Here is a 71,246-nt window from a genome sequence, read left to right as displayed (position 1 = left end):
TTGTCACGGGCGATTACCAGGGGGTTTCTACTCATTATTTTAGAGGTATGTTGAAATTTTCCATGTTCTATACTCAACCCATTGTCATTGGTTTGGGTTTGAGGGGGGATTGTTGGGTTTCAAACCCTATTCTGGTTAAGGTGTCTACCCATGGGAAACTACCCTATTGGTTAGCTGATGCATACCGCCCATTTAGAGGGAGTTTGACATTGTAAATGGGTGGCTAAAATATCCATGCAATTCATATATGTATCATGTATAAGCTTTTTTTCAATTATCAATCAAAACATTAGGGTGTGTTATTCTTGGCTGAATCTCTGCTCTCTCTCTCTCTCTCTCTCTCTCTCTCTCTCTCTCTCTCTGTTGTTCTTATTCTGCATGCCATCTCTTGCCATGGCTCCTCCAAGGTACCACCCTCCTTAGCCATCAAAGCCTAACAATTAGTGGCACTCTTCAAAGTCTATATGGCTAGAGAAATTTCCTTTGTAAGAGATTTCACAATGGACGACATTGCCTTTGCATTACCCAATCAACACATGATTTTTGATACCTGTCATCTTGAATATCATTTGTAGGATGAAGCTTTGAGCCATTGACTATATCCCATGAGTCTTTTCGCATAAACCAAAGTCGCATAATTAAGTTCCAATGGGCGTAGTTATCGCCGTTCAATTTGTCGCTAGCACTGGAGCAACGGGGCCCATGTTGAAGTTGCAAGATGTGGAAATGGTAGCTTTATTCCTTCTTGCACTCCCAAAGAAAAAAATGGCCACAAAATCCAAGCCATTCCAAAAAACTTTTGTGGCTCTTGCAAGCTGCCTTCCCAAAGTCGATCAGTAATTTGTTGCCCTCGCAAACCAATAACACACCTCCCAAAGTTGATCAAGAAAAAAAAGGTCCCTTGGTGCCCTTGTCTAAACTTCACCCCCAAAGCAAGTCAACAACGTGCCTTTGTAGGTTGAAACAACAAGAGAGGGAAAAAAAAAGAGAGGATGTCGGCAATGAGAGTGAAAAGAAAGCAACCTTTTAAAACAATATTGCCTATGTAAAAGGAGGGGGGGGGGGGACTGTCAAGGGTTGAGGGAGATAGCATTCTACAATGTTGGTGGGCAGAGTGGACTAGCCATTGTAGAGGGACCCCATTGATGATTCTTGTAGAAGACGCCGTATTAAAACACTACCTGTAGCACAAGAGGTTCCAACAAGGGAGGGTGCAACGAGGATAAAAAAAAATGCCAAGACTCTGCCAATGTTTCCAAATGTAGGGAGTGCAAAGTAAGGGGGGATGAGCACCGCTGGCAAAAAGGGGGGGGGGGGGGGTGTTGTTCTTCATGGCTTCTCTCCACTTCTTCTCAATGAGCTGCCTTGTTCCACCAAGACTTTGATACCATGTCAAAGTTGATGATGCAAAAGCGTCTGGACCAAAGAGAGAATTTGTGTGTGTGTGTGTGTGTGTGTGTGTGTGAGAGAGAGAGAGAGAGAGAGAGAGAGAGTTATGAACCAACCAACCTTGGCAATGAATTACTGATCATACAATGGGGGTATTGGTTGTTTATAAACCCACCTCTGTAAATTACCCTACCTAGATTTTGACAAATAAGTTTAATAAATACCTAAATCCAAAATAAATAAGGGGATCACATTGGGCTATTCACTTGAGATGTACAAACTTTAACAATTTTCATGTCTTTTATACCCATTTGCAGATCTTTCGTGCCAGGCCACTACAATTCGACACTCCTTAAATAAGTCAGGGAGTGTGGTCCTCACTAGCCGCTTTGCACCTTGAGAATCTGTTAGAGCCAATACCTCTCGCTAGAATCATTACTCCTATTAATAGACTTTAAATATGTGTGTGTGTGTGTGTGTGTGTGTGTGTGTGTACACACACACACACAAACACTTCTTATGGGGTGAACCTTTTGTAATAAGATCTCCAAGTGTGTCATCTATGTGAACATTGAAAAGCCCAATGAGCTTGTACTCATATATGTCAAGAATGAAGTGATACTTCACATCAATCTTTTTGCCTTTGCATGAAACAATGTTTTTTTTTTTTAACTTACAAGAGTGAGTGATGTCATATTGATCATCTCAAAAAATTACAAGACTAGCCCTGCTCACAATCCGAGTTAGGGCATCCAAAGGACCAGTCTAGATACATGATAGGGTTCCAAATACAAACAAGCGACTCGGGTTATCTTTGACTTAACATAATGACATTGATGGACCAATATCATTCGTTGGGGTCCTTTCTTTTACCAATTGAGACAATCATGCTTTCTTGCACGATATTTGAGAAGTAGGCATAAGATAGACAATTCTCAAAGACCAGCAATTCCTGGCCTTCCATATATGCTTGAAGTAGCAAAATCTAATGATATGTGTGCAAATTAGTAACACTTGGCTATTCATCACCATCCCTCCAGGGATCAAGTCATTCTTGTAGAACCCAATCTGCTATGTCTTTTGTACCCATTTGTAGGTATTTCTTGCTAGCCCACACACTCCTTGAACATTTATGCAAGGTCCTCCCTAGCGACTAACACCTATCCAATCTAATCCCTCTGGCAGATATCTTCACTCATGCCGGCATGGTCCCCCAAATCACTTTTCAAAGAAAGATCTTCCTTGTCAGAGGCCATTATGTCATCCAAATGTTATTGGTTACCACCCTCCACCTTGCTTTCGGCCATTGCTTTCCCCAGAGCTTGTTAAGGTGAGAGAACCAATCTAGCCAGGACAAGAGCCAGTGGTAAATATCTTTGGTCTTAGGTGTGAAGAAATGTTTATCCTTGGGCCATCATCAGGCCTTCCACTCAACGTAGACTCGCACACCAACATACAGTAATTGCCCAGCCCATCCAAAACTTTGTTGATTAGAAGTCTTTTGGTCTCGGTTAGGAGAAATTGGGAAAATAGGAGGTCAACACCTTTCTAGCTCATGTTCATGTTGTCCCAAAGATGGCTCAGATGATTGAGCCCTTATTGTTGATCTTTCTAGCTATCTCTCTAGAAAGGGCAGGCTTCCCACCTTTGATAGCCAAGTGGACCAATGAGAGATCGAGTTACGAAAGTACCTTGTCCCCTCTCTCCATTCTCGCATCTCTGAAGCTCTACTACACTTTTGTATGATCTCGCTTGTTGTGCCTCCTAGTCTTAAGCTAGACCACGGGGGGGCGAGTAACTTATCATGTATCTCTAAATTTTTCCACTCACCCACCTTACACGTCAATAATCAAGTCCTTTTCCAGTATGTGTCCCTAATTTTGTAAGCAGGACAAATTATACAGAATCTGAGGAGATGCCCTTTTCAGAACCAAAGCAAAAGGCACTAGAAAAGAAAGAAGGAGGTTTGTCTAATCGATGCCCGGCGAACAGAGAGCATAAGATTATTATTTTTTTAATATCGAAAAAAAATGGAGTGACAGCTGGTATATGCACCCCCGTCGGAGCCGCTTGTAAGCGTAGACTGCGGGCCGCTGGCGGTTGCTAGCTCCTCTGAGCGCTTGTGAGACAGGAAAGCGCGCTGGAGCGCATGCGGTCGAAGGCAGCATTGGATGCCTGCTAGCGTTCTGAGCTTTTCAGGGTCCTCATAATGCAAGAGCACATGAAAGCACTATCGATCCAGCGGGAGCAGGAGCAGGAGCAGATGGAAGAGGAGACGACAGAGGGAGGACTCATGGAGCGAGGTATCGACAGTGAATATAGTCTCTCTCTCTCTCTCTCTCTCTCTCTCTCTCTCTCTCTCTCTCTCTCTCTCTCTCTCTCTCTCTCTCTCTCTCTCTCTCTCTCTCTCTCTCTCTCTCCCCTCGTCTCTCTCTTCCTCTGATATGTGGAGGACTCTCTCTCTCTGTCTCTCTCTGACACGACCATGAGCCGACGCTCAGGACAGGGCAAGGGGAGTTTGGACGTGAATATAGTCTCTCTCTCTCTCTCTCTCTCTCTCTCTCTCTCTCTCTCTCTCTCTCTCTCTCTCTCTCTCTCTCTCTTCCTCTGATATGTGGAGGACTCTCTCTCTCTGTCTCTCTCTGACACGACCATGAGCCGACGCTCAGGACAGGGCAAGGGGAGTCTGGACGAAGCGGATGGGGAGGAGGACGAGGACGAGGGGGAAGAGATTTGCATGTTTGCAGGTTTGCATGCCCCCAACAAGCCCACTGAGATGCTGAGATTCACTATCGCTCCTGCACAGCAGGAGTGGTTTGACTACTCACAAGACCACAGGGCAGGGCGGGGCGGGCATGAGGGGCAAGGGAAAAACAGGCAAATAGAATGGAGCGCGTGAATCAACTCCAGTTGAACGCCTGGTTTCAAGACTTAAGGTTTTCGAAGAATCTTTTCCATAATGGCTCATGCATGGTCCTATAGCAAGATTGACATGAAGAACTCGGGCCTCAGTATGTACAACAGGATTGAAAATCCCAATGCCTCCTCGCTTCATAGGTCTTGCAATAGTCTCCCACTACCACGGTGCCGTATATGGAACATTTAATTTTATGAAACATTATATTTTATGCCAAACAAAACAACATACTCCCCTTTTATGGTATTCAAAAACATTTAATCTTGCAAACAAGACTCGTCCTACTTGACTTCTCCCCCTCCAACTTGAAACGTTTGAGCACTCTAATTATGTAATTTTTTTAAAATAACTAGACAATCATCTTGATGTTTGATGTAACCATAAGCTCACTTCTTGAGCTAGCAGATTTAACTTCTTCGTTTCTTTTCTAATACATTCACGCCTTTCTTTGGTTTAAAAAATCATCTTGGTGTTGGTCTACATTCCAAGGTTATAATTTTCTCCTCGAAAGTTTTTATGTCAACTTTCTCATGCACAACTTAGCTTTATCTCAAAGTTGTTCTTCTTGGCTATAAATGAGTTGTTTATCTCAAAGTCAGGAAAGGCAAGGAAATAAACTATCAGACTATCCAAGAACACCACCTTGATGTTGCTAGCAAAAGAAAGTAAGTAGTATGGAAGCATCTTGTCTTTTATAGAGAAAGGGCTCATAGGTACAATGGCATCCTCTCTGTTCACGAAAGGGATCTAGAGTCAAGGGTGGTATTCAATCATCCCTCTGTGAGATCTCTAGGAGTAAAGATCAAGTGGGCTATCATAATATTTCCAGCATCAACATATATGGACCCCTCTTGGAAAAGGAAAGAGCAAATGCCTTATTGTATACCTGCAACCCATATGTAGCTACTTCTACCATAACAACATTATGTTGTATTTCCTCCACTAACTTCTTCATACCACCTCTTCCAAAATTCAGGTAGAGTGGCTCACCTGTTGCCTTGAGATGAATCTTATTGTCTTTCAAAAAAACCACATTTTTCCTATAAGCTTCATCAAAATCCTCACAATCTTTGCGTTCATGGTCTTTACTATCACACCACATGTAGTGGTCATCCCAATCCTTGTGTGTGGAGGTTGTTTCCTGGGCTCTGAAGTGGAACCCTTTGAGCTTACCCCTTCAAGATTACTTGCTTTTAAAGTCAAATCTAATTCTTGTATAACTTTGATCAACTCGTCAAGAACCGGCTCCTCTAATCTTTTTTTTCCCAGAGGCTGCCTTCTCCTTAATTTCTTCATTTGTTGTCTCCATATCGGCCACAATCAGATTATCCACCCTCATCTGCCACTTTACAATCATGTTGATTGCTCTAGAAACCAACTTCCAATAAGATGTTAAGCCCAATTCACATGTTGAATCGTCAAGTAGTTGCACCAAGCTCTTTTGAAGTCGTGGATCAGCATCTTGGACAATTAGCTCTACTCATTCCGGTTTGAATGACTGTTGCTCTCTTGTAGATAGCTGCTCAAATTTATTTTCAAATTCCCATAGCAGCTTTCGTGCAGATAAGTCCTTGTTTTTTGTTGGATCCACTTAATAAAACTTTGCATAGTTACCTTTGAAGGAGTACGAGCGGAAGTGCGACGTGAGAGAGAGTGCGAGAAGAAGAGCACGACGATATGGTGAACTCGCTCTACTGTAATGTGTAGAGCATAGTGAGTTCTTATTAGGTTTTTACAAAAGAATATGTGTACATACCTGGCGGCCCGCCCACTTACCTGGGCGACCACATTGGGCTTTATACCCCAACAACCTCCCACTTAAAGTCCAATGTGGTACTTTAAGTGTGAGAGAAGCTACTATACAAGCTAATATACAAGAGATGTAGAGAAGTGATGTACTACCCTACACCTAACTGCTTGCGAAAATGCGCAAAGCTCTCTGAGGGAAGTCCTTTTGTAAGTAGATCAGCAGGATTTTCTGTGGTGTGAACTTTGACAAGCTGAAGTTGCTTATCCTCGAGCATTTCCGTGATGAAATGATACTTCACATCCACATGCTTTGTCTTTGAGTGATAAACTGGATTGCGAGCCAATTGTATAGCACTTTGACTATCACAATATAACACAGGCATCTCTTCTTTGATTCCCAAATCTGTTACTAGTTGATTAAGACAAATTGATTCTTTCATGCCTCTGATACTGCAACATATTCAGCCTCTGGAGCAACACAATCTTGTAATCTAGAACGCCATGATACTGCTCCACTAGCCAATGTAAAGACATACCCTGACGTAGACCTTCGGTTGTCTAAGTCACCTTCATAATCTGAGTCTGTAAAACCCTTTACACTTAGCTCCTGACTCCCATAGCATATACACATACTCTTTGTAGCTTTCAGGTATCTCAATATTCCTTTCACTGCCTCCCAATGTTTCTTGCTTGGGCTTGACATGTATCGACTTACTACTCCCACTGCAAATGCAATGTCTGGGCGAGTCGCAATCATTGCATACATCAAACTACCCACTGCAGACGCATATGGAATCTTATCCATTTCAGCATGTTCTTCCTCAGACACGGGACAATCTTGTTCGCTAAGTTTCACATATGGTGGCAATGGAACACTCAGTGCCTTTCCCTTCTCCATATTGAAACGTTGCAAAACCTTGTCAATATACTCTGTTTGAGATAACCAAATCAACTTCTTTGATCTGTCTCTCTCAATGCGCATACCAAGTATATGACTTGCCTCACCCATGTCTTTCATGTCAAACGATTTTGCCATCTTTGACTTCAAAGCTGAAATTTCTTCCAAGTGCTTGCCAGCAATCAACATGTCATCCACATACAAAATAAGGATCAGCCAACTACCATCCTTAGCCTTCTTTGTATATAGACAGTGATCGAACTCACTATGTTTGTAGCCTTGAGAAAGCATAAACTTGTGGAATTTATGGTACCATGCCCTCGGTGATTGTTTTAAGCCATAAAGACTCTTTAACAACTGGCATACCCAATCTTCCTTGCCTTTCTCAACAAACCCTTCTAGCTGCTGCATGTAAATTTCCACATCTAAATCACCATGCAAGAACGCTGTCTTGACATCCATTTGGTGCAACACCAAATCTAATATGGCAACCAATGCAAGAAAGCATCTCAATGTAGTCATCTTGACCACCGGAGAGAAGACTTCATCAAAGTCAATGCCTTGTTCTTGCTTAAAGCCCTTGGCAACAAGCCTTGCTTTGTACTTTGGCTGACTATCATGAGCGGTGATCTTATACCTGTAAACCCATTTACAAGGTAGAGCCTTTTTGCCCTGTGGTGATTTAACTAGCTTCCATGTCTTGTTTTTATGCAGAGCTGTCATCTCTGACTGCATGGCCAATTGCCAATTCCCGGAGTCCTTCATTTGCACTGCTTCCTTGTAACATGAAGGCTCATTGCAATCGGTCAACATGACATAGTTCATAGATGGAACAAACCTATCAGGAGGTCACGTGACACGTCCAAATATATGCACAATAGGTGGCTCAGGTTCAGTCACAACCTGTGGTTCCACTCTATTCTGTCCTTGCTCCTCTTGAGCCCTGACATTTTGTCTTGCACGTGCAGGTCCATCTTCTTGGAAGACAACTCTTCTAATCTCCTGAACCCTCTCTGGTTTAGAATGATATTTGGATTCATTAAAGTGAACATCATTGCTGCGGACAACCTTTCTGGATTCGGGATCCCAAAGTCTCTACCCCATCTCACCAGAATTACCATAGCTTAGAAAGATACACTTTTTACTCTTTGGCTCAAGTTTGTTCCTAAATTCCTTTGGAACGTGAGTATATGCCTCACAGCCAAAGACTCTGAGATGCTTGTATGAGGGCATTTTGCTTGACCATACCATCTCTGGCACTGAATCCTTCTGCAAAACCTTGCTAGGAGATCTATTTACAAGATGAACAGCTGTTGATACAGCTTCAACCCAAAACCCATTTGGCAGCTGTGCATTAGACAACATACTTCTGACCTTCTCTTGTATGGTCCTATTCATCCTCTCAGCAACACCATTTTGAGGAGGATTGTAAGGAGCAGTAAGTTCACGTTTTATACCTTTTGACTCACAAAAGTCCAGAAAGGCCTTTGAAACATACTCTCCACCATTGTCAGTGCGTAAGCATTTAAGCTTCTTGCCACTCTGATTCTCCACAAGTGTCACAAACGTTTTGAAAACACTAAACACTTCATCCTTGTGCTTGAGAAAGTAAACCCATACTTTCCTCGAGTAATCATCTATAAATGTCATAAAGTAAGAAGCTCCCCCTAGAGATAGGTTAGGCATAGGTCCACACAAATCACTATGAACAAGTGCCAACTATGTATCTCTTCTACTGCTTCTATGCTTATGTGGTTGCTGTGTTTGCTTACCATACAGACAATGTTCACAGAATTCAAAATCATTAAATGAAAAGCCAAGCAAATAACCAGAACGAGACAAGATTTACATTCCCTTCTTGGACATATGTCCTAACCGGCTATGCCACAAAGAAACGTTCGGCTGCTCGGTTACATTGATTACATTTTTAGAGACATTTGATACATAAATCATGTAAACTCCTCCAGACTTTACTCCATGTGCTACTGTCATAGAACCCTTGGATATCTTCCACATGTTCTGTCCAAAAGTGGTGACGTAGCCAGCATCATCAAGTAAACCTGTGCTGATCAAGCTCTTTGTAATTGCGGGAACATGTCTCACATTCTTCGGCGTGAAAGAAGAGCCATTCTTAAACTTCAATTGAACATCTCCAACACCTAAGATCTCACATGTCTGCCCATTGCCTAGCCGAACATGATCTTTAGTGGTCACATAAGAGGTAAACCACTCCTTGTTTGAAGACACATGAAGTGATGCCCCTGAGTCTATAATCCAGTCACTGAGTGCATTTCCATTAGATGTTGTAAGAAGAGCTGAGTCCATTGTATTCTTCAAGAAGTAGATGTCTCCTGACACTAGACTGTCATCTTCTGCAACAGTGTTTGTCACATTTATTTCTTGAATCTTCACTGAGGACTTGTTCTTCTCACCATGGTCTTCAGCTTTTTCTTTGCCTTTTTCTGCTTTCCATTCTCTGCAGTCTCTTTTCATGTGACCCTTCTTGCCACAATGGTAGCATTCTATGTCACTCTTGCCTTTAGCACTGCGGGACTTGCTACGAGACTGATTCCTCTTTCCACCTTTGTACTTTTCTTTGGTCCTTCCCCTAACAACTAAGGCTGTTCCTTTGCCTTTGTCCATTGTCTTTCTATTGGTTTCTTCAGTAAGCAGACTTCCTTCTACACCTGCTATGTTCAAACCATCTGGAGGTGCAGAATTACTCAAAGCTGTGCGAAAAGTGTCCCAACTTTCCGGCAATGTGATCAACAGGAACATAGCTCTAACAGGTTCATCAAACTTGACACCTTGAGCTAACAACTGACTATAGATTGTGTTGAATTCATTCAGATGATTGGACATAGGTGTCCCTTCTTTCATCTTCAAGTCAACAAGCTTCTTAAGCCAGTATACCTGTGAAGCTGCACTCTGCTTCTCATAAAGATCACTCAGCTTTAACCATGCTTGATAAGCCGACATCTCGTCTGCTACATTGAAGTAAACGCTTTCTGCCAAAGTCAGCATAATGGTAGAAAGTGCCAATTCATCCATTTCGCTCCATTCATCTTCATCCATATCTTCTGGTTTTATCCCCTTGAGCTTTATAGGTTTTATCTGCTTCTTTTGTACCAACACGTGCCAAATCTGCTTCTTCCACAATGGGAAATTGGCTCCATCCAGCTTCTTGATATTGTAAAGAGCAGTGTCCTGTGATCCAGCCATAGCTACGCTTCACAATAGTTTACTTTCCTGGGAAAAATTCGGCAGAGTTTCCCCTGTAAACTGACCTCTGAACCAATATCAACCTGTCAAATGAACCAAGAAAGCTTCAGATTCTGCAGAAATTTTGGCAGAGTCTCCTTTGTAAAATGGCTCTGGTGTACTAAAAACAGACCAAAAAACAACTCAAAAAAAAACCATTGTCTCTCTAACATTGTACGCTGTGGGTAAACCTGCCCTGCACCTGTATTGTCTCTGACTGTCCTGTCACTGTCCTGTAAGCATAGACTGCGACAATGCCTCAACGACAGTAAAGCAAAGATGCAATCCCAACTGTCTAACTCACAGTCAATACATTCTAGCTGCCTATCTAAGGGTGCTCGAGGGATCGCTCCAAGACCTGTATCACCGAAAGGATCTCAACATTTGAGAATCCCCTAGCTCAATAAAACCTCACTCGACCCTCAACAAAGGCTACAGTAAATCTGACAGTACATAGACTTCCCACAAAGTCATACATCCACAAATTTCCCACTGTATGCTGTAACCGCTGCGGCGGTTGTTTGCTGCGTGACTCACAGCCAGCAAACCCTCAACAGACATACATCATCTCTGACAATACATCCCATGTGGAAGTACCTGCAATGTCAGGATGAAATCTGGAATATCAAGCAGCAAACACAAGCTACCTGATGAACTAGTGGATGTCGCCTACAGTCTGTGTGTAGATGCGCCCGTGTCGTATGTGACACGCCTCCAAGAACTGTGAGCCGTCCTTCGATGTGTAGACAGCCACAAATCAACACTCTGGGAGTGTCGATATCCTCAGCACCTGCAGTCGTAGGCCGAAAACCCCAAATTTGCAGAGTCGGATCTGCACCCGCCGAGACCACGTAGTCGAAAATGGCATGCGCAGACCTTTGTCAAAGCCGAACGGTGGCCGAGATGACCTCAAAATGAAATTCTGACAACACCAAGCCCTTCGAGCTCTCCCATGAGATTTGGGGCCGTGTCTTTGCCTGTCGAATTTCACTTCAATCTGAGCTAGTGACTCTAGCCTCCTGGAGTGCTGCCCCGAGCCTCGATCTGAGCTCTTATACCAGTTGAAGGAGTACGAGCGGAAGTGCGAGGCGAGAGAGTGTGCGAGAAGAAGAGCACGACGATATGGTGAACTCGCTCTAGTGTAATGTGTAGAGCATAGTGAGTTCTTATTAGGTTTTTACAAAAGAATATGTGTACATACCTGGCGGCCTGCCCACTTACCTGGGCGACCACATTGGGCTTTATACCCCAACAACCTTCTCAGAGTCTTCAAGGAAATACTCCTCCTATAATGCCTTCTTAAAATTGTGCTAGTTTACTCCTTGTGGAGTTTGTATCTCCCCAATTCGAGCCCTAAGCTCTAGCACAACAATCAAGTGGAACCCTTCAACTGCTTCATAGTCACCAGTCCCATTATCCTCCATAGATTTCTCAAAAACTTGGCAAAATTTTGAAACATCTCGACCTTCTAACCGCTGCAATTTTTCTATAACTTCCTGTCTAGCTTTCCAAATCCACTCATGAAAATTAAATTGTTGTTATGCAGTCTGCTAATGTTGCATGTAAGCAGCAAATTGCTGCATCCCCGCCTCTTTCGGTGTAGTCATCCTTCTCTTCAAGATTTTCCCACCCTAGCTCAGTTTTGCGTTGGGTTCACCAAAGATGTTGGGGATAATGAGTTTGCGAGGTGAGTCGAGTCAGCACCAGGTTGCTCGTTGTGGGAAAAATAAGAGACCAGATGCACTACACCAAACAAAACAACTGAAATAACACTTAAATTGCTTAAAATTGACACCCTGAAAGCCACAAGCTTCTAATAGTTAACCAAAGTGGGAGTTTGATTACAAAAGTTGCCGTTAACGGCACTGCTAGATCAACTCCCAACCTGGTGAGAGCTTAATCCTCCCAAACTTCGCCCAAGAGTATAATAATTCAACCCTGGTTACTCCTTAAAAGCTTAACTTCTTTAGAGTGTCTGTTATTAGAGCTTGGAAACTAGTGTGCCTCTGCCTAGGTCAAATAGAAAGAAGCAAAGACTTCCATTGCCCATTACTTGAATCACTGAGTCGACAGAGAAAGAGAAGGCTAGCTTCTTCCACCTTGCCAAGGTTGAATGAGGAAGCAAGAGAGATTGCTTCCTCCTCTTTGCTTTGCTAAGTCAAGAGGGAGAGAAAGAGCTTTCTTCCTCTCCTTCTTTGAAAGCGAGTGAGATAGAGAGCTTATGCCTTTGCTAAATCACGAGAGAGAGAGAGAGAGAGAGAGAGAGAGAGAGAGAGAGAATCTGACCCTTCCTCCTACCTTATGCCTCCCTTGAAGCTCCCATTACTACCAAGAGAGACCTTCTGAGCCAATCCAAAGAGAGAGATCTTGTGCTCCAAGCCGAGCTTTGTCAAGAGATGGAAACCAAGTCTTGCCTTGCAAATGTAGAGTGAGAGAGCAAGAGAGATTCTTCCCTCATCACTTGCTTCCCCTTCCAAGCTCCGACTCCTGAGCTTCACCCTTCAGAGCTCTATGTTCGCGAGATTTTCCCTTCCGAGCTCCGTGTTCGTTTTCCTCTCTTTCCTCCTCGTTCTCACACTTTGTTATCACGCTATTTCCTCTCCCTTTGTTATCCCCTTGTTATTCTCTCTTCTTCATAAGCAACGACGACATCATCGTTGTTATGGGAAACAAAACTGATGACGTGGCATGGCAAATCGGGGCTTGCACCATCTACAATGCAAATGGTACTAAACAAGGGGCGCCATCCCTTCTTGAGAAGCTTTCACTTCATCAGTGAGCTCATTCGCGCACTTTGTAGCCTGACGCGAGCTCATTTTCCCTCTCACCCTACGTTGCTCGCTGGTCGACACCCATGCCTCCTCCCCCCTTCACATTATAAAATAAAACCTTTTTAATTTGTTCAAATGGGCGGCCCTTTACATTCCGAATTGGGCGACCACCCTCAAGTATACCACATTTCGTTTACATGTCGACAAAGGCAGTGTTAAGCATGGCATTTGTGCCCCCATCAGCCAATCGGTAAGCAAGTTCAACTAAAGTATTGCCAAGCACGATATCTTTCTCTAATCGGCCCCCTCTTATTCAATTGGGCACTCTTTGTTGTGGCTCTCATGGGCGGCTATCGTAAAAGTACCCCATATTTGGCTTGCACATTGGCTAAAACATCGCCGAGCATAACATGCTTTGCCAACAGAGTTTTTGCTCATTCAAATTCAACCAAAGAACTACCAAACACCCTTTCTACCTTTGACATTCATCTCCCCTAGCAATGCATTCCAAATGACAACATTCCAATGGGAGCCCTTCAAGAACTTTATGTATTTTTGTAAAAGCATCACATTTAGTATATATATCGACCACCGTAGTGCTAACCACAACTATGGCAGTGATGGGGGCTTTTCACAAGCCAAGCTCCCATACCCCTCTTCTCTCGTCCCCACCCCATGAAAACCCCCTCTTAGGGAGGGAGTGATAAAAGACATTGGAAAAAAGTAAGAAAAAAATAAAGTATGATTATGTAAATATATGAGAAAGGTAAAATAGACCACCTCATGCCTGCGGGGCAGCCCATCCCCACCTTGCCTCCTTTTTCTTCACTGTTGCCCCGCCGTGTGTCCCTTTTCCTCTCCTCCACTCAAAAGGTCAAACCCCTCTCTCTTCCCCTTGTCCTTTCTCCTTTCTCTCTCCCCTCAAGCTACCCCACCTCTCACCAATAATGCATTCTAACTCACCAATAATGCACCCTAACTCACATGCAACTTACCCTATCTTCCAAAATAGTATACCCCACCCCTCCTTTCTCTCTCCTATCATATCCCATGACCCAAATACCCCCCCCCTCTCTCTAAAGGGTGCCATGTCTCTTGTCTTGTAGCTAAATAACCTCCCCCACACTCACACACACTCAGTTTCACTAAAAAAGGTGCCCACAGACCCATCCCCACCCGGTGGTTACCTGATTTTTCTTGTGTTCACACACATCTGTACCCAGATTCACCTCTGAACACACTCCTCTCTCTCCCCTCTTGTAATTACTTATTCTCCATGTCACCTCTCACTTTTTTTCATCAACCCATCTCTCTCTCTTAGTCTCTCTCTCATGAGACTGCTGTTCTGGCACATATACACACAGCCAGACAAGTGGGGCCCACAGTCACATGGCCTATGTAGATAATGATTTCTTCATTTCTAAATTCTAGAATTTCTCCCCCCTCCTCCCCTATATAAAGAGGGGTCACCATCACACAAAAACACACAACATCACCAAAGAACACACTATGCACTGTGTGTGCCTAGTGCACACACACACACCCACACCATCACCATCACCGCAATCACCATGCTCGTCTTGAGCATGACCTCTACACCCTTGGCTATGGAAGATGAAGGGCAAACTAAATGAAGGATGATGGCCATAACCCTCGTGCGAGTCTTTGCCATCAACTCCCACCTATCCGCCATGTGCTCTACCACTCTCTCCCTTCTCATTTCCCTACCCTATGCTCCCCATTTCATCGCCTAATTCTCTAAATAAAGCTTGAGGTTTTGTGAGTATGTTTTCTTGCAATGTTTTGCCCATGTGAGGTGTGCGGAATCGCCACCTAGTCTTGTGTTTTGGAGTGAGCTTGTGTATGTGTGAAGGGTGTGCGGATTCGCCATCCTTTTGTGATGCCTAAGTACTAAGCTGCTATACTCTCACTCTCTCTCTCTCTCTCTCTCTCTCTCTCTCACTCTCACTTGATCTCATTCCCTTTCCTTTTCATCATTACTCCCAAGCATCCATCTCTCTTGGATGAAAACTTTGTTATGGTGGTGTGTTGTTTGCGTCCTAGCCGTTGAAGCTAGGTGGTGCCCCCTGTTTGCTTTACCATGACAGGCTCGAGGCGCGCCACTCGGTCCCTGGTGTTTTAGAGGCCGTCGGGGTTCGGGGTTCGCTTTGCTCCCGTCATTTGGTGCCCCCACTGAGGATCTTTTCATGAAACCCTTCAGTTTACAAGACTTAAACCCTTAAACTATTGTGAATGGATGAATGGCTAGCAGGATTTGCTAATTGGACGACAGAAGAAGAAGAGCTCCAAGCACAACTAGACGAACTCTGCATCTCCATGGAAGCTCGAGTGCCAGGCGTAACGGTAATCGATTTGCAGTGGGAGAGTCAACCAACACGCCAAACCCAGTGGATATACATAGTCCAAGTGCCAAGAAGAAGAAGGAGAAGGTCGAAACCATGTCCGCAACCTACAACCAACCCACAACAACAAAATGGAAGGAGCTCTACACAATAGAGAATCAACACTATTCTACTTTGAGAATCGGGTAACTCAAGTCACCGAGGTAATTATCACAGTCAGTTTTCAAGTCGCACCTGATGCTGCAGCACAGATAACAGAAGCATTGGCTCACACTCTCACTAGAGAAACTAGGGATCTACTGAATTTGTTTCAGGAAAGAACACCACCCTCTCCCACAAGCTTGGACAGTGACTAAGCACCTCTAAGCTTCACATGAATCAGTACAACCTACCTCAAGACAGATCACACATACCAACACGTGTACGCTCAATCAAGGTAATACTGGATTTGAAGGCTCACTACCAGCACGTCATTGACACCATGCTGGGTGGGGAGCGAATTTTTGAGGTTATGGCATCAGATCAACCATTTGTCCTACCTTTGGTACAAGGCAATGTACCGTTTGAAGTTTTAATCTATGTCCTAGTATAAGAGGGTATACACGCCTCCTTGTAAAGAAGAAAAAAACTTTTGCAAGTTAATCAGTGTGTCTTTCTAGCTCTCTCTCAGTATTCATGGCAAGTGTAGCATTTCCAACATTTAAAGGAAAGAAGGGGGAGGATTTGGTAACAGACTTCCTAGATGACTTTGAAGTAGCATGTGTAGTGAGCAACAAAGATACGGATGAATCCCGGGTTAGAATCTTTAAGCATCTCATGAAGCTAGAAGCTAGATCATGGTACAATGCACTTCCACAAGCAACCAAGGATGACTGGGAACCCTTAAAAACCGCTTTTAAGAGGCGCTTTGGGGGAGGTACCACTTCAGAAAAGTTGTGGGACAAGTTGAGAGACTTGAAGCAGGAGGGTCTTTTAGAATATGCCACCTATGAGTCCAAATTTGTGGATTTGTGGGAACGGTGGGTGGAGTCACTGGCTAGGGGGGAAGTTGCACCCGATTTCCTAAAAAAAGATCGGTTCACGCATGGCTTATGGCCGCTTCTCAAGGAGAAGGTGAAAGGTAGATTCCCGGCTACGTACGAGTTAGCCGTTGAGATTGCTCGCCTTAAGGACAAGAAGCTGTGAATGAAAGCCAAAGAAACCGAGTCAACAGAATCACGAACATCGCGTCGACCAGCAACTACGACAACCACCATTCCACCACCACCACCGGCTCTTGGGGTAAGAGATGAACAACAAGATATGTTGGCCCATATTACTGACCAACTGCAGAATTTGTCTGTCCACTTAATACAACAAGGGAGGAGTCAAGAAAGAGATCAAGACCCTGGAAGAGCACGACAACAAAACAGGGAGTATCATTGCTACAACTGCGGAGAAGACGGTCACGGTATGTACTACTGTCCCAAACCACGACAAAACTATAATAGAGGAGGTAGGAGGAACCAATTGTCACCCCCTAGAGAAGGAACACCCCCACCCCGAGCACCACCCCCACCAACACAAATTCTACGTCCACCCCAAACACCACTACAAGCATCCATTCCACCTCTTCCACCAGCCCCACCACCTGATCGCCCTGTAAACATCATAAGGCTAGAAGAGAAAGGAAAAGCCGTAGTAGTGGATCCACCTAGAGCAAAGGACAGGGACAAGGGTAAGGAGAAGGTAACCTTTTTAGAACCACTTGAGGCCATGACTGTGAAAAGAGCTAGGAGGGAGAAGGCTACACAATCAGATGATGAGAGAAGCATGAGAGGAGAAACTAGCAAGAGGCCATCCAGGCCACGACGGAAATTGGGCATCACTGACTTCCAGCTAGGGAAAAGTTCTAAGCCCTATGATCTAACATTGGATGTGGCAGAGCAAGGACCGAAGATTACATGGCCACAACTGCTACATTTTGCACCAAAAGTAAGGCGACAATGGTCTAAAATGGTAAGTACAAGACGCTCCAAAACAAAGGTAGCCGGAGCAATTTCGGGATGCAACATGGATGACATCCTTCCAATTGTCAACGTAAACATAAAAGAAAAGAGGGTTGGAAACACCTACATTGATGGAGGTGCACAAATCTGTGTAATGAGCGAAGCTATGATGCTTCGATTAGGGCTTGAGGTTGACAGGCCTTCTCCATGCAAGGCAAAGATGGCAAACAACGCAAAAGTAAAGTGTGTGGGTGTGGTAAGTGCCGTGAAAATCAAAGCTTTCAACACTGAGGTAGAGGTAGATGTTTTTGTAATGCCTACTAAGGGGAAGGGCTATCCACTAATTTTGGGAAGGCCATGGTTGATGGACATGAAGGCAAAACAGGATTGGGGTACTGGCCTTCTACGCATGACCGGTAAGAAAGGGGAGACAATCTACTACGACATGAGGATTGGCAAGCAGAAGCAAATGAATCTGGAAACATCGGCAGATGAAACCACTAGCGAATCTTCCAGTTCTGAGGAGGAGACCACATCCATCAACGAAAGTGACAATTCCATTGATGTGATGGGTATCATTATGAAGGATCCACAAAGGGTAAGCACAACTGGTGATCCATCACCAAAAGGGCAACCCAATGAAGAAGAGAGCAAATCACCTGGCCTAGGAGGAAGTAGGTTGAAGGGTATGTTGTCTACGGAAATAATACTTGAGGAGAAAGATAGTTTTTTGCAAATGTTGATGGGATTTCCTAACCTGTTCATTGACAACTATGAAAGAATCACAGGCATTACAGTGGTGGAACATCATATTCAGCTGAAGGAAGGGGTAAAACCAGTTGTGCAAAAGCTACGACGACTGGGGGTCATACAAGAAAAGGCACTCTTGGCCGAGGTAAGGAAATTGCTGGAGGCGGGATTCATCTATCCTGTAGAAAACTCAGAATGGGTGTCACCCGTAGTGGTGACGCCTAAAAAGAATGGTAAGTGGAGGGTCTGTGTTGACTACAAACCACTAAATGCAGCTACAAAGAGAGACCACTTTCCTCTCCCTTTCTTGGATGAAATTCTGAATGAAGTAGCGGGTTTTGAATGCTATACCGTCTGTGATGGTTATTCTGGATACTTTCAAATACGCATAGCCTTGGAAGATCAGCTAAAAACCACTTTTATCACGCCATGGGGTTGTTTTGCATACAGGGTTATGCCATTTGGTCTCACAAATGCACCTGCCACATTCCAAAGATATGTCACATATGTTTTTCAACCGTTCTTTGGAACATCCATAAGAGTGTTCATTGATGATTTTTGTATATATAGCTCCCGTATTTCACATTTAGAAAAGGTAACTGAAGGTTTGGCCAGGTTGCAGAGCCTAGGTGGGCAATTAAATGTGGATAAATGCCACATTGGGGAGAGTAAAGTCATTCTACTAGGCCATGAAATTTCAGCAAAAGGTATCAACGCCGACCCAAGTAAGGTGTCCGCACTCATAGCCCTACCTTCACCAACGACCGCACGTCAACTGGTCTCTTTTCTACAGAAGGTGAGGTACTTAAGTAGATTCATACATCTACTATCACAACTTGTTCTACCACTGCAACAACTCACTCAAAGATCAACTTTCACTTGGGACGAGGAAAGCGAACATCACTACAACAAGGTAAAGGAGGTCTTAGCCACTCTGCCAACTATCTCACCACCTAAGTGGGATGAAAAATTCTATGTCACCTCAAGTGTTGGTGATGACTCATTGGGGGCTGTGCTACTCCAAAAGGATACGATGACATCTTTCATGAGGCCAATCTACTTCTCTAGTCGAATGATGACAGCAGGAGAGAAAGGTTTCACCCATGTGGAACACTTAGTCCTAGCTCTTAGATTTGCAACTACAAAGTTTAGGTCATATTTGCTGCCTAAGCAATTTGTGATTCTAACCACGGATGAAATATTTCCCTATGTTGTACAACACATGGATGTGTCTGCTAGAATTACTAAATGGCTAGTTCGTCTGCAAGAGTTTGACTACACGGTACAGGTAGAAAGCACGACAAGGGCAAGTTTGGGGGGACTCATGACCTACCAAGTCTTTGAAAGGAAGGAGAAGCAATCTAAGGAAGGAGAAGTCCGATTACCTCCAGTACCACTGATGGTAGAAGGAGCATACTCTCTCTACTTTGATGGAGCCTACAAGCGAGCGTCCGACAAAGCAGCTGCAGGCATAGTGGTCTTTGATGACAAAGGGACAAAGGTATTTTCGTTGGGCCAATTGTTAGATTCACATTTTAACAATGAAGCTGAGTATGCAGCACTAACCAAGGGTCTACAATGGTGCGTCTCGCAAGGTGTACAACGCCTTAATGTATTTGGGGATGCTCTACTTCTGGTAAGGCAAGTAAATGGAGCATGGACATGCAAGAATTCTAGTTTAAGGACTCACTTAAGTGGTGTAAAAACCTTGTTGGGTAAGTTTTAAGAAGTTCAAATACACCATATCCCAAGGGCTCAAAACCAAGAAGCAGATGCCCTAGCAAGTGAAAGACTACAGGAAGTGGTGGTTGGAGCAATAAAACTAAAGCTCCCTCTATTTCAAGGCAGTGATGCATTGCCTGACATCATGCATTTTTTGGAAATAGGGGAATGCCCATCAGATTTAACAAAGGGACAGAAGCAATGGCTGACGCGGAAGGCCACAAGGTATCGACTCATCAATGACGGTTTGTACTGTAAGGGTAAGGACCAAATACTCAGGAAGGTCCCTCTCTCTCAGGAAATCACGGGAGTAATTGCTAGCTGTCACGACGGGGTTTGTGGTGGTCACTTTGCCCTAGACATAACAAGTAGGAAAATCTTGCAGGCAGGCTTCATATGGCCTAGCCTCAACCGTGATGTACACCACTGGTGCAAAATATGTAAGTTGTGTCAAAAGGCCGGCACTAGGTCACTTATGCCTGAACCACAGACACCTATTCTCTCATATGGCCCATTTGAAAAATGGGGTATCGATGCCATTGGGCCATTACCTAGGGCCAACTCAGGAAAATTCTACATTATCATGGGGGTCGACTACATGACTAGATGGGCAGAGGCTACAGCCACCACTAGAATCACAGCGGTAGAGGTAGCTAAATTTATCTACGAGCACATATGCTGTAGGTTTGGCACACCTTTAGAGATCATCTCTGATAGAGGGCCAGGTTTCAGAGCAGACTTGGTAGGAGAATTAATGCAAAAACTGGGCATTACAAGGAGGCACTCTTCACCATATTACCCTCAATGTAATGGCCTAGTTGAAAAGGTAAATGGAATGATTTCTAAAATTATTACCAAGCAGGTAAACAATCATCCTGGAGACTGGGATAAGTATCTACTACCAGCTTTATGGGCCTACAGAACTTCATTTTGTACATCCTTGGGATTCACACTGTATCATCTAGTATTTGGTAAGGAAGCAATCTTGCCCATTGAAGTGCAACTACAAAGTCTCAGAGTAATGGCAAGCCAGCTTCAACAGCCCAACATGCATTTGAGAGATCACATCATCAACTTGGAAAGACTGCAGCTGGACAGAGAAGAAGCAATAAATTATTATGCAGCACAAGCAGAGCATAGACGGCTTAGCTTTAACGAGCATCTCCGGAAAAAAGAATTGAAGAAAGGAATGTTGGTGCTCCGCTATGACAATCGCTTCGACACGCGCAAGGATAAGAAACTCCAACTCCGATGGGAAGGTCCTTTCATCGTCAGGAAAAAGTATGCCAATGGAAGCTACCAGCTTATGGAGGCTGATGGAAAACTTCATAAAACCAGGGTAAATGGTTGGCGACTTAAACCTTATTTTCTTCGATTTGACCAGGCTCCACCAATTGACATTCCAGATGAGGACACACCATCAGCCGCCACCTCCGACGATAATGATCAAACAGATGAGCTAGAGACATGAATGCCTCTAGCCAAAAGGGGAGGGCTAATGATGGGGGCTTTTCACAAGCCAAGCTCCCATACCCCTCTTCTCTCGTCCCCACCCCATGAAAACCCCCTCTTAGGGAGGGAGTGATAAAAGACATTGGAAAATAGTAAAAAAAAAATAAAGTATGATTATGTAAATATATGAGAAAGGTAAAATAGACCACCTCATGCCTACGGGGCAGCCCATCCCCACCTTGCTTCCTTTTTCTTCACTGTTGCCCCGCCGTGTGTCCCTTTTCCTCTCCTCCACTCAAAAGGTCAACCCCCTCTCTCTTCCCCTTGTCCTTTCTCCTTTCTCTCTCTCCTCAAGCTACCCCACCTCTCACCAATAATGCATTCTAACTCACCAATAATGCACCCTAACTCACATGCAACTTACCCTATCTTCCAAAATAGTATACCCCACCCCCCCTTTCTCTCTCCTATCATATCCCATGACCCAAATACCCCCCCCTCTCTCTAAAGGGTGCCATGTCTCTTGTCTTGTAGCTAAATAACCTCCCCCACACTCACACACACTCAGTTTCACTAAAAAAGGTGCCCACAGACCCATCCCCACCCGGTGGTTACCTGATTTTTCTTGTGTTCACACACATCTGCACCCAGATTCACCTCTGAACACACTCCTCTCTCTCCCCACTTGTAATTACTTTATTCTCCATGTCACCTCTCACTTTTTTTCATCAACCCATCTCTCTCTCTTAGTCTCTCTCTCATGAGACTGCTGTTCTGGCACATATACACACAGCCAGACAAGTGGGGCCCACAGTCACATGGCCTATGTAGATAATGATTTCTTCATTTCTAAATTCTAGAATTTCTCCCCCCTCCTCCCCTATATAAAGAGGGGTCACCATCACACAAAAACACACAACATCACCAAAGAACACACTATGCACTGTGTGTGCCTAGTGCACACACACACACCCACACCATCACCATCACCACAATCACCATGCTCGTCTTGAGCATGACCTCTACACCCTTGGCTATGGAAGATGAAGGGCAAACTAAATGAAGGATGATGGCCATAACCCTCGTGCGAGTCTTTGCCATCAACTCCCACCTATCCGCCATGTGCTCTACCACTCTCTCCCTTCTCATTTCCCTACCCTATGCTCCCCATTTCATCGCCTAATTCTCTAAATAAAGCTTGAGGTTTTGTGAGTATGTTTTCTTGCAATGTTTTGCCCATGTGAGGTGTGCGGAATCGCCACCTAGTCTTGTGTTTTGGAGTGAGCTTGTGTATGTGTGAAGGGTGTGCGGATTCGCCATCCTTTTGTGATGCCTAAGTACTAAGCCGCTATACTCTCACTCTGTCTCTCTCTCTCTCTCTCACTTGATCTCATTCCCTTTCCTTTTCATCATTACTCCCAAGCATCCATCTCTCTTGGATGAAAACTTTGTTATGGTGGTGTGTTGTTTGCGTCCTAGCCGCTGAAGCTAGGTGGTGCCCCCTGTTTGCTTTACCATGACAGGCTCGAGGCGCGCCACTCGGTCCCTGGTGTTTTAGAGGCCGTTGGGGTTCGGGGTTCGCTTTGCTCCCGTCAGCAGCATACCCCGCTTTCGATACTCTACATGAGATGACATTTCGGACAAGATGCTCCTTGAGAAATTATTTCTCTATTATGTACACCATATTCTAGAACCTGGTCGAAGCCCAAAAACTCCTAGATGGCACACTGACCAAGGCGATCAATTTGGTACAGAAACGGCCCTCGGTGAAACTTTAATTGGCAATATCTTGGCAACCTTGACCCTTTGTCTGCAAACTGTCCAATCCGATATGAATCTCCAATCCACTCTACTTCAAATTGTCATATGTTTCTCACCGCAGCTTCAATTGACGAGCTGTAAAGACAGGGTAGAGCACCGTGAGCATTGCAGTTGTAGTCCATATACTTCTATTTTTTATCACCTCAGACATACCCACTTCTAGCATCAAAAACATAGTTCTTGGCCCTTTAAAGCCGCATCTGGAATACATTCAGTGTTAAACCTTGCATGTGATCAATCCCTTATCATTGCTTAATAAACGTATAGCCTTTAAGTAGGCTTAACTCAAATCCCTTTTCTCTTTTTCCCATTCATGGAAGCGAAGCGGCATGACAACGTCAATGCAGATCTCTCTAGCAAGAACCTTAATCCCAGTTGGCATGGCTCCCCACAGCACCTTCCAGACAAAATACTTCATGTAATCCAGCCATTGTAAGGCATACAACTATTCATCAGCTGAAATTGATCTCTCCAATAATGTCACTTGAGCGGCTAGCACATTGCACTTAACAGTACCAAGAAATTGGGCTTTTGCCTCATCAACCTCCTGCGAGCATACTTTCGGGGCTGACTAATCATTTGACTAAGATGGTCAAGCATAAGCTTGTTGGCCATAGCATTTTGGTCACTTACAACGTTTCCCTTCTCGTTAGTGATTGCTGTAATAGAGTCCGTTCTCCTTTGACCTTTAGAGCCTTTAACAAACTAAGCCGCGTTGGCCGGGACAGGTTTGAGGGCGAGCTCTCTAGCCAACAAGTCTTTTTTATTTCCTCATCTTGCAACTCAGCAAGTTGCGCTTTGACTTCAAGCCATCTTATGTGTTCCCTTTTGGAGGCTCTACCTTTTTTCATACTTTTAGAGAGCTCCTCCACTTCTTCTTTCAGCTCCCTGTTTGTGTCCTCTTGAGTTTTTTTAAAACTAGCAACCCTGCTCGAGGGTCAGCAATATCCACATCCCTCTCAAGTTTGATGAGATCCTTGTTAACCAGGGACTTGAAGAGGGGGTTCTTAAATAGATGTTCCTCAGAGATTAGCTTCTTCTTTTTTCCCTCCTAGAAACAAGCATCATTACTAGCCTCGGGTATGGAAGCTTAAAGGGAAAGTGATCGGACAAGCTCTTGGAAGTATCGGTTTCCAATATCATGGCAGGGGGAAGCCAGTCCACCTGGTGTGAGATGTAACATCCGTCGAGGCAGGAGGTCGTATTAGCGTACTGAAGGCTCGTGTACATTCAGGTAGGAGAACTACTCCACGGACCAATAGCCCACAAATCAGACCGCCAATTTGGAAGAAGACAACGTGAATGGGTCCCTTGGATTTTGGGCCTGCAGAGCCTCGAAGAAGTTTCGTAGCTTAATGGGGGGCTCCTGACAATCTGGGGGGTTCTCCTTGTGGTGAAAATTGTTGCGCACCAATGCTTTAACCCTCTTTCACTTAATCATTGAGACTTCCTACAAACAAAGAATGGAATAGGTAGTTATGTGTAGTATCTTCGATAGACTCTAGAGGATAGGGCTAGAAAATCACACGACCATTATCTAACTAGAAGATCATACAAATTTTGAAAGGGGCATTTATCCAGCAATTCAGTGAGGGAAGAGCACATTGAGGAGCATTTATCTAGCAATTCAGTAAGGAGGACCACATTGAGATGAGATACACTATGCAAGCTAGGTAAAATATAGCAAGGTAGGCCCGACGATTTGTGGCCTTGCAACGAAGATTTGCAAATAAGTTCAAAAGACCAAGAAGATAGGTTCCTTCAAGAACGACCTCTTCTTGGTTGGGAAGGTGTTCAAGAGTCAATTGCTTCTAATCAATACGCAAATTGTTAGATTTTGTTACTTCAAACAGGTATGGAAGGACAAGAATTGTTGAGTCTTCGAGAACGCCTTGGAAACACCTAGGTTCACAGAGATTCTACAAGAAAGCAGGGAGACGATGGTCACCATTGGAAAACAAATGAACTCTGAAGAATGGAATAGGGCGAGTGGTGCCGCATCAAACAATTAGTATTTGGATCCGTCCTCTAGTCGAAGCCAGGTCAACGAAGCCAGGTGAGCGAAGCCAGGTCAGACTTGGTTCTGTGTCCTGGGGTGGCTCCCCTATCAACTGGTATATCTCTATGAACACTCGAAGTCGTCATGGCTTGACACAAGCATGACTTAATTTTGTAATTTTTTGGATAAGCTAATAAAATCCACTCACCGTTGTGAGTTTTTTTTTTTGGGGGGGGGGGGGGGGGGGGGGGGGGGGGGGGGTTGGTTGCCAAGATCGTTGAGAGGAGAGATATATCAACGATGTAGCAAACAACTTGAGTATTCTACGTTAGACAAAAGTACGAGGGACCTCTCAAATAATTAAAAATTTAAGGAGTATCCAAACGAAAGATTCAAATATTTTTTATTTATAGTTTTGCAAAACTCACAATGGTGAGTATATTATATTAGCATAGCCAAAAAATCACAAATTCTAGCCATGCTGGTGTCAAGGGAAGACTCAAAGATGTTGTAAGCAAAGCTTTGAAGCTGGAGAAAAATAAAATGCAGAAGAAAAGCCGCAAGATCACTGGCTCAAAGACCTCAAAATTAGTGACTAGTGAGTCCCTAAGGAAAAACGATAGAGGAAAAACCAAAAAAAAAAAAAGGGGGATAGTTGCTCACATTACCTACCTTAAATTAAGCAACTGAGCAAATAACGAACGAAGCTACAAACATTTGCCTAAACTAAAGAGAGTGCGTGTTGTGCAAGCAACTATAGGTGAACCTTTTGACTACACTATAGCAATTGGGCATAATATCTTTCTTTTTGGCCTGCCCAAAGGGCTAAGGCCATAGTGGTGGTTTGCTTTTTTTTTAAAGGGAAAAATGTGATATGTATTTTAAAAAATAAAATAAAGAATGAAATTGTTTGATTGGTGAGTGCTGCAATTAACACTCATGAGAAAGTTAGGAGTGACACTGAGTGAGTAACAATCTCATGTTTTCTCTCAAAAGATATTGAGAGAAGATTTTTTCAAAGATTATAGTATTGAATGTGCTCGAAATTAGAGTCTGGCTCCAAAAAACTCTTTTTGGCTTGCCCAAAGGGCGAGGCTAATAGTGATGTGCTCCCTTTTTTCTTAGTGAAAAATGTCATATGCATTTTTAATTGTACAATTTTTTGATTGGTAGAAAAGTTATTTATTGATGGATAAGTTAGTGTTAGGCACTCATTGTGGCAAACACTTTGTCAAGAAATGATTATGTACCGATTTGAAATCTAGTAAAAAAGCTTGAGATTTGTGGGGACATGACTAATTTAAAGTCCGTAGTCTCCGTCTTTTCCTCCACTCATCTACTCCTGGAAGTTGGTGCCACTGGTCAGGCGCCCTCAGTCTCACAAAAATCCGAAAACATATATACCTGTGAGCCCATAGGAACTCAAAGTTCACACGCACTTCATGACAACAACAACCAGGTTGGAAGCCAGAGGGAATGCATCTGGACAGCCTATTAAAGGATAGGTCGAGGGTGGCTAGGCGGGGCAAGGTTGCCAGGAAGGCGGAGACGATGCCTGTGAACAAGTTATGGCTAGGTCCCAGATTCCAGAGGCAGGTGAGGCGGGACAGGGTGGTGGGAATGGAGCTACTGATCATGCCGGGCGCTAGGCTGAGCTGCACCAAGGTTGTTAGCAAGCCAAGTTCTAAATTCAGGTGGCCGAGAAGACTAGCAGAGCTTCCGCTTGCAATGCTAAGATTGATCAGAGCCGCCACGCATGCTTGTCCGAACGCGAAGTCGCAAAGCATGCCCTCGTTGCTACAGGGGTCTCTCTCTCTCTCTCTCTCTCTCTCTCTCTCTCTCTCTCTCTCTCTCTCTCTCTCTCTCTCTCGTAACCTTTGCCCCACCTCCTTCTCGTCGCCTCCCTAGGGAAAGGGGCAGCCCTACGAGAGTGCTCTTAATTATAGCCACAGTTCCGCCCCTGTCCCCCGGCCCTTCTCCAAGTCAACCCATGTCTGAGAAGCTGTTGCTTAGTGGCTTGCAGCTTGGCTTCTGCATCTCACAACTTCGCATGTGAGATGCTTCGACTCAGTGGCTTGTGACTAGCTTCTACATCTCGGTTCTCAGCTCGCGACCCTCTAGTTGTTGGTGTTGCATACCGATTGCTGTGATGATGCCACACGGTAACTCCTGATTGAGAGCATTGCAATATAAGCGGGCTGAGGTGGAATACTGGGATACACACTTAATGGATAAGTGGCGCGCATAGCAGGGCAAGACAGGTGGTACATGATGAGGAGAGCGCAGGAGGCACTGATGGGAAAAGCTGGGCACTTGCATAGCGCCCGGTCACCATGGCTGTGAACGACATCCGGCCATAGCCCGCTTGACAATTAACTCATGCACATGTTGGATGCAGATGGCAAAACTCGGCTTAGCTTTGAAGAGTGTTGCGCCCTCTTCTGCCTCTCCATGCCCTTGAGAAAATGCGATTCTTGCGACCACCTTATCAAGAACCAGGTCTTCCTCACCTGTGCAGTGCCCCTGTCCTGCTGGTTTGTCGACCATCATCACAATCTCTGCGTGCTGCAGCAACCCGTGGAAGCAAGCCCAACCCCTTGGTGCTCCTAGCCTACCTGTACCCTAGCCTTTCTCATGTTGGCCTTGACAAGCATGTTCTACATAAATTCGATAGCTATCATAGGTTCTGCGGGCACATGTTCTGCCTCGCCCTCAAAAATCTAGCTACGACTTCACGCAACAGAACCTTTTCCCTTACCTACAACGTCACGCAACAGAGAAATCTTTAGGTCGCACATATATTGTGTGTGTGTGTGTGTGTGTGTGTGTGTGTGAGAGAGAGAGAGAGAGAGAGAGAGAGAGAGAGAGAGAGAGAGAGAGAGAGAGAGAGAGAGAGAGAGAGAGAGAGAGAGAGGACAACTAGTGTCTACTTGAGAGCTCGTTGTGCTAGCCAAGCTGAATTTGCTCCAGGAATCAAATTGCCCAAGAGCAGCAAATGGAGAGTGCAATGCCCAATGAGATTGCAGGCTTTTATGTGGATGTTTTCATTGTGCTTGCAGCTGTTGCTGCTCCACGGGTGGACCTATATATTGCTTAAAGTCAACGGAGAAGCCTCAAACTGTGCCCGGTGTCTGGTGGTTTGAGGAGGGTGCACTCTGTCAAATGCAAAGGCCAGGGGGAGAGCTACCAGATTGGACCTCTAGTCTAATAGCAGTGTGGAATAGAAAAACAATTGCAGAGTCACCATCCTTCCCTTGAATCTTTTGTCAAGGCAAAGGGCACTTTTCGTGCTCCTCATGTTCATAACACAAAAGTCCCAGCAAGATCCGAAGGTCATCTTGAAGGAAACTGGCTAAATTTTACACATTTTAGTGTAATAAACAGATGGTCTAGTAAGGTCAAGGGAGAACAAATCCTACGGTGATTGGTCAGAATTTTTATCAAATGTCATCTGCTAGCAGACACAATCCGTTGCTGATTGGTTTGATTGTTGGTCAGGATTTGCCAAGATGTCATGTATAAGGTATGAAGCCCATCAAGCTATCCATGTTCATTGTTAAAACTATGTATAAACAGATTCAACAATGGTCAAACAATGTATTCAAATAACAAAGAGAGAGAGAGAGAGAGAGAGAGAGAGAGAGAGAGAGAGCACGCTCTTCGTCTACACCTGCATCTCAAGCTCTCCGTCGTTTAGCCCCTAGCAGCCCATGCTGTCTGAGTTCAAGGGCCTCGACAACCCTCTTTGCCTTCATCTTTCTCTAGAACCTTGAATGCAGTGTTCCGGAAAAATGTGTCTCAGCTTAATATCGTGCTATTTGTGCACCTTCCTATGGTGGCAGGCCTAGTGATTTTATCACTTTTTTTCCTCTTGTTTTTCCTCAAACTCACAATAGTGAGTGGATAAATTGTATTCACAAGAGAAAATGTACAGAGCAACCTCAAGCTCGTGTGTCGAGCCTTGAGAGATATCATATTACAACAACAAACTACCAACTTCACTAAGAGGCAAGAAACTACCCATATTTTGATTAGCTCTAACTTGTCAAAAAGGCATTGGTGGCCCTATACTATACGTCCAAGTCCTTCCTTTTATCAATGGAGACAATCAATTCTTTGCTTTCTTGAATTATCTTCGCGAAGCTAGTAGATAAGAGAGCATTCTCAAATGCCCAACAACGGACTTCCAAATTCGCTTAAAGTAGCATAATCTAATGATTTGTGTGCACGCTAGAAGAACTTCGCTTTTTATCACCATCCCTTCCAAGACTAGGTCATTCTTGAAGAACCCTATTTTCTAGGTGACTTGAACCCATTTGCCATGCAATTGGGCATAATATCATATACAAAGCATTGCAAACAAGAAGTCTCATGTTAACGTAAGGTCTTCAAGGCATCACAAATGTTAAATCCAAGGAAGTGTAGGTTGTTGTGTGTGGAATGCTCCAAGGCAAAAGGTGATGGTCACTTTCCTCATGCAATCACCTATCTTATTTCCAAGTTTCACATGGTTATGGCAGTTTGAGCATGATGAGCAAGTTGAGTTTGCTGATGCTTTTATGTGTAGATAGCTTGGGGACAATTTTGATGCCTTTGATATACTGATTTATGCTTTTGGCATCATACGTAGATGCTAACGGAGTTTGATGTTTCGTATGGGTAACTTATGGCTAAAAATACAATGTTGTATCTAAGTTGTTGGTTCATTGGATGGCCTTTCCTTTGATGTACTTTGAGATTGTGTTGATCAAGGAAAATAATTACAACCCTTCAAGGATTTGTAAGTGTAAATTGGTTGGCAAGTATATCTTATTTTTTCCTCCCCAAACTCACAACAGTGAGTGTATGAATGTATTAACCAAGATAATGTACAAAGATATCTCAAGCTCGTGACAAGCCTTGAGGGCTAACAGGTTACAATGGATAACAAATGGGCTACCCTACGAGGCAAACAACAATAGGTCAGTTTTATCCATTCAGAACAACATTACAAGCCCAAACGCAATCATCAGAGTTCTTGCTTTTCCCTATCTAGATAATAAGTTCCTTGAATTCACTTACTATTTTGATATAGGTTTTGGGGTGAATCTTTTGAAATTATACCAAAAATTCAAACGATTTGTCCAAAACCACAAAAGTTTGAAAATTTTGGACGTATCTTTTGACAAAGGATTTTTGCAAAATAGCTAAAAGATATTGAAGATCCTGGAAAAATAGCAATTGGCTATAAAGAGCCCCTAATATTTTTCCTTAGGGTTGTGCCCTTTTGAGTGTAGCATTTGGGAGATGTGTGCACATTAGTGAACTCTTTCCTTATGCAATCACCTATGATTTATCTCAATTGACACATGGTCATGGAAGTTTGAGGTTGAATTTCCATGTGTTTTTATGTGTAGCCAGCTCGAGGACATTTTTTATTCCTCTTATGCAATGGTTGATGCAATTTGCATCATGGGTAGACGTTCACAAAGCATGGTGCTTTGTATGGTCATTACAACTTTATAGTTATGAATGCAATGTTGTATACAAGTTGTTGGTTCACCGGATAATTTGATGTCTCCCTTTCAATGCACTTTGATATTGTGTCGATGACTTTTGTGTGATTTTTTCTACTAAATTTTCTATAATCGTGATTGCCTTTACTTTGATCATAATTCCCCCCCCCCCCCCCCCCCCCCCCCCCCCCCCCTCCCCCAAAAAAAAAAAAAAAACTCACAATGGTGAGTAGATTCTATCAGCAAAATTGTAGAATTACATATTCCTGTCATGCTCGTCACGAGCCATGACAGCTTCAAATGATCGTAGATACATCAGCTGAAAGGGAAGCAACCCCACAATAAAGGATGGCATCACTGAAACGAGTCAATCATTACGGCACCTAGAGCCATGTGCCACTCATTAGAGTCCATATGTTTCTCGATGGCAATGATAGTCCGGCAGTTTCTCGCCTTCCAAACATATTTAAAGAAGCAAAATCTCACAATTTGAGTTGGGATGAGCAAAGTATGGCTCTTGAGAAGCGCAAAAGAGATGAAGAGACTGCATGAAAATAAAAAAGAGCAACCAGATCTAACACTAAGCAAGATGAGGGGCCTGCTTCCAAACCTTCTCCTGAAGTGGTTGTGGGAGAGGCATTGAAAGATAAGAAGCAAGGTAAGCCCAAGGGACCTTCTTATAAGCTGAAATCTGACATTGAGTTGGCTACAGATCTAAAGAAGGTTATTGAAGAGCACATTCTCAATAACAAAGTGGAGCTCACGTTGGGTGACATCTTGGAAATTGCTAAGCGTGAGTTTCATGAGGAGATCATTGACATTATAAAGAGGAAATGGCAAATACCAAGTGAGCAGGAACCTGATGCAATTAAAAGCCAAATGATCGATCACATTGAGTCAATTTTGGATGCTTATGAAGAGGCATTTGAAGATAAAAATTAAAAGGATGTGGTAGTTTCAAATCCAATTATACCTCAGGTAAGGCATGTTCATTTTAATGAAGATGGAGATGAGAAAAGATGGATGCAGATGAAGCTCGTGAGTTCTTTGCTCGTTTGGGCATCAAATTGGCTCTTACTGTAAGTATACAATCTAGAAGGTAATGGGAAAAGTGAAAAAGGGCATCCGCCTATTGTTAAGGCTTTAGCAAAGCCATGCCGAGGACATATTGGTGATTGGCCGAAGCTGCTACCTTTTGCTTTATGGGCACTATACATAGTTCTGTTACAAGTTTTATGACGTTTGAATTGATACATAGACAGAAACCCATTATGCCTATAGAGGAGGCAGTTATGTCTTGACCCATAATTCCATGGGAAGTAGATATTTCTACAAAAGATTTGCTTGCTTTACGTATTCGCCAACTTGAGAGGCGTCAAGAATATATTGAGCAGGCCAAAGAAAAGCTCAAGGAGGCAAGGTTGAAGAATGAAGTAGCATTTGATGAGAAACATAGGCTACGGCCATATGCTTCAAAGATGGTGATTGGGTACTTGTTTATGATAGTAGCTTGGAAAACCAATATTCTGCAATGCGAAAGATGGTCAAGCGTTGGTTTGGGCCATATGTTGTACTTCATGTTTGACAATGCAACATATAAATTATGTGAGCTTGATGGCACTGAGCTCAAAGTACTGAGCTCAGAGTACCTACTGTAGGGAAAAGGATCAAACTGTTCAAGAAACGAGAAAGTGGGTTCGATTTTGAGGATCAAATCTTAGATCAACAATCGAGGGATGATGGTGATATGTATGCACCATATGATGTGTCTGATGAAGCTTTTGATCATGCAAATTAATATAGAAGATGGTTGGCACATGCCGAAGGATGTGCACGTTCAGAGGGGGTGGATGCTGTGCTGCTTCTCTTTTATGATGGGAAAAAGAGAAAAGGGACGTGAGTTAAGCCTACTTGAAGGCTATATGCTTATTAAGCAGTGATAAAGGCTTGATAACATACAAGGTTAAACGTTGAATGTATTCCAGATGCGGCTTTAAAGGGCCAAGAACTATGTTTTTTATGCTAGAAGTGGGTATGTCTGAGGTAATCAAAAATAGAAGTTTATGGACTGCAACTGCAGTGCTCAAGGTTCTCTACGAGGCTATCTTTATGGCTTGTCAATTGGAGCTACGGTGAGAAAGATATGACAATTTGAAGTTGAGTGGATTGCAGATTCATACCGGATTGGACAATTACAAACCGGATTCATACCGGATTGGACATACCTTGACGCCTTTCTTCTCCAGCCAATGGAGCATTGCCATGCAAGCAAAAGACCCCCTGCGGCTACCACCTTTTGCGAACACTAGGCCGGCGGAAGAGGAGAGTGTTTTTCTTCTGCACCATTGACCTTGTAATGATAAAGGGCGAAAGAGGAGATTTTGATCCACGTCATTAGAGCGAATGGTATAATCCATTCTGTCGTCCCCTTACTAGAAGGATATTCTAGGAGATTCCAAAATGCGGAGAGCGCAAAACCTCACCAACATTGAAGCGAACAGGGGAAGAAGGGAGGCAAGGGCGTGTGCGCGCGTGTTGTATGTGTGTGTGTGCGCATCTCTGCTTCCCTCCCTCTCTCTAGAAGAGCTCTCTCTCTCTCTCTCTCTCTCTCTCTCTCTTTGCATAATATGCCTTCTGATGCTCCACGAATTATCCTGTAGAGGATGCTCTTTTGAAGAGGATCCCGTTTCTCGCTTTTTTTTAGAGTGCCTGTCCTCCCCCTGAATCCCCCCTTCCCCTTCTGTTCCGATAGAGGTAGGTTTATACAGAGCTGCGGGAGAAGCATTTTCTTGTCGAGCGCTCCTTTGCTTGCCTTTGTAGGTTTCTGACGATTCTTGCTTCTGCGCCATAGCTCCCGCGTCAAAGTAAAACGGGTCCTTCCACTGTGTTGTTGCGTATCCTTGGTTGTGGACTCTCTCTCTCTCTCTCTCTCTCTCTCTCTCTCTCACACACACACACACACACACACACACACACACACACACACACACAGATGCTGCTTGTGTGAAAACCCTTTGTCTCCTCGACACGCTTTGTTTGATTCTCTCCTGGCTGCCCCCTTTCTCGTTTCTACTCCATCTCCCCTGCAGCGCCGAGCCTTTATTCTTTCCTTCTGCGCGCTGCCTTCTGCTCAACGCGTCGGCTCTCTGCTCGTTCTTCGTAGACTCTACACTCTAACCGGATATATATACGCAACTGCTTCCAGAATATAGCCCGAGTATAATGCAGGTGGTATGGGCAACATAGGCTAAGCCCAGAATATAGTTAAAAATGATTGCAGGTGGCGTTGATCTCTTATGTTTGCCAAAGCCTGCGATGACACAAATGCAGCGCTGAGGCTGTTTGGCCCGGATTGTCCATTGGTGGTTGGATTAGAAGCACGCAATGGGTTCCCTCACCGGTCTCTCGCTGGAATGCCGTCCGTCTGGCAGGACCTCTACTACTTGTGCATTGACAAGCTTCCCCCTTGCTGAAGATCCGGCATCTCGCATGCACAGGCTCAAGGATTGCTTGAGTGCTCTCGAAGAGGAGCGCAGGAAGATTGATGCCTTCCGCCGAGAGCTTCCGCTCTGCATGCAGCTTTTACACGATGGTAAGCCATGTTTACTCTCCCCCTGCTGAGTGACTTGTAGCTCAAGTTCATGATTACTTGGACTGTGAACATGGCCGATTTTATTTGCACTTGCAGCTACTCACAATGGATCCCATCTATGGCTTCCCACATTCATGCTTGAAAATTTATGCTTGCATTTCGAGCATCGTTCAGGCATTTTGTGTCTTCGTTTGCAGCTTGTGTAAGCCACAAATCTTCTCTATCTGATTGCTTATATGTACTGCACTGCAGCCATCGAGTCACACAAGGAGAAGCTGGCTTTTTGCAAGCCTTCAGCTAACGAATGGCCTCTTGCTCAATCCCCCACAAGATTGAATGAAACTGGCTCCAGTCTTGTGAGCCTGAACGACAGGAGTGGAGCAGATGAATTCAATTTAAGAAAGAAAGTGCCCGAATTTCCTTTTAATTGCAACTCAGAAGATGAGCTTGCACGGAGGACGATGTGTAAGCCCGATTGGATGGCAATGCCGACATGCGCGAGCTTCCAAGGGGAGTCACTTAATCATTCCCATGAGGTATTGTCTGCACTCTTATGGCCAGGCATCAGCTAGCATTCAGGTATCGTATTTGTTCGCCGAGTTCTTATACAAGCTAGTTCAATTTATGCAGAGATGTCAGACAGATCTCTCTACAGAGAGGGCAAGTCTTCAGCGCATTCAAGAGCAAGCCTTCAGCACCTCTTCCAAGCCACTTTTCCACTCCAAAACCAAGTTTGGTGGGGCATTTACTCCATTTTCCAGAGACAAGCATGTGGTTCACCCCACTCCTCGGACTGGGAGCTTCAATCCTGCAGATCTAGCTCTGTCCCTCAAGGATCGAGATGTGAGCTTCAATCAGCAACTAGAAACCCCAGTCTCTTTGCCTAATCTGAGCAATGGGAAGCCTCAGGAAATTGTACAACAGCATGAGGAAGATTTAGCCGTAAAAGGAAGTGCGGAAGTTGTGAATGCTCAGAATGACAGTCCTCCCGCTCGGAAGGCAAGGAGGTGCTGGTCGCCTGAGCTTCATCGCCGCTTTGTCAATGCTTTACAACAACTTGGAGGCTCCCAAGGTAGGGTCTTGTCACAGATTTTATGGCACGTTGGGATTTTGCTTTTTCTCTTTCTTTTTTTGAATGGGTCTGCTTGCTGCTCTTTGTGGGTGCATTCTTTTGTTTCTTCTTTCTGAAAGACTTGCAAATGGCAGTGGCTACTCCTAAGCAGATTCGGGAGTTGATGAAGGTGGAGGGCCTGACCAATGACGAAGTTAAGAGTCATTTGCAGGTAGTTTGTTATTATTTGATCATTTGTGTTGGGATTGTTGCTAAAAGGGATGTGTGTGTGCTGAATAGCATGCTTTGCTCGATGATGTCTTACAGAAATATAGGTTGCACACAAGGAGACCAAGCCCACCACAAAGCACATCTGCCCAAACACCGCAGGTAGTTGTATTGGGGGGAATATGGGTCCCACCGGAGTACACCATTCATGCAGCTGCGCAGCAAGCATCCAATTTGTATAATACTCCAGAACAACCACATCTGTGCCAGGCTGCGACTTCTCAAGAATTTTACTCCGACATGGGTTCAGTTGAGCAAATGCAATTGCAATCCTCCACCTTAAACGGGCAGAAGCTGGCTCCTGCCCATTCACAAAGCTCACCCCATGGCTCTTCGCAGTTTGCAGGCCACTCTGCTTTGGGTTTTCGTGCATTGGGCGATACTGGTAGAGAGGAGAGTGTTTGTGATGATGAGGGGTCCAATAGCTCCAAAGGTTGTCCCCAGGGATGTCGGATCCACGAGATCTCTGAAGTAGAGGATGATAGGAGTGAAGGTGATAGCGTAAGTGGCTATCAATCTCACTGCACAAGTGAAGATGAGGACAGCCAACGTGGTGATACGGAGCTAAAAATGGTGTAATCATTGAAAAGAGTGACCTCAGCACACTCGAGTTTGTGTGTAAAATGCAACAATGTTCACCATGGGACTATGCATGTGAAATTGCACACACCTAACTTTCTCTGCACATGAAAAAATCTACACCCCTTACTCTCCAGTTTCTCCGTCAATGCGATGATGGAAAATATGGACGTTTTGTAAGAAGCAACTTCCAGCTGATGAGGAGATAGATGGGTTGAGCAGATGTAACCTAGCTAGTTTTTACTGGGCTTCCCAGATGTGGAAGATTGTATTAAGGCTTTTCATATATGCTATGCATTCTAAGCTTCAAAACTTATTGATAGTTGAATACTGGTCAAAAGGAACTTATCTGATAGTAGTAGAAAATGAAGTGTTCTGTCCATGTCTATGGAAGTGCTCTGCTAGTCATTCGCAGATGACAATTGTGCGCAGAATTTCACGTGGATCTTACTGGGGCATGACAGATCAGACTACGGTATTGAAGCTCCTCCCCTTGGCATGTTGTCATCATGTGTATGGTCTTTTGGTGACACATGATAGTGCAAAACAAGCCATTAAATTTCAGGGCCAGTTTAGAGCCGTTGTTTCAAATAATGGAATGGGTTTTTCATGATAGACATCTCACACTTGTCTAGCAAGCATATTCGTCGTCTTCTCTTCCTGTAGTCGCAACTTAGATTGTGACAGGCTGTGGAATTTTTCCCGAGAGCCTTGTCTAAATATGATATGGGAGGAGTTGAGGGATCCATGGTGGAAGGGACTTCAGCTGTGGATTAAGAGGTCACGTTATCCAGCGGCGTAACAGACATAAACATCGCTGTCAAAGGACACATGCACAGGGAAAGTCGTTAAAAGGAGCTGTGCCCCTTGTGCAGGTGATGAGGTTGAGTTGTGAGCTGGAAATTCTATTTGCAAGTGCTCTGCTACCTCGAATATCTGTGCATGGAGTCCCTTCCTTGGAAGATTTCTTCGACTTCCTCCTGTGTTGATGTAGACGAGGTCCACAGAGCACATCGTTACTAACACCGTCGCTGAAGCTCATCACCGCCAGCGATCTCTACAGACTAACCAGCTTCGCTTCAATAGACGTGTATAAAGACACCTAGGATATCGACCACTCGCCGGCCGTGCTCAAGTCATGTAACCGCTGCAGGTGACAGCAGCACCAGCTTTGACGATGACGTTGTATTGGGAGGGGATGACCTGCTTTGTTAGCATTGCCAGATGACTGAGCTCTTTGACTTGAATCAGAAGGACAGAATACGCGGTTCACCAAGAAGCTGAAGATGACAGATATTGCGGGAGGTAACTTAATCCCATTAGTTCCGATGGCAAACCTGCAAGCCTCCAGAAGCTACAGATTTAGTGGTTTGATGCTGTGGAAAGCTGCGCCTCCCTCCAACACCACCTCCAAGAAGTATCTTTGACAATTAGGCCAAAAGCTAGGCTTGGAATAAATTGGATGGTGAAGAATGGAGACCTGCTTCAGAAAGTTCAAAGATATTATGTTGTTTTGTGCTACTGTGATGGTAGGATATTCTCTAGAGTTTGTGAGCATAAGAATGAAATTTCTAGGGAACTTAGAACAGTAGTCTCTAGTTAGTTAGATCCATGAGTGATGATCGTACACACCAACTTTTGCACATTATAAGATTCTGAATATGTCTATGGCAAAGGGATTGATGCTTTCTAGCGCCCACTTTTTTTTTCTCCACCAAATTACCAATGTCTTAGTGTGGTCTAGGAAAATATTTGTTCTTATTTATGTGGGCTTGTCCTTTCCTCCACTTGCCATGTATTTCCTTAGTTTCTCTCCTCATTTTTTGGACCTCAAGGGATTCACTAGTAGTATTAGGAAGACCTTGTGAGCCGACCCCCTTCCAAAGGGGTATGGCATTTCCTAGGGGAAAACCGTTGGGTTACAAGGGTGGTTTGGTGAGGTGAGCAATAAGTTACCTAGAGGACGCAACTCCTAAGGGAAGACGGAAGCAAGTCCCGCATTACTTGAGCCTCTGAACAGAGGTACTTGGTTGCTGTAACGCCCAATAACTAGTCAGCGAATGGGTCTCTCAACTCAAGGACACGGCTCAAAGAGTGTAGATAATTCTGGCCTCTCGTAGTCCAAAGGAAACTAGTGACAAAAGTGCCTGTCCTAGAGTTTGGGTGCATAGTCCTTGTCGTTCTTCTTGTGCACTTTTTTGGTGTATGAGGGAGTTTGCCCCAGAGCTTGGGTGCATAGTCCTTGTCGTTCTTCGTGTGCACTTTTTTGGTGTATGAGAGGAGCGGCTGGGAGTGCCCAACCCGACTCCTAAAAAAAAAAAAAGGGGAAGACCTCACTTGCGTGATTGCCTTACTTATTCCTATTGGGCTCCCTCGTTCGAAACATATATTCTTTTGTACACTCACTTTTTCTGAATATCCCGGGCCTAAAACAATCCTTTGTGAAGAAGTGAGAGGTGCACTTTAATATTTATAATTTGTAGACCTACCCATGCATGCGCGGTATTCAAATTTTCTTTGTTTTATGTTTTAGAGTGCGAAGGCCCCTAAAAACACTTAAATGTGCCAGTTGATTGGTTTTTCAAAAGACTTGAATCTTAGACAGACCCTCTACCTGAGTCAAAACACTCTTGAGGGGTGGTCGAATCAACCCCCTACCTTGGAAGCACTAGATAAAAGCATCAACTCTTATCTAGCAATTGTAACAACCCCCTACCTTGAAGCACTAGATAAAAGCATCAACTCTTATCTAGCAAATGTAACTGTCTAAAACCCCCACTATCTACTATCTACTTCTACTAACATAATATGGCGAAGGTAGTAACCTTTTACATGTCTCTATCTGCGAGATGAAGGCTAAATGCCAAAAGTGAGAGAAGCACGCGATAGAGGGGGAGCGAGCGAGAGAGAGGCCGCCGAAGGCGGCCGGCTGTACTCGTCTGCCATATGGCGGCCCTCATAGACGTATCACGATTCACAACATCTTGGCAACTCTAGTTTTGCAGCATACCAGCTATGAAAAGATATGTCAAGACCAACAACATGTAGCGCATGAAGCGCATGAATGTCAAGGTAATCGATGGACAAATAATACGCAAGTGTACTATGAAGGGAATTGGAAAGAACAGAATTTGGGAAATTGGGATTTCTCGAGAGCACTTGTCACCGTGTATGAGGCATTCTTGAGACACACCAGCATCTGCAATGATAGGTTTGCGTGCGGAGTGCTCGCGGAGTGCCACCCCATGATGGAAGTGCATTAACTGCTCAGGAGTATGTAAATCTAGGATAACCAATATTGAAGAATAAAGGTAGCATTTGCACAAGCTTTCACACTCACATCAATGATAAATCTCACTACATGGCCAGAAACGCTTCTACTCATATATATATATACACAACAGTATTCTGTTGAAATATGCTGCCGCTCTGATCCTTGGTTACAATGTGTACAACACTCATTCTGTCACCCACATCAGAAACGACCCTAGGTTTGCAAAGCCATAGCAACACTTCTACTTACTACCCTTTGACCTCATCTCGCCGTTCCTCATGCTCAGCAACAAGAGCACGCTTCGCAACTTCATACATTGCAAACGATATCGCGGTCATGGGAATAACTTGACAAGCTTGGATGATGAACCCACGATAGAAGCCACCAATGCCTTCACGCTGGGCAATACCAACCAGTGCTTGCGGAAGATTGTTGTAGGTCATGGCACCTCCGATGCCGACAGTACCATGTGGTAGAATGCTCATGCTAATTTGCTTTCGTGCCACTTCTAGAGGATATGTTAAGGCGGATGCCACCAGGCCAGCCGCCGCACCAGCCGCTATCGACACTGCTGACATTCCAAGATAGTCTTTGCTCTTTTGATTCTGGCGATTTGCCTGCTCGCTAAGCATGTTCTTCACATTCTCATAGGTGTAAAAGCTGGCTACTGCCTGTGGTACCATTGTGATCAAGGCTGGAATAATTCCCCTGTAGAGCTCATTAATGCCACCAGTTTTGGTAACCTTTGCCATGCTGCCCCATAATGAAGAATACTCGCTTGGCTGCAGAAATAACATGACATATGCATGGGAAGGTCTAAAACATTTGAGGGGTATTTATGCAGCAAAAGTGCAGTGCTTAGGATAGAAACAACACGAGGTGAGACAGTGGCGCTGGGCGGCACATACATGATGACACACCAATTCCACACCAATTCCACTTCATTGTTCAATGCATGAGCTAATTTTAGCAATCTTAAATAACCTGAAGCAGTAGGCAGTCCATTATTGAGTTGAATGGGTACACCACTAGCGTGGACGCAAGTCCTGCAGCGGCACCTGCCACCGTCGATACCTGCACTTTCTTTGAAAGCCCTGGAAGCCATTTTGGATCCTTTCCCAGCTTCTCCTGCTCCCTCCTTTGTACAGCCTCATACACCGCAAACTATGTGCAGTTTCATGGAAGCAATGTCTATTAGTGCTTGGATCCTGATTGATAGATAGATCAATGTATACTATGCAATGAGAAACCCCATTTAAACAAGCAGAGGTCAAAGTGGGTGCACCATGGATTAACTCATGACTTCTATTCTATAAGACACTGCATTTGAAGGTTTTGATTCCCCTTGTGTGGATGAAATGCCCTTTCCATAAATAGTTATGCATGTCCATTGTCGGCACAATACTTCTCAATATATTTTCCCAAACAAAATTTATGACAGATTATTTTGTAAGTGAGATGTGCTCGTGACTGGACGAGGATTGGTACCTGAATTCCCTTCTGGATAGAAGTGGCCAAGAGAGTGATCTTCAAACTTCCCTTCATTAAGCTCTGCATGCCTTCGACGTGAGCAACAGTACCCAGCACCTCCGCTGCAGAACATCCCCCGCGCCCAGCAATCACCCTAGTTCTCAAGACTTGAAACGGGCTGACAACGAAAGATGCAACCGCTCCTGCTATTGTACCACATAGTAGCTGCAATATAAATCAGGTCAAGAGATCAGTTTCTTGAATCTTTCCTACAATTAATCTTCTCATAATTGCAAGCATGTTGCAATGTATTAAGCATACACTCTTTATAAAATTGCAATTTGCTTCATTAGGCTGAAGGGCGAGTACAAACTGCCATGAACTAGGCCCCTCGCTTTCATGTACCTCACCTGCTTTAAAGCTAGACTCCTCAGATCTCCGATTCCTGGCACATTTGCCTCTGGTACGGGCACACGCAAGTCCTCGCCTAATTGCTCAGCCGAGTCTTTTAGCTCTTCCAACTTGACCTGTCGAAGAAAACATCACATGACTCTCGATGGGAGCATATAATCCTCAAATCAGGGGACATGTATGGTTTTTGGCCATAGTTACAAATCGATAGAAACAGCATGTCTAAGACATTTACCTGTTGAGGACGGTCATGCTTAAGGGAGGTAGAGACACTGGCTAAGCAGAGGCCGCCATTGTGCTGCAGTCTGCAGTGATCTGCACGGACTTGACGATGTTGTTTGGGATGCTGGTGTCGAGGAGGCCGCAAGCGATGACCCATATCTGCGAGGAAGTTGCACGCTGCAGTAACATCTATGGCTTTGACAAGGTGCTGCAGCCATGGGGGCTGATCACCAGCCAGTAACATGAAGCGTCCCTCATCTTGCTTATGAGTAAGGGCCAGTGACGAGCAACAATCACCATTCCCTTGGCTGCGCTTGTGCAGCAGAGTTAAAGGCTCTCTCGGCATGCCTGCCTCTTCTTCTTCTCCTTCTTCTCTCTCTCTCTCTCTCTCTCTCTCTCTCTCTGTTTCTCTCGCCTCCCCGCCCCCCACAGCCTACTTAGAGGGCTTTGGCTAATGGCTACAAAAAGAAGTCGAGGTTGAGTTGGCAGCGCGTTTGCCACTTGGCAACTGCGACAGGTGGCGCTCTTTTGAAGCATGCAACAACTCTCCTTTATGTCTCTTCTCTCATGATGATGATGATGTCAACAGTGCTCGAAAAAAACTTTTTTTCGAGGTAAATTGACAAAATTTGAAGGTTTTTACAACAAATCACACTAGTTTTATCCAAAGTTCAAATATAAAATTTAGAGGTAAATTTCAAAATTTGTAGGTGGGACTACACCAAACCTAGGTTTTTAGCCTGCCGGCGGAAGGCCGCTTTTAGGTACAAAATTGTTGCAAAGCTTAGGCCGTTCGATATTGCTGCTGGATGACTGCCATGTGTTAGGTTTACTAAAGGTTCATTTGACACAATTTGCAAACCCTTTTCGTGCTGCTCCTGGCAGGTCTCGTCCCTTTTTGCCCTGCTCCTACCAGAGAAGGTGGCGCGTGCAGCGGCTCTCGTCCTTCTGAGAAGGTGGCGCGCAGCAGGTATGCTCTTTTCGTGCTGCTCCTGGCAGAGCACCAAGAGGTATTTGATACACATCTTTGCTTGTTTAATGCCGAAGGTGGGGCTTTCAAGATTGTTGAAGTCGCATTTAATGGCGTCGTTGTGCAGGCTCAGGTGGCGAGGACGTGGCACCAAGAAGTGTTTGATACGCAGTCCGACTCGTTTAATGCCGAAGGCGGAGTTTTCAAGATTGTTGAAGGTGATTGCATTCAATGGCGTCGTTGTGCAGGCTCAAGTGGCGAGCACTGCTCGTGTTGTTCTTTATGCTTGAGTGCACGTGTTCAAGATTTTTGAATGCGACTGCATTCAATGGTGTCGTTGTGGAGGCTCAAGTGGCGAGCACTGCTTGTGTTGTTCTTTATGCTTGAGTGCACGTGTTGAAAGGCACGCGAGAATGTAATGCTTAGAAGAATCCACGTGCTTATTGTAGCTTATATAAGAGGCCAGAAAGGCCAAAAAAAATGCAGTGTAACAAGCCCTTGTCTCAGTTGGTTGTCATTATACCGTGTCATGCTTTTATAGATGTGGCAGCAAGTCTGAAGATTTGTTTTGATGTTTAAGCTTTTGAGCTACATTATCTAGTGGAAGATTCTCTCTCTGTCCTGCTTTTGTACATGTGCCAACAAGCCTCAATCTTTGTTTTGCCGTTTGAGCTTTGACCTATCATTATTTGGTGGAAGATTCTCTCTTGGTATTCAATTTTTTTGTCCTGATATGCTGCAATTCCAAATTTAAATCAGTCGAGTCACCATATGCAAACCAATGTTTTCTTCTACCAAATGCTGTTGAGGAAGTTGTTGTCGCTTGTGAGGAGTTGAAATATGGTGAGCGTCTACTGTGGATTAGTTTGAGGGTTTGTGTGTTGTGCCTTAAAGTAGCTGCATCAACATTTGTTTGGAGGTCCTCTTTATCATGGCATCTGATGGTGGCATTGCTGGCGGTGGTGAAGGGAGTGCAAGCAATGCCTCACCCAGCGACGGTGAGAGCATGGACTTCTCTGGAGGTTTGTTTCTCTGGCTCGTCGACGATTTCTTGTATGCTTATGTATGACGACAATTAATTTACTTGCTCTATGCTGGTATTGTTTTTGATTGTCGGTCCTGGTTTCTTCTTGCTTGCGAGCGACGCACTCGAAAATGTTTCCTGCACTGGTGTTGTTCTCCAGCTCCTGGTGCTTGCTTTCTGTTCTGCTTGCAAGTGATGTACTCGTGACGGTTGCAGTGACATCATTTCATTCCCTGCTTTCTTGAGCTGGTCCTGCCTACAGTGGCCTAGTGTTGCTCCATTTGTTTGTGTTGCATTAGGAGCACCACTGATTGAGCTGGTTGTTTTCTCCCTTGGCGGCTAGGTTTGACATGTGTTGACCCTGTTTTTGAGCTTAAATGCGTGTTCGATCATTGCCTCGTCAATGGTCTCTTGCAATGCTTACCTGTGGTGGTAATTGAATTACTTGCTCTATACTATTGTTGTTTTTTTATTGCTGGTCCTGGTTTCTTTCTGCTTGCGTGCGACGCACTCGAGAACATTGCCTTATGCTCGTATTGTCATCCTACCTCCGTGGTGCTGGTTTTTTCCGTGCTTCTGCAGGTGATGCAATCGAGATGTTGGCTATGACTGTTGTTTTTTGATTGATGGTCCTGGTTTCTTTTTGCTTCCGTGCGATGCACTCGAGAACACTGACTTATGCTGGTATTGTCGTCCTGGCTCCTGGTGCTGGTTTTTTCCCTGCTGCTCTGCAGGTGATGCTATTGTTGGTTTTTGATTGCTGATCCTGGTTTCTTTCTACTTGCGTGCGACACACTCGAGAACATTGTCTTATGCTGGTGTTGTCGTCCTAGCTCCTGGTACTGGTTTTTCCCATGCTGTAGGTGATGCAATCGAGATGTTGGCTGTGACTGTTGTTTTTTGACTGCTGGTCCTGGTTTCTTTCTGCTTCCGTGCGATGCACTTGAGAACATTGCCTTATGCTGGTATTGTCATCTTAGCTCCTAGTCCCTATAGGTGATGGAATCGAGATGTTGGCTGTAACATCGTTCCTTGTTTTTTGTGAGCTGGTCCTGCATGCCATGCTTGAGTGTTGTTCCGCTTGCTTCTGTCACATTAGGAGCACCATTGACTGGGCTATTTTTTCCCCTCTTTGCAACCAGCTTTGGCATGTAGTGACGCCGTGTTTCAATTGAAATGCGCACTCGAGGAATGCTTTTTCTGCTTTGCAAACCTGCTGCTGCACAACATTCTTTTGCTGGTTTTGTTCTTGAGCTGAAGCGTGCAGGTTGTTATCTTCGATTGATGGGTGTAGCCAACGCTTGGCGTGCATGGTGGGAAAGTGTCTTGCTGGTCTACTGCATTATGGTGATGTGTGTAGGAGCCAACTTGCTTTACTTGCCGTTGTGGAGTGGCGTCTTCCGACTGGCTGAGCCTATTTTCGACGTCAAGTATCCTTGTTCCAAGCCTGCATGACAGTCAATACTCTAGTCCCACGTCCAACGGGTAGCATGGCTGTGGCAAGCTACTTCAGCTCATTGACCATCGTCTACCTTATGTGTCAGCAGGTTCTTTCAAGGAATATTATCCATGTGCCAGATCTGGAGCATTAGTGTGTGTTTTTTGTTACGGTTCCTGCTTGGGGTCGTTTGCATTGGGTCTATTATGCGGGATTTGCCCATGCTCACTCCCATGTTTTGGTTGTGCTCTGACTATCTTGTACTTTGCAGCAGGCAGTCAGCTAGTGCCCTTGGTTTTTATCACTTGGGATTCTCCGCCTGGCATCCCGGCGTGCCGGTGCAAGCTTCTCTGGATCCTCTCAAGAGCTTCGTTTCTGCGGCTCATTCTTCCTTGTCTTTTCCGAATGTCTTGCATGTTTGACGTTTTTAACGTCCTCTTTGCTTTGCTCAACTAGTCAATGCTACGCTTAATTGGATGCTTCCTTTTCTTGTCCTCTTGCAGAGCTGCACAGGTTCGTTGAGTCTCCTCCATGTTCTGCAAGCAAACGTTCATCGTAGCTGGTGCTATAGAGCTCTGCTGGGTCGCCCCCAAATCCGAGCTTCGAGGAAACCGCAGCTGGGAAGAGTGTAGGCGTGCCTTGCTTCAAGGAAGCCCTGCTAGCCATCCCGCTAGTAGTGCAGGTATGGCCAGCATGCACATTCATCCTTTGTGGAACAGGCTTGGCGTGTCTGCGATGTTCTCTGCTGCAATGCACTCTTGAGTGTTGAGCTGCATTAAGATGGTGCTCTGCTTTTTTTTGTAGGCAAAGGATACTCTCCACTAGGGGAGGAGTGCGCACAAGCACCGTCTTCGTCTCAACAACAACTTCCTTGCCTAGCTCGAGAATTAAACAAAGCTGCAACCTCATTTTATGAAGCCAGCCAATCTTCAGCTGCTCACAATATCTTGGACAGTGGCAAGCTACTGGACAAAGGGAAAAGACTGATAGTCAAGGAAACCTTGCCGCTATTCGTGATTAGCGATATAGATGAGGGTAGTAAACCTTTCTCCATAGAGGGGAAAATCTTGAATTGGTACGGCACATACCGTTCCATCTCCCCTGGGCAAAAGAAAAATGCATGTTACTTCAAGTTCGACATCGTTGATGTCGATTGCACCGACACGATCACGGTCGTCGTTGTGGATCCCTTCATTGAGCTACACCAAGGAGCTCAAGATCGGCTTGTTCGTCAGGATTGATTGTCCTCTTGTGAGGGCTAAAAACCATAGTGATGCTGGCTCAGCTTTGTTCTCCTTGCATGTCGATGCGTCGACAACCATTTGACCTTGTGACCCATTCCCTGTTTCTTTAGCTTTCTATCCTGAGACAAAGATAAGCACATTTCTTGATGACACTGCAATTTCTGAGACTACTAGCCCACGTCTGCCCTTGACGACACTGGCGTTTGTTGTCTTGCAAAGTCGTAATTTCCATGAGAGAATTGGCACTACATTTGGGGATTTGGTTGTTGCCGATGGCCCGACCCCAGACGACAAAGAAATTGTACGTATCAGAAGCATAGGCTTCAATGTTCCTTTCTTTCGTTGTTGACAAACATTTTGTTATATGTAGGTGAGCTTTGTCAACTCTTGAAAGCATGACTACAATCGAGTCATGGCCCAGATGGCTAGGGAGGACACTGTTATGTTTGTGGCTAGGAATATTGGCGTCTTTGTGGCAAGGTGCGCACATTCTCTGTTCTAAACGTCACAACTTTGGTCCCCGTGCGAGGATCATGCTTAAAACAAGAATTGACCACAACATTTCATAGACAGTGTGAGATTCTCGGCTACAATAGAGAGGTGACTTTGCATGCTTTGTAGTCAACTAGATAACGACATCTTTAGTGGTCTTTACACGTTTGTTTTTTTTGTAGGTTGTGGGGACTTTGCGCTTTGTGAACTTCAATAGAGATCTCTTGCATTGCCAGTGCTCAGTTTGTGACTCACCGAAGGTGAAGAAGGTTGAAGGCCGACTGCGTTGTTCTCTTTGCGATAAAGATCACGTTGTCAACACGACTCTCAGACTGGAGGCACAAATCCGAAGCAGCATTGACAGACGTGTTGTGGCAGTTCAAGTGTCAGGGTCTATTGTGGATTGCCTTCTGGCCTTGCCAAGGAGCTTTAAGGAGGTGTACATGGAGAGCATTCCAGAGGCGAGGGATATTTTATCGACATCTGTTGTCGAGGGTGTGTTCAAAATTGGCACAAATGGATCTATGATATCTTTCACTCCTGTGTTGGAAACCTAGATGCTTTGACAGGATGGATTTCCATAGCTTTTGGCCTTTCACCACGAATAACTATGCTTCCTTACCTAGACCCCTCTACAATCGATGAACTAAATTTTGGCTTGTCCATTGTATATCGAGTTTCATAAGAAAATGGTGTCCTGCTTTTGAGCCTTATTGCCGTGGTGTCTCTTCATAACTCACTTTCTACTCTTCCTTCCTCTCCATCTTTTCAACCTTCCAAAGCACAAAATCTCTCTCTCTCTCTCTCTCTCTCTCTCTAACACACACACACAAACAAACACACAAGATGGCTAAATATTTACAATCTTCGCGTGCCTTTGCAATGACTCACTTGTCCGAACGCGATGTCAATACCGTTTTTACGGCACAGTTTTCGAACAATTCAGACATCTTTCTCGTGCTACACCATCTCCAAAACTCAACAGTGCACCGCATGACCTTAGATCAAATTTGCTCAACGACTTGTTTGAGAGCTTCTTGCTTGAAAGACATGTTGTCCCGCGTGCATGCCTCTTCTTCCTTGCTGACAAGGCCACTAGCGCAATGACGACCACATAATTCTCGTCCTTGTATTCAACATGCACCAATTCACTTGCTCTTAGCCTCGACGTGTTAATGGCCTTTGCTTGCTTTGCGAGCTGTAGGTTAAAAGTGTATTTGAAAAGAAATGGAAGCATGAAAACAATCATCTTGGGGATGCCATTGAAACCATTTCTTGCAAAGGGCATTCTGCTCTCTGAAACAAGCAATGGCATCGCATACCTTCCCACCTTCACAACGTGCTCAAGCCGTGCACGTGTTGGATGGAAAGAAGATGAGGTGGCCACTTTGCATCGGCTATCTTTGTTGCATGAGGCTTTGCCTAATGTTGAGCTGGTTCGCATGTTCCAGGCCAAGCATCCACACACCTTGCACACAACCCAGGCCGTGAAATGCAAGCTTTCACGCCTGAAGAAAGAGAAGGGCCTGGTCACTGGTGCTCAGATACGATGCACCCATGCCAGCTTGAGCAAGCCGATTAAGAAATATAACAAAAGCATCAAAGACAAGCCCATTACACCTTGCGAAAAATGTGGATGCTTGCTATTCTGACGCCAGCTAACACGTCAGCTTCTGCCTTTAGTTGCAAAATCCACTTCGAGGAAGCGAAGACGCTATGGGGATGTGTACGTATGCAGCGAGTGCAAGAAACACTTGACAAGTGATAGCAATCGCCTATGGAGCTTGCAAGAGACAGGGTTCAATCCAACGCTTTCCTTTGTGTCAGATCTAAACCCCGTAGAGGCACGCTTGGTCTCCATTCGTATCCCCTTCACCAAGATACGCGAACTGACATATGATGGTCAGTATGGGCTTAGAGGTAGCGTTGTCAATGTGCTTGCCAACTTGGAGAAGAGACAAGCTGTGCTGACTCACTTCATTGACGATGAGGCCTCTGTGCTTGTGGGAATCAAACGGAAACTTGAATACGATAGATGTTACCTAAGCGGCGTTGTGCGACCCTTGCTCACAATGCGTGCAACCACTACGTTGCTATCCACACCACTCTACACAAGAGAAGGTGTCACCATCAACGACAAGTGGCTTGCACACCTTTCTAGTCTAAGTATGGCTCATGCGAATACCCTTAACGACACTGCGCACGATGTTGAGCTTGAGGATGAACAGACTGATGTCATGCTCCATGGGGTCACAAGTGCGACAGAGGTTGTCGATTATAGTGGCAAGATTCTTCATGTTGCCCCTTGCGAGGGCAACTCACCGTTGAGCATCTTCACGGACGAGTATTGCGAGGAGTTGAGCTTCCCAACTCTTTTCTTCGGGTCCCCTAGAAGATATAGAGAAGCTGCAACCAAAGATTATCAAACGATTGCAAAGTGGGAGCTCCTGAACATCGACAGAAGATTCGCCCTAGACATCGAGAATTTATTTTTCAAGTCTATCAAAATCATGTCGGGACAAGTTGCTTCCTCTATTTGGGTGCGAATGCGCAAGTGAAAGCTAGGAGGTGCATCGCTGACTGCAAGGCAAGTTGTAGAAGACACAAACATAGAGAGGCTTCTCAACTCAAGGTTAGGCTTTAGAGACTTCGAGGCACTGCGCACATCCCCCGACTACAAGGAAAAGATGAAAAAAAATGTCTTCGCAATGATTCGAAAACTTGGACTGCCCACATTTTGTGTCACGTTCTCCTCCGCAGAGCGAAGATGGAAAGAGCTACTCGCTGCACTAGAGAAGTTAGTCCTGCCAAGAGCCCGAGGAGAGCTTGAGCTCTAACAGCGTCGCCTCATTCATGCCGATCCCATTACAATTGCTCGTTTCTACGTCAACAGGTTCAACGCAATGAAACGGTTGTTGCAGACTGATTCCTCCATATGCGGCAAAATAGGAGACTTCTTTTTCATCACGGAGTTCCAAAGTTGCGGTAGCCAACATGATCATGGTTTGTTGTGGCTAGAAAATGCTCCATCACTCACAACGCACTCAGATCAAGATATTGTAATGTTTGTAGATACCCACATTAGCACAGATGGATCCATCTTGCCCAATGACCTTTCTGAAGCTTACAAGCATAAGCACCATAAGACTTGCTAAAAGAAGAGCAAAAGTTTCCGTTTTGGATTTCCACGTTTCCCCATGCCATTCACAACTATTATCCGATAAGGAATACTTGAGGCGAACATAGCTAGACAAGGTAAGCTTTACTTGCAACAAGTCGAAAGACAACTCAACCAAATTGATTTACCAAAATGCCCCTACATTTGAAGAATAGCTGGAACAAGTACAACTCTCCCTAGAACAGTACTTGCTTGCATTGCAAGCAACTATCTCAGGACCCACTATTTTCCTCAAGCGCAAACCAAGCGATATATTCACAAACAACTTCAACAAGTCAATAGCTTCACTTTGGAATGAAAACATAGATATACAGTTCGTGCTAAACGCACATGGAGCTGCGAGCTATTGCACCTCATACATGACAAAAATGGACAATACATTAATAGGAGCAATCAAGGCACATGTAGATCACTGTGTCGCAAACAATGCAACAACGTTGGAGAGACTACGAAAAGTTGGTAGCACTATCCTTAACACACAACAAATTACTTCACAGCAAGCTGCTTACATATGCCTCTCACTTCCATTGCATAGCTCGTCTAGAGAATTCATATACGTAAATACTAATCCACCTGAAGAGCGAGCTCTAGTTCTAAAAAAAAGAATGCCTTGCAAAAGACGCACCCTGACACGACAGAAATATTCTTTGCCTCCATCATTGACAGATATGCCTCCAGAACACACTCGTTCTTTGCCATGTGCTTGGCCCAGTTTGCTTCCACAACAAAAAATCCCTCCAGACCTGACACGTTGCTACGGAGGGCACGCATCATACGATACGTTAGATACAATAAAGCCAAAGACCCTGACAATCACTATAGAGAACAATGCCTTCTCTTCTTGTCGTGGTCAAGCCATGAGAATGAGCACCTACCCGAACGTTCGTCTTGGATCGATGTCTACACTTCAAACATTGAGACAGTGAAAAACAATGAATCACAGTTCGTTGTCGAACCAGCTCCACTCGACAGATTCGCAACAGCCATCACAAACTCATGCAACACGAGAAATGTAAGTTCCTTGAACGATTTCGACAATGCAACGTGATGATCAACACCCCATCAAAGCAACCGACAAAGAAACCATTTGCTTTGCATTTTTCCAAACATATTGGCATGACCAATGAGGATTTCCACACATTAATAAAGAAGATAAACCCACAACAATGACTCATCCTCGATGATGTCATGCTCAAAAAACGCATAGCGCCGTCAGAAAAGATACATCTCTTCCTCACAGGTGTAGCGGGCACTGGAAAAACATTCACGCTGCTCTTGCTAGTCGAAGCCCTCATTCATTTCTACACCAGTCAAGCCACAACGCTGACTTTCCTAAGGCAATCCTGATGGCATATACAGGCAAGGCAACATTCAACATTGGTGGTACAACTATACACTCAGCTTTACATTTGACTTTGATAACTATGGCACACACAAGCCTCGGAGTAGAAAAGCTAGATGCATTGTCCTTACTTTATCAAGATTTAGAGCTTGTAGTGTTTGATGAAGTCTCCTTGTTGATAGGATCAAGTGTCTTCTCATTGGCTGACTCACGTCTTCGTGCCATCAAGAGAAAACACGACCAACCTTTTGGTGGCCTTGATGTCATACTCTGTGGTGACCTTTGCCAAGCTAGCCCAATCAAAGGATATTCACAAGCAAGCAGGCTCTTCTCGAGGCGGTCGCACCTTTGTACTGGCATGAATTCCCTAAGTGCTACGAACTAACGATCACAATGAGACAAACCGATGCACAGTTTATAGAGGTGCTCAACCTAATGAGAATTGGCTCGCACACAAGCAGCGACCTTGCATACATTAACAACTCCTTCCACAGAGAGTTGCCTGTTGACATAACCATATCACACCTATTCTACTCTAACAAGGCAAAGGATGAACACAATGAAAAGGTCTTTGCACAATTGCCTGGTGAGCCACACATATTCAAAGCGATTGACAAGCGTGCCGCTTCTTGCAGCAAAACAATAGCAATTCCATTGGATGCCAGGCAAACTGCGGGTCTCCAAGAAACATTGTGTCTGAAGCCAGAGCTAGTGGTCGAGCTATGCGCTGGAAACCTAGACATTCTCGACGGCCTCGTCAATGGCGTAGAAGGCATCTACAAGCTCTGCACTACATTCTCCAACATGACATGCCTCTGGATTCATTTCACCAACCCCAGCATAGGGAAAAAACAAAGGTATGACCACCGTCATCTTCGCAACCCACTCACATTGCCTGGTTGGATGCCAATTCTCCGCATCGCACGTGCATTCCAAATTGGAAAAAACTACTTCAATGACCTCACACGCAAGCAATTCCCAGTTCAGCCTGCTGCAGCCCGCACAATTCGCCGATCACAAGGACTTACACTCAACACACTGGCTTTCAACCCCAAAGGAATTAGGTCTCATGGCCTCACATACACTGCTCTCACACGGATTCGTGACATTGCAAATCTATACTTGATAGAGAGCTTGCTACCCTGCAACATTCGCACCGACTCATCTATCCTCAAAGAGCTCCACAGGTTGAGAACGGAAGCAGCTGCATCTCCACCAAGATACACATTACATTGTGCAATCACTGAACGTCATCTCCCTTGGAAATCATGCAAACGATATCATCCACAACAAAAGCCCGATGGCCTTCGACGTCCTCTGCCTGCAAGAGACTCAACAACATGCGACAACCATTCCAGGCTTCCACAACATATCCTCAACACAACTACACGGCATCTCCATTCTCCATAAAAGCAACCTAATACCTACAAAAATACACATCTGCATAAATCAAACGCTTGAAACGATCCATGCAACTTTCCACTGCGCCAACAAGTGTCTGGCGACAGTCATTTCACTCTACAGGGCACCAACATCATCACTCCCATGGTTCCTACAGAGCATCTCCAATCTTCTCGATTCAACCCGCACCATGCAACCACTAATCATAATGGGAGATTTCAACATTGACGCACTTGAGTAAACCAACACATATAGAACCCTCTCCACCCTCATTCTCCAGCACGGGCTCCACCAATTGATACACCATCCAACCACAGTACACAACTCTATGCTAGACCACATATGGGTTAGCAATGACCTGCCGCAAACGATGTCTGGCACCAACTACAACTACTGGTCCGACCACTCCACTACATACCTCCTCATCGCTAAAAAATAACCTTCTCTTGCTTTCTGCAGGCCATTGTGAGTTCTCATCTTGTTCATTTACATGTTAGTATACATACGATGCGCATACATTGAGTTTATGCATACACATTTATGTTCGGACAACAAACTTGAGAGAGAGAGAGAGAGAGAGAGAGAGAGAGAGAGAGAGAGAGAGAGAGAGAGAGAGAGAGAGAGCATAGATATTTAGATTCGAGGAGTTTGAAAAAGTCAAACAAACTCTCTTTGCAGAAAAATTCCTTCAAAAGAGAAGTAAATGCCTATGTTTTTTCGACATAAGGGTTGGATATTTCTTTTGGTTTTTGTGTTTTGAACAACAAACCTTATGTACGGAGTCTGCAACTCTTGCTCCTTTGCAGTCTGTGCTTGCTTGATTGAGAAGATTTTGGCCTCTTGCGGCTTTATGCTGTGTAAGCCCTTGCCGCTCTTTGGCACCGACATCTCCCTTATACTTGGCCTCCGCGACCGCAACCTTGGGAGTATTTTTGTTTTTTTTAGAGAGTACAAGAACTTTGAAACACACGCACACACCCTTATGTACAACGGCCTCACAGGTAGGGAGAGAGGCATCCCATCACACACACACACACACACCCGCATATGGGAACAATCCCTAAGGACTTAGAACTTGTCTTTAGGTTGCCAAGGGGGTTATTGAACCCAAGACCTTAGGCACATAGGCTATGACTCTACCAACTGAGCTAGCACCCGTTGACCTTGGCAGTATTGGTAGCCTCTTACTGTATCTTTTGGTCCAAGAAGGAGAAATACTCATGGCTGACATTGGCATTATAGATGAGTAGCCCAAACCCATTGAGCTCCAATTGCACCTTCTGGAAGACCTCATGCTTGAACTCTTTGGTGCCTTTGAAGATCTCCATGGTCATGGCGGCAGAAAGGATGTGTGTCTCGCCTTCGATGACGCCCTTGACAAGGTCTTTGACATGGTTGGAGTGCTTGTCATGGGGAGCGACAAGGCGATGGTATTTGATGAGGGCGTCTGGGTTCTCGGCTTTGGGGCCGACGGTGAAGATCGCGGGGAGGACGAAGGGAAGCTTGTAAGACCTAGGGTAACTGAACATAGGATCCTCCTCCCTACCGCCCCTTATATAGGCTAGCTCCTAGAACTTGCCCTAAGTGGATCCCCAGTCCGCACTGGTCCGGTCCAGGCCCTTGGCCTAGGTCCCTGACCCCCTAGGTTGGGCCTTGCCCCGTAGGACCCTTGTCGTGACATTACTCCCCCCTTAAGAAAGAGTTTTCATCCTCGAAAACACAAGTAGTAAAATCTTCTTAAGAATACTGATGTTTTCTTTACTGACGTCCCATAAGTGAGCTAGTTGTCTGTATGACCGATAATTGGTGCAGTGACGAGGTTCAATAAAACCAAGAGCAACATCTTGATTTTCAACATTGTTGTCCGTTTGCAACCACTTGGGTCTAGATGGTAACTCCATTTATAACTCACTTGAGTACTGTAAAGGAGTAACCACAACTAAGAGTTGTCCAAAGGCATAACCAATTTTTAGATCTTCTGAAGGTACTGGAATAATGCAAGGAAACCTTGGCGTAACTTTCCATGCAGTTGTGAGCCAGATTTCCTACTCGCCCGAGTATCTTGAAAAGTCCGTAGATAGGGAATGTCCTCGTGCTAGAATTCTGAATAGTATGGAACACAAAGAACTACATGTTCATCCCTAATGAAGGTTACTTGCCAACATGTTTTGTCAGCACACCTGGTAAGTCCTTGATGTATGAAATTATTGACACAATCTCCAACCCCACCACAAGAGGTGTTCAAAGTCGAAATTGTACTTAAGCAAATTCTAGAATAGGGAGAAAATCATCTATTTAGAAATGCGTTGTGCTACCGTATGCTCTTAGCAAATCCTTTAGCACAAGATTACTCTTTGTAATCTACCTATCCCCTTGGATAACTGACAGTACTAAGGTGTGTTTTCCTCACGGTTTACAAACAGTCATCCCAAATGACTAATAAACGGAGAATCACAGTAGTGTTTAACATTGGTGAAGAAGCAACAATGTTCGAAATAACCATCGTGGTTAACTTGAAAAAATCCACAAACGCCCAAGCCATGACCTCTATTGGTGATTAGTGGATCCAAAAGTAATCTCATAGAGATAGTGCACATAGAGTGCAAAATGCTTCATAAGCAACAATCTGAGGAATATGCATGCCGTTTCAAATCAGCCTTTGCTAAACACAAGGGCCCATAACACCTAGTGTGCATGCATTTAGCAAAAACTAACCCGAACTTGTATATCCATAATGAGCCTTGCCAATACTTATGGCAAAATGTGATGCGCGTAGCACACATTAAAAAAGAATGGAAATAGTTCTGAAAAGAAACTAAATAATTTCAGTTGCAATCTTTTGCAAGCCTTGCTGAAACGTGTGAATGGAAATTGAAGGTAAAACATTGATCACTTCTAGGTATAGACAATGAAACTTTTTCATTTACAACTTATAGCCTTGCTATATGTATAAACAACCATCTGTAATGTTGTTTAGCAGTACTTGTACCTTAACCAGTCATTCTAAGTATCCGACAATTTCTGGCCACGAAATTGCTCCTGATACGTCGTGCTAAAAATGGTCTAGAAAACAGATGTGACCAGCACTAGGGACTTTGTCGTGACACATAATTGAAATAATGGCGCCAGTGTCAGTCCAGAGACTCAGATTCTCCACATGTGGAATATGTCTCAGGATGTATTAAAAAAAAACATCCTTCAAGTACAAGATGTACTTGTGTGTGGAGGTAGTTAACTCTAAACACTCTGCGACAAGAGTGAGAGGGACCCTCATTCATTGCTCCACACTGGCTAAATCGAATGCCTTGAGTTCCGAGACCATGTTGTATCCCATGTGACAACATGTGCCAAATTGAACCCTACAAGTAGACCTACAAGTAGGTTCGTAACAACATAAGGCAGAAAGATAGATTGGACACTTGGCCCAAAATACTGTTTGCCGACATGCCCTTGGCATGGATCTGTAACATTCCAGCGCACTTATACGTCTTGAAAAACCAAGCAAAGCATACTAAAAATGTAATAACACCAAATCAATAGATGCGTACCTGGAGAGTTGTACGTAATGTACACTTACCTGTATTCAAATGGAGAGGAGCATGTCCCCTACCTTGAAAAAACAAAAAGCATTACACTGGGAACTCTGGGTGTTGCCTTTGCAATCCAAGCCCATGGATTAGAATCTACACTCAACCCCTTGGTAAGACTCTTTGTAGAAACTGCTCAACTAGCAGATAACGGTAACCAACATAGTCAACCATGTGCAGAATGATTGGAAACAACTTGAAAAGTGTGTCCATCCGCTACGCATGTGTTAGATTGAGAAATTCTTTCCTTGAAAGTATAGCTGGGAGAGCACAACTGTGACCCTCAATGCAGATCAAACTGTGATCCTTAATGCCTATGGGGTGATGTAGCAATCACCCGTCGGGTCTTACCCCCAAAACAGTAGGTCCAGAGACACGCCGTAGTGCTAGAAATAGAGCAGGAAATCCACACAAGTGAACTGCCGAGCTCTTATGGACAGCCATGCTATCACAACTGATTGCTGCATCTATACTGTCTTGTAGAGATCAGCTGCGGTGAGTTGAAGATTAGTAAAAACTCAACTGGAGTGTCGCACTGAAAACATGTAGTGCAAAAATGACACCCTAAACTTCCATAATGACAAGACCCTTCCTTGTCAATTAACGTTAATGTGTACTCCACTGGGAATAGCTGTTCGATCTTGAGAACAATCATCCAAGGAATACCAATTTGAGTAGCATCTTGGCCACGTGCTAACTGTGAGTTAGAGCACCTTGGCTCAAGCTGAATCATGAGAAAAACATGTATCAAAAGCTTCTTAGAAGATTGGAGATAGGAAACAAAAAGAAGAGCATGCTGGGCTGAGGAACTTGCCTTAAGTTTTTACAGTGTGTGCCCAAGCTATGTCCTCTTACACATCTTATGCTTGACTTGTAGTTTATCGTATAAGCATTCCCTAGTTTCCGGTATTACTCTTGCATCGAGAGAGGTAACAGAAAAACACAAAACTCATTCCGATCCACCTACCTTGCAGGGGCCGTGGTCCAAGAATTAGGCTCATTTTGGTGTTGTGTGTTGATAGCAACCAACAATCATATTAAACAATCTATCCATAATCCGTCCTTGACAGTTTAGACTGGTAGGGATTCTGTGAGTGATATTCCCTATTTTTCCAGTTCCTCGTAGCTTTGCTTCATATGAAATTGCCAGAGCAGTTTACTTTGCACAACGACAATAATTGCCAAGTAAAGTGTAAATAGGAAAAAACTTCAACTTGGCTAACCTGGTCGTTGTTGTAGCCAGTTGTCATGAAATTTGGAAGGAAAAACTCATTCCAAAATGGATTATAGCCATATCTGCACATACACCATCATATATCCTATACACCTGTCTGGTACATACTAAAATAACCTACAAACACCTTGCCTATTTCTTTGCAATTTTGTATGGTCAAACCATATGCCGAACGTGCGAAGTCTCAATACAAAACTGAGAAATTATGAAAGCTGTGCTTCACATAAATACTTCTATGCTCATAGTATAGAGATGTGCTTGCCAATTTACAGAGGAAAAGAAAGTCGACGTTGTTGAGCATTTACTGATAATCGACCTTGTTGAATTGGCCCCATGTACTAAAAAGCAAAAAAACTTGCAAAATAAGTACTGTGTACCTGCTTGGCTTGATTTTGATTTTCGAGGAACCATATCTGAGCAACAATGAAGATCTAGAATGCGACAGAGAGAAACCCCTGTCGACTTCTCAAGCTGGAACGGGGACTTTTCCCGTCTTGAATGCGGCTCCTAGCCTTGGCATGTCTTACAAATTCAAGATGGGGACTTTCCCATCTTGATTTCAGCTCATAGCCTTTGCATGTTTTTCCCTTCTTGATTGCATGTAGCTGCCTCTTGCGATGTGCACCCATTGCCATGCAGTTTGGAGAATAATGGAATAGCAAGAGTGTATCGGGTCTAGAAAAATTTGCCTAGGAGCTATGCCTTAGCAAAACGAAAACAACGAACTATGAAAATAGAGCCCTGTTGACTTCTTGGAATTGCAATATTGATCAACCTTGTCACATAACTTGATCGGACAAGTCACAGACCCTGCATTGCTTGCCTTTGTTTCCAGGAAACCTTGTCTACAGGCGTTAGCTATAATTTGAGGGATTAAAAGAAGAGAAACTAAAAGAAGTTACCTCATCCTCAAGTCCTAGCTTGTGGCCCACGACCTTGTCAACTCGAGGGCACTTGAACATGTGCTTCCTGATAGTTTCCATACTCAAAGCATAAAACATTTACATTAATAGCACAAACAAAGCATACCTGAGCTCCCATTTTTGTAAACAAAAAACATTAACCTATCAGGACAGTCCGCACGGTAGATTCTTCAAGCAGTCTCATGATGAATCTTTGAGATCGTAAGTGGGGCTCCCTGCACGCCCATGCCCATTGACTTGTGTCGAACTATGAATACCCTGGAATTTTTGTTGCTTGCCGAGCTTGGAATACAGATCAATCGAAAACGAACGATTGAAGGTGTCATGCCTGGATAAATCTCAAGCCTTGCTCGACTTTTGTTATGCTGTGAATAGGGTGTGTATCCCTCCTTAAGGTTGTCCACCCCTTGGCTTTGGGTGTCCAAGTGAGAAAAACCCTAAACAAAAAAAAGAAGAAAAAAAACGCGATTTTCAGCTAAGGCCCTTCTCTGCCGCCTGCGCAGGAAGAAAATGGGTTTTGGGAACCCGTTGCATGCGGATTTGGGGCAAGTCATAGTGTCAAAAATCATTCCTCAGGCCAGGGAGAATCCAGCGATGCCAAGCCCAACCCATTCCGTGCAAGTACGCCCTTGGCCCCTTTTTGTGTAGGCAGCTGCTCCCACGGCCTTGCATGCCGATGGTTCCCCCCCTCGTCTGCTAAGGGTTCCTGCCCATGACAGTCCACTTCTTCGTCTGTCTGTGTCCTTAAGCGGCCTTTCCTCTTCCTTGCCAAGAGCACCTTTCCACAACCGTCTTCGGTTCTGTAGGAGCGCGGTCCCATCACCCGACCGAGAGAGAGAGAGAGAGAGAGAGAGAGAGAGAGAGAGAGATCTCGATGAGCGAGCCTATGATCATGCAATCATCCATGCAAGGCTTCCTCCTCCTCCACAAGGCTTCCCCCTCCTCCATAGCTCCTCCCTCCCCTTGAGCTCTGATACCAATGTAAGACCTAGGGTAACTGAACATAGGATCCTCCTCCCTACCGCCCCTTATATAGGCTAGCTCCTAGCACTTGCCCTAAGTGGATCCCTAGTCCGCACTGGTCCAGTCCAGGCCCTTGGCCTAGGTCCCTGACCCCCTAGGTTGGGCCTTGCCCCGTAGGACCCTTGTCCTGAAAAAGCTTTTCGGTGCTCATGGCTTGGACGTCAAAGGCATAGTTGACGGGCATGAGGTCGATGATAGTGCAACTTTGGTTGGGAAGGATCCAGGCTTTCTTAGCGGGGGATATTTCTAGGTGAGCAATTTCCGGCGAGCACTTTTTAGGAATCAGGTGAGCAGATTCCTAAAAAGATTCTCTCTTCCTCTTTGTGGACTATCTCTATCTCTCTCTTTGAGAGAGAGAGAGAGAGAGAGAGAGAGAGAGAGAGAGAGAGAGAGAGAGAGTCAAAGGTATGGAAGCTAGACAAATTGTTTCAAAAACAATATAGACAAGGGTACTTAAAACAAGAACTCCCATTAATAATAAAAAAGTTACATTTTATTAAACTTGCATTACATAAACAAGAAGTGTTCATCTTCTGGAAGGCCCGGTTTTAGTAGTTGATGTGCTCCCTTCGATTGGCATATTAAGATTCACCACGTTGCTTAGCTGCTGCCTCATTTCCTCCTCATCCTCCTCTATGATGAGCCCAATCTTCTTCCAGCAAGAGAAAGCTAGTTGTCCCATCTCATTCAAATTGATTAAGCTCCGCATATTGAGTTCCTTGCGGCATTGATAGAGGCGATACACGTTGATGGTTGCCGTGAGAGCCTGACGAAACCAGTCGGCTCCATACAATGCCTCTCCATTTGGAATGGCTTCCATGGCATCCCATGCAGACTTTATTTTACTCTCAAGATCGTTGGACATCGTGAAAGAAGGAGAGGTGTGCTAGGAAGCTAGTGGACGCTTTCACAAAAATAACTCAAGCTGTGGCAATTTATAGCCACTGTGGTAATATTATATTATTTTATACACGATTTGACACATAAACAACCAGTACTCAAATATGAAAAAAAGTTGCAAATGAATGTATCCCAATGTGACCATCCTAAGATAAAATTAGAAAGTAGTACAATTGTTTAGGTAAAGCATACTAAGAAAAAGTGAGCATTGTCAAATGCTATGCATCCATACCTGGATAAGTCCCGCTTTGACTCAGTGCCCTGAATATATCAACATCTGCCAGGATTGGTTGATGGATAAACATGTTCTCATTTTGGCTTAGCCCTAGCACACATAGATAAATAAAATACAAATGTTTACATGCAAGATATGGTTTTTGCTTTGACACCCGTTCCATGAAGTCTGGGCATGTGCACGATGGCTGGTTGCTAATACAAACTTTGTACATCCCGACATGACCATCTTCATTGTTCGTCTCTAGTTTGAAGACCTCACTAATACCATCTGCTGCACATATCTCTTCTACGACCTTCGCTCTCAAGGCTAGTGCTAGACTGATCTTGCGAGCAGCATCCTCGGAAATGGAAGTCCGATACCGTACACGTAGACCATCTCGCACTGTGGCTCTTGCACTGCCTTCAAGAATGGATGCATCTTTTGACTTGAAAGGAGAGTTTGTCATATTTTATTCTTGAGCAAGTGGCGTTACATTAGATACTCCTTCGTTGCTTAGCTCCACTTGATACCCCCCTTCATGCAATATTTGCACCTCATCCTCCGATAGGTTAGTGCCCACATGCACGGGCCAAGTGTGTGGTGGATGAAGAGGCTGCGGCTCAATGTTCTGGTCTACTATATGACAACGCAAGACATGATCCAGACGAAACCAAAACCATTGAAGCACCACACCATTTGGATGTTTTTGATATCGTTAAAACGATGGGGCTGGTATACCAAGGCTAGAACCTGCTATATTGCATCCACACCTGCGTCCGCCTCTTGGTGTGCCGCTACATGTGACCCTACTACCTTGTGGAGTTCGACGTATGGCCCACATTGCCTCATTGACCTTGCGCTCAACTACATACTGCCCACTAGAACCTATACTTCGTTTTGGGGTTTGTGATATCCCTTCTTCTGCAAAGTTGATCTTACGTGGTCTTCCACACTTCTTGCGATCTTTGGTGACCGAGTTGTACTCAGGCCTATGTGATGCATCATCTTCCACGTTGATAACCTCATTTGGCTTCCGTTTTTGCCTTGATGTCTCCTTATCTCCTGTTAATGGAGTTGGTTGTTTATACATTGGAGTGCCCTCAGTAGCCGCATTCATTGCTCTAATCACTTGGCTAGGACGTTTTTCATGGCGTTCCGTAAGCTTTTGTATTGATGGACCCTTCCCAATGTGTTTTCCATGGCTGTATGAAATGGCCTTTGTGCTCTGTAAGATGGAATTTTCAAGGTCGGTTGTACATGCATCATATAATGATATGCGTTTACGGAAACCCTCCCCTGCTAGCCAGCTGCCATGCTTGCTCTCCGCAAGGTTAGTGCGTGGAGTGTTTGGTCCATCAGAGCTACTTTCTACGCATGTCATAATGCCACCCCAATGTGTAATACGAATTTCCCACCAACTAAGCCATGAATCCATGTATGGAATGTTACGGTCTATGCAATGACCGTTACGCCACCATTGGCGTATTAGACGAGCCTCTGCTGCTGCAGCCTCTTTTGTTGGTGCTTGCCTCCACCTCTCACACATTTCTTTGTGTGTGTGTTGAGAAGCTTGCACCACATACTTCATTGTGTGTTGATTCAAGATTTGCTTCCAATGGAAAAGACAAGAACGCTCTCGGCCGCTCATTGTATTGGTCTTGTCACCACCATTGAAAACAATTCAAACTGCATTCCAATTTGCTTGAGCTTCATCAGCCATGTAGCCAAAGAAATTTGCTTTGTCACACCCACATGATATCATTACATCATTAAGGCACTCCCAAAACAAACATTGCGTTTCCATGTCTTCCTGTTTCATTTCACAAGTTGCAATAGTCAAAAGGTCCTGCATGCTGCAAATGAATTGTTTTAGAGAGAGTAAATGGAAAGCCACAAAGCTCTTAAGATAGGCCATGTACCTTGGATCATAGAAATGACAGGCCATAGTCACCCAATCGTTAACACGTCTGGTGTGATCAAACTGGATCCACGCACGTCGAAGATCACCATCCCGATCTTGTCTCATTCGGTTGACTAGGTCCACACCGGATGCTGGACCAATTGTGGACATTTTGAAGACATAACATTTCTCCCCCTCCATACCTTGACCAGGAAACCGGCTTCCATGGAAAAACTCATATGTGCAGTCTCGCTTCAGTTTTAGGAGTGCATCAATGCCAAAAGATTCTTTGTCAACCCCTCTACGTAAAATAGATACTGACCTCCGAAACCTGTCAATGTTAAAAGTGTTTAGATTAAAAAATTATTTAGCATAGAGTTTTGCATTGAAATAAGAATCTAGGAAATGTGCATACTAGTTATCTTGCACCAATGGGCCCAACTCCTCAGCGATTGCAAATAGCTGTTGCTCGCCTAAAATACCTTCGTTGGTGTTGTTACGAAGAAGTGTTGTACTTATAATTCTTTTGCCAAACACATTTGAACCTTCCTGGCTCCTGCGTGTAGGTCAACAGTCAAAATCCTTTGCACCATCAGCTTGGTGTTGTCCGTTAGTGTTTTGGATGTGCCGCTGCGCACATCGTGTCGATGTGTGCCACGATGAATCATGACTCTAGTGGCAGTTTCATCGGATGGCATGACATAGTATACTACACAATCACATGTTGCAATACAAAAAGCAATTGCCTTACAAAAATGGCATGTAAGGCTCTTATCTCCAATCTTACAATATTCCCTAGGTCCAGTTGCCTTTTGTATGTACCTGTTGAAATGACTTGTATTGGGAATATGGTAATTAACCAAGTGGACACATTGTTCATTCATGCACTTGAGAGATCCTATGCAATGACTAAGACGCACTACACCTGCAAATACAATATTGGATGTAGTAGGCTTCGACCACAAATGAGGATCATACTTATGCTCCATCGCATCCATATGGTGCAACTTTCCCATGGTAGGTGGAAATTCTAGAACGAGATCTCCATTGTAAGACCTGCCTGGCATAGACCACTACTTAGCTCTGATCAACTTTAGCGGCACCATCATTGCCCAACCCTCTTGTTGAGCATTCATGCTCAACTAAAAGCACATTTTTGAACCTGAAAACTGCAACACTTGACAAGCATGGAATGAAGTAAAAAACCATAGCTGTATGTACATGCTATGTACAGAGTATGTACAAGGTGTCCTCTCTCTTCATAAGCTCCCTCTGTCTAGGTTGGTTGCCCAACCCTCGTAGCTACAATCTGGTGTATATCAGGCACTAACCCCTTGTCAAAGTATAGCTTGAGCCGTACACCATTCACCCTATGCCTCAAATTTTTGCCATGGGCTCTCACTAGCTAATAGGTTCCATTCGGAAAGGCTTTATGCACTTTGTACGGACCCGTCCATTTCTTCTTGAAATTCTTTTGGAAGGTGAAGTCCAAGTAGCTTTCATACTTCATCACCAGATCTTCCTCTTGAACCTCCTTGTTTGGCAAGCTCTTGTTGAACTTCGCCACTCGCTTATCCCTCTGTTTCACATAAAAGTCTGCCGTAGCCTCCCTATCTATCTGTAAAGCCTCCAAACTAGTGATCCGATCCTGCAACACGCCCTGTTGAGTGGCACTGACATGCCACATACCCTTCAATGCACCTAGTTGTGCATGCACTGGCAAAACCACCTCTTTACCATAAACTAGATAAAATGGAGTGAAGTTTGTGGCCACCTTGTAGGATGTGCGGTAGGCCCACAAGCACTTCTCCAAGTTTACCTCCCACTCTGTCACCTGCTTATAAACATATTTGGTCAACATCTTTACAATCTGCCCATTGGCACTCTCTACCAGACCATTGCACTGTGGGTGATATGGCGAAGAGAAGCGGTGTTGGATACCCAGCTTTTCCACTAAAGCCCGCATTAATTTGCTTCAAAATCCTTGGCCTCCGTCAGAGATCAGCACCCATGGAACACCAAAATGGCAACAAATGCTGTCAAACACGAACTGAGCTACCACATTTGCATTTACCTCTTTGACAACCTTGGCCTCGATCCACCTGGTAAGGTAGTCAATCGCCACTATAATGTATTTTTTACCACTTGCTGACTTCGGGAGTGGACCAATGGCATCCAAACCCCACTTCTCAAAAGCATCTTGGGCAATGATAGCTCCCTCTGATTCGGCTATCAGCCTCCTCTCGCCCATAGTCTGACATTCATGGCAGGTTTTGCACCAATAGTGCACATCACGTACTATCGACGGCCACCAAAAACCTGCTCTCAAGATTCGACAAAAAACCTGGTCTTTACCTTGATGCCGACTTTCCTCATGACATTGCTACAGCACCATACCAATTTCTTCCTTATAAAGTACCCTTCGCAGCACTTCATCCCGTCCATAGGTCATAAGATCCTCCCCTATCAGTGCAAACTTGCGAGATTTTTGTACTACCCTCCGCTTTTGTAGCTTCGACAACCTTTCAAAGCACTGACCGGTATCCAAAAAGTCTTCAATCTCTTTCAAGGTTTCACGACCAGCATAGGTGGCTGGGGCCACATATATACCTGCAACCTGCACTTGTACTTTGCTGCTTGCGAGCTGATCTGCTTCTTGGTTCTGCTCTCTTCTAACATGCTTGAATTGGACTTCTTCAAAAGACTTCAACATCTTCTTGATGGAAAATAACCAATGCTTCAAAGAATCGCGCTTTACCTGCCATTGGCCTAACAATTTCTTGATGACTAGCAATGCATCTCCCTTCACCACCAACCTTGAAATGCCGAACTCTATGCACTGCTTTAAACCCAAATGCAGAACGAGATACTCTACCTCATTATTGGTGTGGACATCCTCTAAATCATACGCCTTTGAAAATATTGTTTTGCCATGTGGGTCGTGTATCACCACACCTCCTCTTGCTTTCTGCACTACCCTTCGATATGCTCCATCGAACCACATAGTGTAAGCATCTTCCAAGTCGGGTTCCTCCTTAGCTTCATCTCGCACCACTCTTGGATAGGTCGGCAAATCGATAGCCTTGCTGATAAGAATGTCTGCCAGGTGAGACCGACTCGTGTGATCCACCTTAAACTCGAACTCGAACTCCTGTAGCTCCAACACCCACTTCATAATCCTCCTTCCTGGCTTCAAATGTAGCACTACCTCTGGCAATAGATTGTTAGCCGTTAACACAAAAAACTTACGCACAATCAAATGGACTTTGAACTTTCTGCAAGCGAAGACTAGAGCCATCACCCACTGCTCCGCCTCGGTGTAGGTAGCCTCTCCTGGGCTAATAACCCTGCTCTTGAAGTATATCGGCTAGAAGCTTCTTCGTACCTTTTGCAATAGAACTGCTCCAATAGCAACTGTGCCCACTGTCATAGATACATAAAAGTCATCCTCTTGATTGGGAGGACACACCGCTGGCAACTGGCATAAAATCTCCTTGACTCTATCAAAAGCCTCCTGAGCTTCCCCATCCCATTCATAGCCATGCACTTGCTGAGCCCTCTTTTGAAGAGGATGCACATATTGCGACAGCATCCAAAAGAAACGTGACAAATACTTCAACTTATGAACAAATGAAGCCAAACCTTGAGCATCTGATGGCGGCTCCATCAACACCAATGCCTTCACCTTCTCAGGATCTGCCTCTATACCGTTTTGCGACACCACATGACCTAACAGCTGCGCTCGAGGCTATGCTAGCTTGCACTTTTTGGGATTCAGTTGGCCTCCTTCTTCATCCAGCCTTTGAAAGCATAGTTGGAGCTTCGATAGGTGCTCCAACCTTGAACTGTAGCAGCCGATATCATCCATAAAGACCCTAATTAAACGGCCCAAGTATGGACCAAATACCCTGTTCATCCAACCTTGGAACGTAGCGTATGCATTCACCAATCCGAACGGCATCCTGCGGTAAGCAAAATAGCCCCATGGAGATATGAATGTGGTCTTTAGCTGGTCTTCAAGTGCAATCCCTATCTCGCAAACAAAAGCTACCAACCAACCATGGCAAGATTTATTGTTAGTGAATGAATTCCTCGGGAGGATCACAAACAATTTACTCGTCGTGGTCACGCTGCGAGGGATCTTGCAATGTGATATGATTTGGATGAAGAGCTTCGCCAAATCCCCGAGCTTAGTCACATGGTCAAGAGGTACTTTGTGGTTTTGGATGGTAATCACCGATTGGAGGCATGGATGCGGTGGATGAACGAGAATGACATTCCAATTGAGAAAGCGCCAAAGGTGGAGTGCGTTCTAGTTGACTTTCAGCCACATGAGGCAGCGGAGTTTCTATTGGTTTTGGGTATGATCAATAGGTGAGCCCTTTTTTATTTGCTAATGTAAATGCATCTTATTTGTAAACTATATAATTTACAATCGATTGTTAAACAGGGCCACGAGGGTTTCAGTGCCTCACACGACCGCTCATGATATTTTCATGATGAGAAAGCTAGGGTTGGCGGACCCTACATCACTTCTGCAAAAATTCCCCGAAAGAGCACGTTTGGCAGCAGAAAGGGCTTTGAATTTTAGAGGTCCAAATAAGTCTAAGTGGCTAAAATTGCCAATGGCTGTCCTTGCGCAACTACTTTGGAAGGTATGCTTCAAACCAATTGTATATGAGAATATGTTTTGATTACGAAATCTTATTATGTGTATTTTGATTGAGTCTTTGGAAAATAATAGGAAGAGTTCGATCATATGTTTAGTAGTAAAACGGAAGGGCTGCCATCAAAAGGGAGTTTTGACTAGGAGTTGGCACTTGACGCATACGAGGAAAGCATCAATCTAGCGCTATCTCAAACGGAGCAATACTTTATGCGCAAAGGGCTTGAGATAGCCACCATTGCAAATCCAGAGAATGGCAACGATTTTTTCCATAACTGTATTTCATTTACAGGTTGGGGCGAGAAGACCACGAAAATGACACCCTCGAGAGTGGCAGAGGTAGCGCGTGCACGCATTAGTCCAACAGAGTAAGTAATAGTCGTTTAAATCATTGGATATATTTCTCTTTTTATTATGTAGCAATAAAAAATAAGTCTCGCTTTTCCTTTGATAGGAAGTGCCGATTGCTTGATTTGCTCCAAGGCGGTGATGCATCCTTGAAGGAGAAGGGCATCGGTTTGACGGAGAAGGCCTGGATCCAGTGGCTTCGATATCACGTGTACTGGTTGCAGTTGGAAAGGTTAGATTTAGTGAACATTTGCACCAACTAGCAATTTGTTATGTAACTTGTGACTTATTATTTGCTGCTGCAGGAGAGTGCTTGAGATGGTCGAGAAAATGGAGGCCGAGAATCATGATGTTGCTATCCAACATGAGAAGGCTGAAGGTAGGCATGGTTGCACACTTGCCCACACATTATTGACATACATACGCAAGCACTTTGAGAAGGCCTTCAAGAAGTGGAGTGCTCGGATGAAATCCACACATGAACCCGAAGAGCAACCCCATTTTGCTTGTACGGCACGACGCTTGTTGTATAGGTTCGACATCTTTAATTGACAAATTAAGAATGTAGTAGGATACACTAATCTTGTTCTATGCAAATGAAAACATTGTGGTCTGTCTTGTAGATGGTGGAGAGATGCTCTTGTCTTTCCCATTCCCGAGCACCCCAGTGATGCATGGTGCAGATCGGAGAGAGAGGAGACGGGCTTATATCCTGACGACTGGATAGATGACTTGCGGCCAAAGGGAGCGTGGCTCAAGTGTCCTTGATGGCTGGACTACCCGAACAAGGAGTACCCACCCGAAGAGGAAGAGCTATACATAGGTATGCCTCTATGTAGTTTTTACCTTTGCCATGAAGCAATAGAATATGGGCTCAATAACTCTTCTTCTTTTAATTAATAGCGGAGCATAGTGCGTCACGGAAGAAAGCGGTTGTGATAGAGGATGCTCTATCTCCAAACACATCAAAGAAACAAGAGAGGAAGAAACAGACCTCAAGGAAAGACTCGCAAGCACAACAAGCTGACAAGCAACGTGGGAAGAGAAAGAAGAGGGCTGTAGTTTCGAGCAAAAGTGAGAGCGAGCATGTGGTTGCGGAGTATTCTGTAGAAGTCAGCGATAGTGCTCATAGCCTTGGTGCTATGAGTCACAGTGTACCGACACTATCCTTCACTCCCAGACCAGTGGGGGGCATCCAGGAGTCCCCTCCATGTTCACCATCACATGGTAGGGCTGCAGAGGACCTATCAGACATGGCCAGAGTTGTGGGAGATAACATCCAGGTACGTGAAAATGCTTGATGTTGTGTTGTTCTCTTTAGCATTGCTTGAAAGATATATTTGATCTTATGTTGCTACATACAGATATGCATGTAGAGCCACGCCACCTTGCAGTGCATGCTAGTGCCAAAGAGTTGGCAAAAGCTCTAGATGTGTTGTGCAATGACAGGTAAGCCACGCTTATTTACAATCATAGTTATTTACACACTTATAGTGATAACAAAAATTGCATGTAGTTCTATGCAGTCACTACTTAGATTCTTGGGCTCTCTATCAGGAACAAGGCAGATGAACCCCAGCTTGAGATTGGGTGGCGTACGTTTGGTGTACATGGCCTTTCCCTTACACACTAGGCCACATGCAGCTAACACGGGTGGGGTTCCTTTATGGAACCAATGGGATAGTGACCTTGTGGATGCTGCGTTCCTTCTGGCATCCGAGTTTCTTTTGGTGGATGGCATGATTGTGGCGACATGTCATGCAGAACATCTTTCCATCGTCACTTCGAAGGCAGAGGGAGCTGGTTTCCAACTACTGAGGATATTGTACTTACGGCTATCGGAGGCTAGTTGTACGACTGTTCAGGACTATTTAGAGGGGGTATGTTATTTTTTTGTTTTGATAATGAATAGTAACTTCGATGTTCGCGGGTCAAAAAATAATGTTTTACTTGCTCCCCGCAGGTTGGTACTTTGTTGCTAGCCATTTTGTCACCCCCTAGAACTGGTGGGTGTCGGCTTCCGAGGTACGATCGAGCGGATGGAGAGATTGCAGCAAATGTACGTGGCTTCTCTGCAGATGACGACATGTTGTGGGAGAAGCTACCAGGATCAGATTCCACACAGTGGACGCTTGATCGTATGGGCCAGCCTTATCGTAGAGGTGTTGAGAGGAGTCCAACGTTTTCCAGGTGGTAGATTTTTTTTGGTAGTTGTTTTTATTGTTCCTATAAAATTATAGGTATAATAAATCTAAAGGTAACTTTTTTTTGTAGATGGCTACTAGGTACCTTCACAGACATGGGAGATGCTGTGTTGGATTGTTTTGCAGGAGTTGGGACATTGGCAGCACAATGTTTACTACTACGTAGACATTGCATCAGTTGTGAGAAGGATTGGGCAGTTTTCACTGCTTGTTTGGAGCCAGCTCAACGCCTACCTTCCGATTTAGGCTCGACATTGATGTTTCATAGGAGTGTCAGAGCTCAGGTAACTGAGCAACCGCAACAGGTGTCCGAGAAGCTTCATCCGCTTGACCCACCGTTCCTGACACCACTGAGTAGTCAGGGCGGGGCAGTAGCAGCACCATATCCCACTTTCACAACCCCATTTTTGGCATGGCGTGCAACTGGACCGTCTCCCAGTGAATTCATTGCCTCCACATTTGAGGCCCCGCCCGGGGTTGATCCATTGCCTCTTTCACTACCTGTAGCCCCCCCCACATATAGTTCATACCCTTTGCCATTTGGAGTAGTTCCCCCACCATTTGGTGCACTGCCCTCGTTGGCACGATCTTTGTTTCCTCCCAGAGGATATGGACCCCCACCGCCCTTCTTTCCTCCACGTCACCCATGATGTATCACCCCCCATATGTATTTACTTTGGATGCAATGGAACTCATAGATTTGGGGTTTGCTATTTGAAATAGACCGTAATTGTGTGTAAGGAACTTCTATTTCTCTTATTAATAGTGTATTGAATGATTCGCCGGTGTTTTTTGTTTGAATGTAAGTTGGTCGTGAAATGACAATCAAATTTTAGTTGGAGAGAGAGAGAGAGAGAGAGAGAGAGAGAGAGAGAGAGAGAGAGAGAGAGATGGGTAGATTGTCCCTTCTTTTGAGAATCCGCTCGCCCGATTCTTAAAAAGCGCTCGCCAGAAACTGCTCACCCAGAAATCGCACCCTTTCTTAGCGAGTTTCATGTCAGAGATGCTCACGCCAATGATGGACATAATTTGGGAGACGCCTGCTACCTTCCACATTGTGAGATATGGGAGTGTGACTAGATTGGGGATCGATCCTTAGACGTGATATGATGAGCAAGTAGGAGATGTAGCTTCTTTGGGATGTAGACATGAATCCTAATTTTGATCCAACAAAACACAATGAGCTAGCTGCTACTACAGCTTCAGAATGCTGCGTTGCTGAAGATTTTGTAAGCCTTTTGTACGTCAGGGCATGCATATCTAGGACCTGACCATTGGGATTTTCTGTTTCAATTATAGTAGCCTTATCCAGTGCATATCCAGGAGTTGCGAGTCAAGTCCTGAGTTTCGGCACTGAGGATAATGCGTCTTATGACCTGTTGCTTGTGAAAAGTTTCCTTTCCACAAAAACTAGGCCTCATGCTTGCACCTTGTCCTAAATTCTAATGTTTATTGAATTTGACTTTGTGTATGCTTGACCTGCAAGACTACAAGCATACACAACGCTGAGAACCGAGAAATTAACTGACAAATATGTCAGTATAAGTGTGTGTGTACACACAGCCAAACTTACTTGATGCAGTAACATCCTTCCTTCGCAACCACAACAAGGAAATCACAATGTGAGCTTGATCTTCCTTGAACCACATATGGACCAGCTCCACATTGTGCATGTGCCAAAGAGGCACAAATT

The 71,246-nt window shown here is 44.5% G+C and overlaps 5 protein-coding genes across 5 annotated transcripts; 2 read left to right on the top strand and 3 right to left on the bottom strand.

Moving 5' to 3' along the window:
* Positions 1-26,375: 26,375 nt before the first annotated feature.
* Positions 26,376-26,867, bottom strand: LOC147436787 (uncharacterized). Its single transcript, XM_086486137.1, has one exon. The coding sequence runs from the start codon at positions 26,865-26,867 to the stop codon at positions 26,376-26,378; it is 492 nt and encodes a 163-aa protein (XP_086342263.1).
* Positions 26,868-33,047: 6,180 nt separating this feature from the next.
* Positions 33,048-36,399, top strand: LOC147436786 (transcription factor HHO2-like). Its single transcript, XM_086486206.1, has 5 exons — positions 33,048-34,167; positions 34,420-34,703; positions 34,798-35,239; positions 35,374-35,450; positions 35,546-36,399. Exons 1-5 carry the CDS (start codon positions 33,960-33,962, stop codon positions 36,083-36,085), a joined length of 1,551 nt encoding a protein of 516 aa, XP_086342332.1. The 5' UTR covers positions 33,048-33,959; the 3' UTR covers positions 36,086-36,399.
* A 2,976-nt stretch (positions 36,400-39,375) lies between these two features.
* LOC147436785 (adenine nucleotide transporter BT1, chloroplastic/mitochondrial-like) lies at positions 39,376-41,893 on the bottom strand. Its single transcript, XM_086486205.1, has 5 exons — positions 41,476-41,893; positions 41,240-41,356; positions 40,848-41,054; positions 40,344-40,523; positions 39,376-40,141 (listed from the first exon to the last, which is right to left on the bottom strand). The coding sequence occupies exons 1-5, from the start codon at positions 41,806-41,808 to the stop codon at positions 39,608-39,610; spliced, it is 1,371 nt and encodes a 456-aa protein (XP_086342331.1). The 5' UTR covers positions 41,809-41,893; the 3' UTR covers positions 39,376-39,607.
* Positions 41,894-45,362: 3,469 nt separating this feature from the next.
* LOC147436784 (uncharacterized) lies at positions 45,363-45,990 on the bottom strand. The gene is made up of 2 exons (XM_086485778.1): positions 45,939-45,990; positions 45,363-45,859 (listed from the first exon to the last, which is right to left on the bottom strand). Exons 1-2 carry the CDS (start codon positions 45,988-45,990, stop codon positions 45,363-45,365), a joined length of 549 nt encoding a protein of 182 aa, XP_086341904.1.
* A 5,553-nt stretch (positions 45,991-51,543) lies between these two features.
* Positions 51,544-52,560, top strand: LOC147436783 (uncharacterized). Its single transcript, XM_086486476.1, has one exon. It carries the CDS (start codon positions 51,544-51,546, stop codon positions 52,558-52,560), a length of 1,017 nt encoding a protein of 338 aa, XP_086342602.1.
* Positions 52,561-71,246: the final 18,686 nt, after the last annotated feature.

Source organism: Adiantum capillus-veneris, chromosome 17 (assembly GCF_014529385.1).
Source record: "Adiantum capillus-veneris isolate H3 chromosome 17, ASM1452938v2, whole genome shotgun sequence".
Classification (NCBI taxonomy): Eukaryota; Viridiplantae; Streptophyta; class Polypodiopsida; order Polypodiales; family Pteridaceae; genus Adiantum; species Adiantum capillus-veneris.
Note: the sequence above shows the minus strand (reverse complement) of the source record. Positions and strands in the feature narration are given on the sequence as shown.

What these genes read in the sequence shown, in the direction of transcription:
- LOC147436783 (XM_086486476.1), top strand. Translation starts at nt 51,544, where the DNA reads ATGAGACAAACCGATGCACAGTTTATAGAGGTGCTCAACCTAATGAGA.
- LOC147436784 (XM_086485778.1), bottom strand. Translation starts at nt 45,990, where the DNA reads ATGGAACGGTATGTGCCGTACCAATTCAAGATTTTCCCCTCTATGGAG. An exon ending in TTTCCCCTCTATGGAGAAAG is followed by an intron (nt 45,860 to 45,938) that starts GTTTACTACCCT and finishes CCCTTTGTCCAG; the next exon opens with TAGCTTGCCACTGTCCAAGA.
- LOC147436785 (XM_086486205.1), bottom strand. Translation starts at nt 41,808, where the DNA reads ATGCCGAGAGAGCCTTTAACTCTGCTGCACAAGCGCAGCCAAGGGAAT. An exon ending in AGCATGACCGTCCTCAACAG is followed by an intron (nt 41,357 to 41,475) that starts GTAAATGTCTTA and finishes TTTCTTCGACAG; the next exon opens with GTCAAGTTGGAAGAGCTAAA. An exon ending in CTATCCAGAAGGGAATTCAG is followed by an intron (nt 40,524 to 40,847) that starts GTACCAATCCTC and finishes AACTGCACATAG; the next exon opens with TTTGCGGTGTATGAGGCTGT.
- LOC147436786 (XM_086486206.1), top strand. Translation starts at nt 33,960, where the DNA reads ATGGGTTCCCTCACCGGTCTCTCGCTGGAATGCCGTCCGTCTGGCAGG. An exon ending in CACTTAATCATTCCCATGAG is followed by an intron (nt 34,704 to 34,797) that starts GTATTGTCTGCA and finishes CAATTTATGCAG; the next exon opens with AGATGTCAGACAGATCTCTC. An exon ending in AAGTTAAGAGTCATTTGCAG is followed by an intron (nt 35,451 to 35,545) that starts GTAGTTTGTTAT and finishes GATGTCTTACAG; the next exon opens with AAATATAGGTTGCACACAAG.
- LOC147436787 (XM_086486137.1), bottom strand. Translation starts at nt 26,867, where the DNA reads ATGCTTTGCGACTTCGCGTTCGGACAAGCATGCGTGGCGGCTCTGATC.